Here is a 72,089-nt window from a genome sequence, read left to right on the forward strand (position 1 = left end):
GTGTATTTAGACTGTGTGCTATGTATTTCTAGTGTATTTGTACTGTGTGCTGTGTATTTCTACTGTGCATTTAGACTGTGTGCTATGTATTTCTAGTGTATTTGTACTGTGTGCTGTGTATTTCTACTGTGTATTTCTATTGTGATGTGTATTTCTACTGTGATTTGTATTTCTCTGTGTATTTCTATTGTCTCCTCTTTATTTCTACTGTGTATTTCGACTGTGTGCTATGTATTTCTCGTGTATTTGCACTGTACAGTAGAAATACACATCACAGTAGAAATACACATCACAATAGAAATACACAGTAGAAATACACAGCACACAGTACAAATACACTAGAAATACATAGCACACAGTCTGTGCTGTGTATTTCTACTGTGATGTGTATTTCCATTGTGATGTGTATTTCTAATGTTTATTTTGACTGTGTGCTATGTATTTCTAGTGTATTTGTACTGTATGCTGTGTATTTCTACCGTGCATTTCTATTGTGATGTGTATTTCTACTGAGATGTGTATTTCTACTGTGTATTTCTATTGTCTGCTCTGTATTTCTAAAATGTATTTCGACTCTGTGCTGTGTATTTCTACTGTGTATTTCTATTGTGATGTGTATTTCCATTGTTGGCTCTGTATTTCTACTGTCTATTTTGACTGTGTGCTATGTATTTCTATAGTATTTGTACTGTGTATTTCCATTGTTGGCTCTGTATTTCTACTGTGTATTTTGACTGTGTGCTATGTATTTCTATAGTATTTGTACTGTGTGCTGTGTATTTCTTCTGTGATGTGTATTTCTACTGTGATCTATATTTCTACTGTGTATTTCTACTGTGATGTGTATTTCTACTGTGTATTTCTACAGTGTATTTGGACTTCATGATGTGTATTTCTACAATGCATTTCGACTGTCTGCTATGTATTTCTAGTGTATTTCTACTGTGTGCTGTGTATTTCTACTGTGTATTTCTACTGTGTGCTGTGTATTTCTACTGTGTATTTCTCTTGTCTTCTCTGTATTTCTACTGTGTATTTCGACTGTGATGTGTATTTCCATTGTGATGTGTATTTCTACTGTGTATTTTGACTGTGTGCTATGTATATCTAGTGTATTTGTACTGTGTGCTGTATATTTCTACCGTGCATTTCTATTGTGATGTGTATTTCTACTGTGATGTGTATTTCTACTGTGTATTTCTATTGTCTGCTCTGTATTTCTAAAGTGTATTTCGACTCTGTGCTGTGTATTTCTACTGTGTATTTCTATTGTGATGTGTATTTCCATTGTTGGCTCTGTATTTCTACTGTGTATTTCTCTTGTCGGCTCTGTATTTCTACTGTATATTTAGACTGTGTGCTGTGTATTTCTAGTGTATTTGTACTGTGTGCTGTGTATTTCTACTGTGTATTTCTACTGTGATGTGTATTTCTACTGTGTATTTCGACTGTGTGCTATGTATTTCTAGTGTAATTGTAGTGTGCTGTGTATTTCTACTGTGTATTTCTATTGTGATGTGTATTTCTACTGTGTATTTCTATTGTGATGTGTATTTCTACTGTGTATTTCTACTGTGATTTGTATTTCTCTGTGTATTTCTATTGTCTCTTCTTTGTTTCTACTGTGTATTTTGACGATGTGCTATGTATTTCTTTTGCATTTGCACTGTGTGCTGTGTATTTCAACTGTGTATTTCTATTGTGATTTGCATTTCTAATGTGATGTGTATTTCTACTGTGTATTTCTATTGTCTGCTCTGTATTTCTAAAGTGTATTTCAACTATGTGCTGTGTGTTTCTACTGTTTATTTCTATTGTGATATGTATTTCTACTGTTTATTTCTATTGTTGGCTCTGTATTTCTACTGTGTATTTCTCTTGTCTGCTCTGTATTTCTACTGTGTATTTTGACTGTGTGCTATGTATTTCTATAGTATTTGTACTGTGTGCTGTGTATTTCTACTGTGATGTGTATTTCTACTGTGTATTTCTACTGTGATGTGTATTTCTACTGTTTATTTCTACAGTGTATTTGGACTTTATGATGTGTATTTCTACAATGTATTTCTACTGTCTGCTATGTATTTCTAGTGTATTTCTACGGTGTGCTGTGTATTTCTACTGTGTATTTCTCTTGTCTGCTCTGTATTTCTAATGTGTATTTCGACTGTGTGCTATGCATTTCTAGTGTATTTGCACTGTGTGCTGTGTATTTCTACTGTGTATTTCGACTGTGATGTGTATTTCCATTGTGATGTGTATTTCTACTGTGTATTTTGACTGTGTGCTATGTATTTCTAGTGTATTTGTACTGTGTGCTGTATATTTCTACCGTGTATTTCTATTGTGACGTGTATTTCTACTGTGATGTGTATTTCTACTGTGTATTTCTATTGTCTGCTCTGTATTTCTAAAGTGTATTTCGACTCTGTGCTGTGTATTTCTACTGTGTATTTCTATTGTGATGTGTATTTCCATTGTTGGCTCTGTATTTCTACTGTGTATTTCTCTTGTCGGCTCTGTATTTCTACTGTATATTTAGACTGTGTGCTGTGTATTTCTAGTGTATTTGTACTGTGTGCTGTGTATTTCTACTGTGTATTTCCATTGTGATGTGTATTTCTACTGTGATGTGTATTTCTACTGTGTATTTCTATTGTGATGTGTATTTCTACTGTGTATTTCTACTGTGATTTGTATTTCTCTGTGTATTTCTATTGTCTCTTCTTTGTTTCTACTGTGTATTTTGACGGTGTGCTATGTATTTCTTTTGCATTTGCACTGTGTGCTGTGTATTTCTACTGTGTATTTCTATTGTGATTTGCATTTCTAATGTGATGTGTATTTCTACTGTGTATTTCTATTGTCTGCTCTGTATTTCTAAAGTGTATTTCAACTATATGCTGTGTGTTTCTACTGTGTATTTCTATTGTGATGTGTATTTCTACTGTTTATTTCTATTGTTGGCTCTGTATTTCTACTGTGTATTTCTCTTGTCTGCTCTGTATTTCTACTGTGTATTTCTATTGTGATTTGCATTTCTAATGTGATGTGTATTTCTACTGTGTATTTCTATTGTCTGCTCTGTATTTCTAAAGTGTATTTCAACTATATGCTGTGTGTTTCTACTGTGTATTTCTATTGTGATATGTATTTCTACTGTTTATTTCTATTGTTGGCTCTGTATTTCTACTGTGTATTTCTCTTGTCTGCTCTGTATTTCTACTGTGTATTTTGACTGTGTGCTATGTATTTCTATAGTATTTGTACTGTGTGCTGTGTATTTCTACTGTGATGTGTATTTCTACTGTGATGTGTATTTCTACTGTGATGTGTATTTCTACTGTTTATTTCTACAGTGTATTTGGACTTTATGATGTGTATTTCTACAATGTATTTCTACTGTCTGCTATGTATTTCTAGTGTATTTCTACTGTGTGCTGTGTATTTCTACTGTGTATTTCTCTTGTCTGCTCTGTATTTCTAATGTGTATTTCGACTGTGTGCTATGTATTTCTAGTGTATTTGCACTGTGTGCTGTGTATTTCTACTGTGTATTTCTACTGTGATGTGTATTTCTATTGTGATGTGTATTTCTACTGTGTATTTTGACTGTGTGCTGTGTATTTCTACTGTGTATTTCTACTGTGATGTGTATTTCCATTGTGATGTGTATTTCTACTGTGTATTTTGACTGTGTGCTATGTATTTCTAGTGTATTTGTATTGTGTGCTGTGTATTTCTACTGTGTATTTCTACTGTGATGTGTATTTCTACTGTGTATTTCTACTGTGTTTTTCTATTGTGATGTGTGTTTCCACTGTGTATTTCTATTTTGATGTGTATTTCTACTGTGATTTGTATTTCTCTGTGTATTTCTATTGTCTCCTCTTTATTTCTACTGTGTATTTCGACTGTGTGCTATGTATTTCTCGTGTATTTGCACTGTGTGCTGTGTATTTCTACTGTGTATTTCTACTGTGATGTGTATTTCTACTGTGTATTTCTATTGTCTGATCTGTATTTGTACTGTGTGCTGTGTATTTCTACTGTGTATTTCTATTGTGATGTGTATTTCTACTGTGTGCTGTGAATTTCTACTCTGTTTTTCTATTGTGATGTATATTTATACTGTGATGTGTATTTCTACTGTGTATTTCTATTGTCTGCTCTATATTTCTAAAGTGTATTTCGACTGTGTGCTGTGTATTTCTACTGTGTATTTCTATTGTCTGCTCTGTATTTCTAAAGTGTATGTTGACTCTGCGCTGTGTATTTCTACTGTGTATTTGCACTGTGTGCTGTGTACTTCTACTGTGTAATTCTATTGTGATGTGTATTTCTACAGCGATGTATATTTCTACTGTGAATTTCTACTGTGATGTGTATTTCTACTGTGTATTTCTATTGGCTGCCCTGTATTTCTACTGTGATGTGTATTTCTACTGTGTATTTCTATTGTCTGCTCTGTATTTCTAAAGTGTATTTCAACTCTGTGCTGTGTATTTCTACTGTGTATTTATATTGTTGGCTCTGTATTTCTACTGTGTATTTCTCTTGTCTGCTCTGTATTTCTACTGTGTATTTAGACTGTGTGCTATGTATTTCTAGTGTATTTGTACTGTGTGCTGTGTATTTCTACTGTGCATTTAGACTGTGTGCTATGTATTTCTAGTGTATTTGTACTGTGTGCTGTGTATTTCTACTGTGTATTTCTATTGTGATGTGTGTTTCCACTGTGTATTTCTATTGTGATGTGTATTTCTACTGTGATTTGTATTTCTCTGTGTATTTCTATTGTCTCCTCTTTATTTCTACTGTGTATTTCGACTGTGTGCTATGTATTTCTCGTGTATTTGCACTGTACAGTAGAAATACACATCACAGTAGAAATACACATCACAATAGAAATACACAGTAGAAATACACAGCACACAGTACAAATACACTAGAAATACATAGCACACAGTCTGTGCTGTGTATTTCTACTGTGATGTGTATTTCCATTGTGATGTGTATTTCTAATGTTTATTTTGACTGTGTGCTATGTATTTCTAGTGTATTTGTACTGTATGCTGTGTATTTCTACCGTGCATTTCTATTGTGATGTGTATTTCTACTGAGATGTGTATTTCTACTGTGTATTTCTATTGTCTGCTCTGTATTTCTAAAATGTATTTCGACTCTGTGCTGTGTATTTCTACTGTGTATTTCTATTGTGATGTGTATTTCCATTGTTGGCTCTGTATTTCTACTGTCTATTTTGACTGTGTGCTATGTATTTCTATAGTATTTGTACTGTGTATTTCCATTGTTGGCTCTGTATTTCTACTGTGTATTTTGACTGTGTGCTATGTATTTCTATAGTATTTGTACTGTGTGCTGTGTATTTCTTCTGTGATGTGTATTTTTACTGTGATCTATATTTCTACTGTGTATTTCTACTGTGATGTGTATTTCTACTGTGTATTTCTACAGTGTATTTGGACTTCATGATGTGTATTTCTACAATGCATTTCGACTGTCTGCTATGTATTTCTAGTGTATTTCTACTGTGTGCTGTGTATTTCTACTGTGTATTTCTACTGTGTGCTGTGTATTTCTACTGTGTATTTCTCTTGTCTTCTCTGTATTTCTACTGTGTATTTCGACTGTGATGTGTATTTCCATTGTGATGTGTATTTCTACTGTGTATTTTGACTGTGTGCTATGTATTTCTAGTGTATTTGTACTGTGTGCTGTATATTTCTACCGTGCATTTCTATTGTGATGTGTATTTCTACTGTGATGTGTATTTCTACTGTGTATTTCTATTGTCTGCTCTGTATTTCTAAAGTGTATTTCGACTCTGTGCTGTGTATTTCTACTGTGTATTTCTATTGTGATGTGTATTTCCATTGTTGGCTCTGTATTTCTACTGTGTATTTCTCTTGTCGGCTCTGTATTTCTACTGTATATTTAGACTGTGTGCTGTGTATTTCTAGTGTATTTGTACTGTGTGCTGTGTATTTCTACTGTGTATTTCTACTGTGATGTGTATTTCTACTGTGTATTTCGACTGTGTGCTATGTATTTCTAGTGTAATTGTAGTGTGCTGTGTATTTCTACTGTGTATTTCTATTGTGATGTGTATTTCTACTGTGTATTTCTATTGTGATGTGTATTTCTACTGTGTATTTCTACTGTGATTTGTATTTCTCTGTGTATTTCTATTGTCTCTTCTTTGTTTCTACTGTGTATTTTGACGATGTGCTATGTATTTCTTTTGCATTTGCACTGTGTGCTGTGTATTTCAACTGTGTATTTCTATTGTGATTTGCATTTCTAATGTGGTGTGTATTTCTACTGTGTATTTCTATTGTCTGCTCTGTATTTCTAAAGTGTATTTCAACTATGTGCTGTGTGTTTCTACTGTTTATTTCTATTGTGATATGTATTTCTACTGTTTATTTCTATTGTTGGCTCTGTATTTCTACTGTGTATTTCTCTTGTCTGCTCTGTATTTCTACTGTGTATTTTGACTGTGTGCTATGTATTTCTATAGTATTTGTACTGTGTGCTGTGTATTTCTACTGTGATGTGTATTTCTACTGTGTATTTCTACTGTGATGTGTATTTCTACTGTTTATTTCTACAGTGTATTTGGACTTTATGATGTGTATTTCTACAATGTATTTCTACTGTCTGCTATGTATTTCTAGTGTATTTCTACGGTGTGCTGTGTATTTCTACTGTGTATTTCTCTTGTCTGCTCTGTATTTCTAATGTGTATTTCGACTGTGTGCTATGCATTTCTAGTGTATTTGCACTGTGTGCTGTGTATTTCTACTGTGTATTTCGACTGTGATGTGTATTTCCATTGTGATGTGTATTTCTACTGTGTATTTTGACTGTGTGCTATGTATTTCTAGTGTATTTGTACTGTGTGCTGTATATTTCTACCGTGTATTTCTATTGTGACGTGTATTTCTACTGTGATGTGTATTTCTACTGTGTATTTCTATTGTCTGCTCTGTATTTCTAAAGTGTATTTCGACTCTGTGCTGTGTATTTCTACTGTGTATTTCTATTGTGATGTGTATTTCCATTGTTGGCTCTGTATTTCTACTGTGTATTTCTCTTGTCGGCTCTGTATTTCTACTGTATATTTAGACTGTGTGCTGTGTATTTCTAGTGTATTTGTACTGTGTGCTGTGTATTTCTACTGTGTATTTCCATTGTGATGTGTATTTCTACTGTGATGTGTATTTCTACTGTGTATTTCTATTGTGATGTGTATTTCTACTGTGTATTTCTACTGTGTATTTCTACTGTGATTTGTATTTCTCTGTGTATTTCTATTGTCTCTTCTTTGTTTCTACTGTGTATTTTGACGGTGTGCTATGTATTTCTTTTGCATTTGCACTGTGTGCTGTGTATTTCTACTGTGTATTTCTATTGTGATTTGCATTTCTAATGTGATGTGTATTTCTACTGTGTATTTCTATTGTCTGCTCTGTATTTCTAAAGTGTATTTCAACTATATGCTGTGTGTTTCTACTGTGTATTTCTATTGTGATGTGTATTTCTACTGTTTATTTCTATTGTTGGCTCTGTATTTCTACTGTGTATTTCTCTTGTCTGCTCTGTATTTCTACTGTGTATTTCTATTGTGATTTGCATTTCTAATGTGATGTGTATTTCTACTGTGTATTTCTATTGTCTGCTCTGTATTTCTAAAGTGTATTTCAACTATATGCTGTGTGTTTCTACTGTGTATTTCTATTGTGATATGTATTTCTACTGTTTATTTCTATTGTTGGCTCTGTATTTCTACTGTGTATTTCTCTTGTCTGCTCTGTATTTCTACTGTGTATTTTGACTGTGTGCTATGTATTTCTATAGTATTTGTACTGTGTGCTGTGTATTTCTACTGTGATGTGTATTTCTACTGTGATGTGTATTTCTACTGTTTATTTCTACAGTGTATTTGGACTTTATGATGTGTATTTCTACAATGTATTTCTACTGTCTGCTATGTATTTCTAGTGTATTTCTACTGTGTGCTGTGTATTTCTACTGTGTATTTCTCTTGTCTGCTCTGTATTTCTAATGTGTATTTCGACTGTGTGCTATGTATTTCTAGTGTATTTGCACTGTGTGCTGTGTATTTCTACTGTGTATTTCTACTGTGATGTGTATTTCTATTGTGATGTGTGTTTCTACTGTGTATTTTGACTGTGTGCTGTGTATTTCTACTGTGTATTTCTACTGTGATGTGTATTTCCATTGTGATGTGTATTTCTACTGTGTATTTTGACTGTGTGCTATGTATTTCTAGTGTATTTGTATTGTGTGCTGTGTATTTCTACTGTGTATTTCTACTGTGATGTGTATTTCTACTGTGTATTTCTACTGTGTTTTTCTATTGTGATGTGTGTTTCCACTGTGTATTTCTACTGTGTATTTCTACTGTGATGTGTATTTCCATTGTGATGTGCATTTCTACTGTGTATTTTGACTGTGTGCTATGTATTTCTAGTGTATTTGTATTGTGTGCTGTGTATTTCTACTGTGTATTTCTACTGTGATGTGTATTTCTACTGTGTATTTCTACTGTGTTTTTCTATTGTGATGTGTGTTTCCACTGTGTATTTCTATTGTGATGTGTATTTCTACTGTGATTTGTATTTCTCTGTGTATTTCTATTGTCTCCTCTTTATTTCTACTGTGTATTTCGACTGTGTGCTATGTATTTCTCGTGTATTTGCACTGTGTGCTGTGTATTTCTACTGTGTATTTCTACTGTGATGTGTATTTCTACTGTGTATTTCTATTGTCTGATCTGTATTTGTACTGTGTGCTGTGTATTTCTACTGTGTATTTCTATTGTGATGTGTATTTCTACTGTGTGCTGTGAATTTCTACTCTGTTTTTCTATTGTGATGTATATTTATACTGTGATGTGTATTTCTACTGTGTATTTTGACTGTGTGGTATTTCTAGTGTATTTGCACTGTGTGCTGTGTATTTCCACTGTGTATTTCTACTGTGATGTGTATTTCTACTGTGTATTTCTAGTGTCTGCTCTGTATTTCCACTGTGTTTTTATATTGTGATGTGTATTTCTACTGTGATGTTTATGTCTGCTGTGTATTTCTATTGTCTGCTCTGTATTTCTAAAGTGTATTTCGACTGTGTGCTGTGTACTTCCACTGTGTGATGTGTATTTCTACTGTGCATTTCTACTGTGTGCTCTGTATTTCTAGTGTATTTCTACTGTGATTAGTATTTCTACGGTGCATTTCTATTGTCTGCTCTGTATTTCGACTGAGTATTTCTATTGTGATGTGTTATTCTACTGTGATGTGTAATTCTACTGTATATTTCTACTGTGTGCTGTGTATTTCCACTGTGTATTTCTACTGTTTTCTGTATATTTCTACCTTGTTATGTGTATTCGTACTGTGTGCTCTGTATTACTACTGTGTATTTCTTCAGTGTATTTGTACTGTGTGCTCTGTATTTCACTGAAAAAAGGTCTTTCACTGAAGATTTCTAGCCTGAACTGGTTGAATTTGGATCTTCTTCGTGGCAAACACGGGTTTACCTGGAATTTAATTCATTAAGGGTGAAAACTGCCTCATGTCAAAAACGAGCGTTTCAGAGCGAGAGAAGCTTCTTTTTGCACTGTACAGTAGCATAAGCTGCATTTGACTGAAAAAAGGTCTTTCACTGAAGTTTTCTCGCCTGAACTGGTTGAATTTGGATCTTCTTCATGGCAAACAAGGGTTTACCTGGAATTTAATTCATTAAGGGTGAAAACTGGCTCATGTCAAAAATGAGCGTTTCAGAGTGAGAGAAGCCTCTTTTTGCACTGTACAGTAGCATAAGCTGTATTTGACTGTAAAAGGGTTTTTCAAGCAAGTTTCCTAGCCTGAACTGGGTGAATTTGGATCTATTTCATGGCAAACAAGGTTTTACCTGTCCTTTTCATTCTTTAAGGGTGAAAACTGGCTCATGTCAATTTTGAGCGTTTCAGAGCGAGAGAAGCCTTTTTTTGCACTGTACAGTAGCATAAGCTGTATTTGACTGCAAAAAGGTTTTTCAAGCAAGTTTCCTAGCCTGGACTGGCTACTATTGTTCTGAAATGCTAAAAATTGACATAAGCCAGTTGTCACCCTCAAAGAATTAAAGATCAGGTAAAACCTTGCTTGTCATGAAATAGATCCAAATTCAACCAGTTCAGGCTAGGAAACTTCAGTGAAAGACCTTTTTTCAGTCAAATACAGCTTATGCTACACTGTAAACCCGAACGTTCAAATTAATTAAATAGATTAAGTACTGTATACTCAAAGTTTTAAAAAAGTTCTACTAACTTAATTATGTCAAGTTTGTGTAACATGTTCTTTCTTTTTGAGTAATTTAAACTAATAATGTTTGATTAAATTGAAATATTTCTTTATTAAGTAAGCATAACTTAAAAACACAACTTAAGTACAAGTTAATAGAATTAAGGCCTACATATAAGAATGGTAAAGTCTTCTTATTTCTATTATTTCAAATAGGTGGAATTTAATAATAGGCCTTGCACATGCTAAAATACAATAAAAGGGGGGGAGCACCGAAGAGAGGCAGCACGGAGGACTGCAGAAAGGTGGAGCTACGTGGCAACAGTCAGCCTCACTGGACTTACTGTAAGTTTTGAATGTTCATATATTGTTAATATACTAACATTTAGTTGTATTTTGGGTGCGTGTCGAAAAAAATAGCAGAAATGGCGGGTCCGTATTTTTTATGTGCTTTGCCACTCTTCCAGAAGGAAACATTGTGCTAGCAAGCCTAGCAGGTGTTCAGTTGTGTGTTACCTGTTTTAATGAGGCAGTTTAAAATGTTGGATACTTGTCCTAGAGGAGGTGGCAGGGCCGGCTCTTGGCATAGGGGGTATAGGCAGTCGACTAGAGCATAAAACAAAGTGTCTTAATCTTTATAAAATGTAATTGAATCCCCCCCTCTCATGTCTCATGGTGCAACCAACCCCGCTGTGCCCGCAGTCATACACACAGCAGAGGTGTGTGCAGTGAGATTGTTTTCAAGCCGTTTTCTTGTTAGAAATGCCAGCCCCACATAGCAAGCGGGTCCGGGCCAGATCCGGCATCAAGCCGGCACCTCTGGCCTACATCTGGCATGGCAAATAGTACGTTAGCCAGATGTGGGCCAGGTCTGGCAGTGATGGCACCGTTTATGAAATGGCATGCCAAATGTGGGCCAATTGTGGTTAGGTGTATGTGGCCCAGGTCTGCACAGTAGCAGACAGGTCTGGGCCAGATCCGGCATCAAGCCGGCACCTCTGGCCTACATCTGGCATGGCAAATAGTATGTTAGCCAGATGTGGGCCAGGTCTGGCAGTGATGGCACCGTTTATGGAATGGCATGCCAAATGTGGGCCAATTGTGGTTAGGTGTATGTGGCCCAGGTCTGTAGCAGACAGGTCTGGGCCAGATTTGGCATCAAGCCGGCACTTCTGGCCTATTTCTGACCTGGTAAATAGTATGTTAGCCAGATGTGGGCCAGGTCTGGCAATGATAGCACCGTTTATGTAATGGCATGCCAAATGTGGGACAATCGTGGTTACAGTAGGTACTACTTCGTTGTGGCCGAGTTCACGCGTGTTTCTCGCGTGAATCACGCGAGAATCACGCACCTTTTTAGTGGCGGATCAATTGTGTTTTCATGAGAAGCGGCAATGTGCCCAAACAACCACCAGGTGGCATCTGTGAGCAGGAGGACGACAACATGCAGCAGCAGGGAGCAGTCACCATGAACGGGAATGGACAGAGTTGCCTGATTTATGTTTCTGTTCGTTGTTGCTTAAATACAAGAATGTAGCTAATAATGCCTCACCCACTCCACACCTCATTCCAACTCCTTCCTTCAGCCTGTCGCTACAGGGTCCCTCTAGCAAGGACAAACTTAGTGAGTTGTTGATGATGTTGATGGCGGATGAGATGAATGATGTTTTTCACTATGAAGCCTTTTAAATTACGCACAGCCTACAGAAGTTTCAACGTCCATACAAGCATTTAAGAAATGATTCTTATCAGTTCCATAATTCAGCGAGGATTTTTACTCAACGAAAAAATGTATAAAGATCAGTTTTTAGGTTGAAGACACGACAGCAGCACTTATGTCCAGACGCTGATGTGTCAGCTGGGGCAGCGGGTCGGTGATAAATGAGACACATGAAAACATTGTGACTGACGTATAGCTCCCCTGGTAGAGCAGCTCCCTCAGTAAGCAGCATCACCCGCTGATACGAGTTTGTATCTCAGTATAGGCTGTAACTTAAGTTAGTTTTTTTTTTTTTTTTCTCATCATCATCATTATGATCACATATGGCTCCAAGTTTGAGCAAATAAATGAGCAAATGAGCATTAATTCTCCGCCGGGCCGCGGCACCAGCTTTCCTGCTTGTGTACATAAAATACATTAAATTCTGACTGTAGCGTACCGAATATCAATAGATGATAACCAGAAAAAAAACCTTCTATTGATCTGATTCACCGGCTTCATGGATGTCGGAACTATTTTCTGAGAGGGGGGCGGGGGAAGCACGCACTTTTATCAATGATTAAGGATTTGATTTGAAGTTATTTTATAATGGCGTGCAGTTATAACAGAACTAGAATGGATGAACACGGCATCTTTATTGTTAAGAAAATGAAACTTTGACCACTAAATCAGGCCATTTAAGGAACATAACGGCATTATTTGTACCCTTGAATGAAAAAAAGAAAAGTCTGCGCTCCTGACTCAGGGCTTTCATGCATATCCAAAAGTGGACCTTCTCTCAGTTGACCCACTGATGAAGATTTTAAGCAGGGTGGAGACATCGCTTTCATCCATAAGGTCACTGTGAACGTTCATAACGGTCAAATGTGTTAGTCTCTCCTGCGTCATGGTGCGCAGCAGGTTTTCAGAATGCGCAAGGCTGAGAAAGAGCGCTCGGATGCCGCGACAGATATTGGCAGGGCCAGGCACAGCTTAATGAGCTTCTCCACCTCTCTCGTGGAAAGGGGGTCAGTTCCGAGGAACCCACATCCACTCGTTTCCCCTGAGCCGCCTCAAGAACTGCCTGCTCTCGCCCTGCAGCTATGCGGAGTCCTTCCTGATCAAAACGCCGCTCCGCCTCGGAGCGCACCAGGTCCATATGCACATCCTGGATGGTGCTTACTTCTCGAATCTTCCCGTGGGTAGGGAGGCTGATGGGGTGCGTGAGTTCCGACGTCTATGACCGGCTTTCTTTCTTTCAGTTGTGGTGTCAGAATTTAACACAAATATTTGTGCTTTCTATTCCTTATATTTTCTACAACAGGCTTATAGAAAGAAGAACGACGCCACGTCATGTCAGACAGTTTCTCTAGCTTTATTAAAATACATAATCAGCAGCTTCACAGTAGTCGGATATACAGAAGGTTATTTAAAGCGGACTGAGTCCCTGAAGCAGTCTCCCTGCAGGAGGAGATCCCTTGACCAAGTGATCAATGTATTTGTTGCAGACCTCTTTGCTGTCCTCAGCGCGCCGGGGTGGGGGTGGGGGCGCTGGCGTAGCAAGCTTTTCAAAAGTGTGGGGGATGGATGTGGTCTTTCCAGTTAAGCGAACTTGTTCCAGATGCCTTAGCATTTGCATTCCCCCATACTGAGGAATGTGCGTAGGGGACGAGAAGTAAGCACCATCCAGGATGTGTCCATCCTGCATTCGGAGGTGGAGAAGCTCATTAAGCTGTGTCTGGCCCTGCCAATGGCCGCGTTTCCCAGATTCGTTAAGAAGCTCTTAAGTGCTAAGATCTTCTTAGGAGCGCTCTTAAGAACGCTGTGAAAGAAGGATGTGTTTCCCAGAGTCGCTCTTAGCTTAAGAAGATCTTTCACTAAGAAGGAAATGTAAGATCGAGCTGACCCACTCTTAACAGCCTTCTTAGCGACCAAATGCTCAGTGATCAAGCCGCGTCAGGGAAATTTACATCCTCCACTTTTCGAAATAATAAAACAATGCTCAATGTTGAAATGCGCTCATAGCTGCGGACCACTGGCGCAAGAAGCATAGGTTAATAGAAGAAGAAGAAAAAACCTTGTTATTGAATTACACGTTTAAGTTTTCCACACACATCTGCATATGAGTTTATAGTAGGCTACTACACATAAAAATACAACAACCCTGTGGCATTTCACAGATATCAAGGAAGCAGATGTAATTAAACTCAACTGAACCTTATCCAGAGAGGCTTCACCTGCTACTCTATATAAATGCGTTGCCAAAGTCCGCGCGTGTGAGAAACCATGGCTACAATACAGCACATTCTCGCTGCGAACCAAAGGCGTCGCCGTGCGCGAAGCCAGACGGTTTACATAAATGCATACGTGCGTCAGCACTTCTCCCCACTGGACGTGCTGTCAGACCGGGCTGTCCAGGCAAAGTACCGGCTGCCCCGTGCGGAGATCTAACGGTTGATCACTCTGTCTCCACACATCCAGAGAGCAACCCGCTGCAATTTTGCCCTCAGCCCGGAGGTGCAGCTCCTGGCTGCGCTGCGTTTTTACGCAGTGGGGAGCTTCCTGGAGTTTCATTTTCTTAACAATAAAGATGCCGTGTTCATCCATCTAGTTCTCTTATAACTGCACGCCATTATAAAATAACTTTAAATCAAACTTTTAATCATTGATAAAAGTGCGTGCTTCCCCCGCCCCCCCTCTCAGAAAATAGTTCCGACGTCCATGAAGCCGGTGAATCAGATCAATAGAACGTTTTTCTGGTTATCATCTATTGATATTCGGTACGCTACAGTTGTGGTGTCAGAATTTAATGTATTTTATGTACACAAGCAGGAAAGCTGGTGCCGCGGCCCGGCGGAGAATTAATGCTCATTTGCTCATTTATTTGCTCAAACTTGGAGCCATATGTGATCATAATGATGATAATGAGAAAAGAAAACACATTAACTAAAGTTACAGCCTAAACTGAGAGTCGAACTCACACTAGCGGCAGATTCTGCTTTCTGAGGGAGCTGCTCTACCAGGGGAGCTATACGTCAGTCATAACACACACCAGCGTCTGGACATACGTGTTGCTGTCGTGTCTTCAACCTAAAAGCTGATCTTTATACATTTTTTCGTTGAGTAAAAATCCTCTCTGAATTATGGAACTGATAAGAATCATTTCTTAAATGCTTGTATGGACGTAGAAACTTCTGTAGGCTGTGCGTAATTGTTTCTGCCTCCGCTTATTAGCCGTGGCTGCAGCGAGCGAGCAAGCGAAATCACAACCTCAGATGTCTTTAGGGTATCAGATATTTTTATTGGCTATTCTTATATTTAAGCAACATCCAGTCAGGCCGTGATATAGGCTCACGGGGGCGGACTGGGACAATAATTCAGGTCGGCAATTTTACCAGTAAACAAATGTTCCTTAAAAAACGACTAATGTAGTTTAGCTCTACTGTAAAACAAAGAAAGCACAAGTGATTATCCAAGGTCACCCAGATAATTGAGGTGTCCCACCGCTGTGAAACAATCAGTCTGAATCAATCTGATACGGTTTAGCAGTCCCCCTCTCCATTCACTCTACCTGTAGCCTAAAACAGCGCCACTCTCCATTGCAGCTACATTGTGGTCAAATGTGGAATTGTCCCAAAATCGTTTCCGCTGCAATTCAGTACTATGCTTCCACCTAGTGGCTACAGTTGTCACTGACATTTCACGCGTTGCGTGAATCTCGCTCCCCGCGAGTGAAATGGCCACTTTGAAGTAGTACCTACTATAGGTGTATGTGGCCCAGATCTGTAACAGACAGGTCTGGGCCATATCTGGCATCAAGCCGGCACTTTTGGCCTATTTCTGACCTGGTAAATAGTATGTTAGCCAGATGTGGGCCAGGTCTGGCAATGATGGCACCGTTTATGTAATGGCATGCCAAATGTGGGCCAATTGTGGTTAGGTGTATGTGGCCCAGGTCTGTAGCAGACAGGTCTGGGCCAGATCTGGCATCAAGCCGGCACTTTTGGCCTATTTCTGACCTGGTAAATAGTATGTTAGCCATATGTGGGCCAGGTCTGGCAATGATGGCACCGTTTATGTAATGGCATGCCAAATGTGGGCCATTCGTGGATAGTTGTATGTGGCCCAGATCAAGGCAGACAGGTCTGGGCCAGATCTGGCATCAAGCCGGCACTTCTGGTCTATTTCTGACAAGGCAAATAGTATGTTAACCAGATGTGGGCCAAGTCTGGCAATGATGATACCGTTTATGTGATGGTACGCGATACATGGGCCAATTGTGTTTGAGTTTATTAGACCCTAGAGTGACTTTGACTAGGGTCAAAGGGGACTATTTAAGGTAAAAAAAAAAAAAAAAAAGAGACAGGTTTTACACATTTGAATTTTTTTTTTTAAGTATATTTTTGGGGCTTTTATGCCTTTAATTGATAGGACAGTTCAGAGAGTGACAGGAAATGGGAGGCAGAGAGGGGGAATGACAGGCAGGATAGGGCCGCTGAATGCGGGATTCGAACCAGGGCCGCCTGCTCTACACATGGGGCGGGTGCTCTACCAACTGAACTAAACACCGCCCCAACACATTTGAATTTTAAAAAGGCAGGACAATCCCTTTTCTTTGATAAATGATCAAAGCTTTGTCCGAGAAGGCTGAAATCCTGACATGGCCTCTGCAGTTTGTAAAGTCCCCAGCCATACAACCTTCAGAAACTTGAAAGGTCATCCTGGTGCATGTGAGGTCTTCAAATAAACCCCTTTATTTTTGGAATAAAGAGACATTTAAAATTTTAAATGCCCCCCCCCCTTAAACCAATGCTTAGAAATATAATGTAGGAACAAGTTTTTCTTAAAATTATATTTATAAATATAAATTTATAAACAAGACTTCCGTTTTTGGGAGAAAATTTTACTTCCGCATCGAAAAACCCTTAACGGAAGTGACGTAGGCAGAGGGAGAGCGGTCGATTTGAAAAATAGGAAAACAATGGATTGTGGTGCTGGTTCTGACCCCGAGGAAACTTTACATGTGTATAATTACAAATACGACAGACCACAACCGTATAACTATGAGTCCATTATGCACATTAGAGAGCAGAGAGACACCAGGGGGAGAATTAATGGCCAGAGGAGAGAGAAATTGAGCTGTGGTGTCAGGACAGTCGGTGCAGAGTTGGTCAGAGACTGGTGGCTTAGCTTACCGTATACGCATTAGCTACGGATATGCTCACATCACAACATCGTACAGATTACTACCATGTATCATGCAATAAAAAAACTAGTATTGATTATCTAATACATGTCGGAGTACTGATACTTACCAATGACAGAATATATAGAATATTTAGATTGACTACAGTAACATTATGACAAGTTTGGTGAGAGAACATACATTTTATTAAAAACTGACTCGTAAAGTCATGACGTCAATTCTTCCCCTCAACAGTCAGCAGATGTCACTATTTTGACTGTATCGAATGCTTCGAAGCAGTGCATCACTTTCCGGGCAACTGTGTCAAAGTGGTTCAGTGCTTCAGAAAGCTTCGGTTTCACCACCACTAGGCAAAAGTTGCAATGATGGCTAAGATGACCCATTCAATGGGTAAAATAATAATAAATAAAAGTCAGATAGCCAGCTTTACAGTGTCACATTTCATTGATTAATTTGGTTTTCCTCTTCAACCACTAGATGGCAACACCAGACATAAAATGTTCATACTATTCAGCATTTTTTGTATAGCTAGGCTATTTAAATGTCTCAAATACAATACATTTGGTTCCACAATAAAACACACATTAACAGATACATTGTCATCTAATAGTTTGCCCATGAAATCACATTTAGCACAGTCTACAATTTATAGCCATCATGGATGCCATAGCGATAATCAAATCAAATTACACTATCATCAAAACTGTAATTAATCAAAATTTTCCAGAACATATTCAGTTTATATTTGGCTGGCAATATGCAATCAATACAACTATTTACAATTCAACATTTGGAGAGTACAACATAACACAACTCACCATTTAAGAACACACTCACTCATCACTTGTATTGGAATTTAGCTCGCCTCTCTTTCAAGCAAGCAAAGCAATCAATCACCCTCTCATTGAAATCAGGCATGTTCCTGACAAGTTCCCTCTCCATGGAAAGCAGGCCCAATGCATTCAGACGTCCCTGTCCCATTGTATTTCTCAGGAATGTCTTGATCCTCTTTAAGGTGGAGAAACACCTCTCAGCTTCAGCTGTTGTCATTGGAGTGGTTATGAGGATGTTCAACAGCGCCACAGTCTCAGAGAAGGTTTCCTGGATGTTGTAGCTCTGTAGAACCTGGTACAGAGCCAGTGCACTGCAGCAGCCCCTGAAGTCTGGACTTTCCTAGATGAGAGAAAGCTCAGTCCTGAGCCTCTCCTTGTGTAGCATGGGGTATGCCCTCACGGTGGTATTCAGAGCCTCTTCAGGGAATGTTTTCAGATGCCGGTCAAACAGCTCTGCCTCTAGCAGCACGGCACTCACAAGGTAGCTGTCTTTGGCATGGCCCAGGATTGTTTCACAGATCTGTTAAAATGATAAAAATGTATAGTCAGTAACACACAATTGTAAAAAAAAAAAATTCTACTGGTGTTGGCATTAATGTGGCCATGATCTACTGTATCTACTGTCTCACAGTTCCAAAGTATGCATTTTATTATTCATGCAGACTTATTACTGTATCCTTGTGTGAGTATAATGGACAAGTAATGGGTGAGTAAAAAAAATGACTACCATCCATTACTGAATCTAACTCTGTAAAAACAGAGATTGTGACTTTAACACTTGGTTCCAACACTTGAGTATGCCTACATCATTGGTCATTAATGAATGCAGATACCTCTTTTGACAGCCTCTGCTACTCTTGTTCCTAAGGCTCTCCTTGATCTTGTGGTACCTGGTGCTTCTTGCTGCTGCTGTTGAGAGGAGCTTTGGTCCCTGAAGGGAGACAGATCAAAAGTGTGAGAATATGATTACAGTATGTCAATGCCATTATCAATAATTACTGTCTTTAAAAAAAAACAGTAATACTAGTAAGTAATAAAAAATTGCCTGTGTTGCACAACTTTCTGGAAATGGCTGAAAAAATATCACTATTTCTGGATGTGCTAAACTTACTTATGCACACAAATGCAGATGACTAAAGTGGCTCATTACTTTTGAGTTCCTATACATTATAACCATCACAGCATGCTGACATTTAGTAATGAACATGTGCATGACTATTATTATAATTACTCTATATTATCTTACCTGATGGCCTGAACACTGCTGGTGAAGTTCTGCAGGGCACGTTTGATGAACACCATGTCAATGTCCCTCTTCTGGAGCTGTTGGTACATCATGTCAACATGAGGCATGATTTGATGAAACAGCTGCAGGAAAAAAACAAAATCTTCATCCTGCAGCATCCTCAGGAAGCCAGATGCCTCCCTCACCATGGTGCTGTCAAAGGTGTGTCTGACCTGATGGTCTTAAAACACTCTATGAGGTTGCCCAGGTTCTCATAGACAGTGCTCACGATAACACAACAAATTTTTGCAACAGCATAAATATCTTAAAAATACCATTAAGTGCAAGAGAGAAAGAAAATAAAGAAATACCACTACACTGCATACAGCAGGAAGATTGTCCACTGGGCCTAGCCTATATAGGTTTTTCTTTCTTTAACCAGGCATGCAAACAGGTCAGGGCTGAAAAAGGTGAGAAGGATATTGGGGGGGGGACGACGACAGTGTGCAGTCCACCTCCCCGTACTGCACATCCTCCCTTTTGAAGAACTACACAGCTGTCTTCTCCCTGGACTGGAGGGTGTACTTGACCGTTTGAATGGCATTGAATGTTGAAATGTTCATGTTTCTACTTCTATGGTCAATGACCTTATTCATCAAGCTAAAAGAAGACTCGACTCTGGGTCCATGAAAGATGCTGTATACATACTGTATCCAACGTCACCATTTTAGTCGACGAAAAGTCTTGGCATTTTAGTCTAGTTTTAGTCAAAGAAAATCCAAAGTATTTTAGTATAGTTTTAGTCAATAGTCTTTTTTCAGTCTTTGAAAGCAGATTGACAGTAATGTTAATCACAATTAATCTAGTCAAACCAATAGATTCATTTTAGTCTTTTTCTCACTCATCTCAGTTTTATCAGGCAGGAATACATTTATTGAAACACGGGTTAAAACGTGAAATTACTCTGTAGCTCGTTTCACCAGAGAAGCTCTGTTTGTACTCGCCGCACTTAGCACAGAGCACCGGTGTGTGTGTGCTCCTCACTCAGGCACACTGGCAGCAGCGCAGGATGAGAAAAAAACTGACGCGCATCCAGTGAAGGCACTTGGATTGTAATTTAAAAGTCTGTGACGAAAAAAGAGACACATTGTATTAAGTTTTTATTTGATTAAGTAGATTTCGTCTCGTCTTCTTTCGTCAACAAAAAATGCGTGTTAATTTCGTCACAGTCAGTGTTTAAGGGCATTGATTTCGTCTCGTCTTCGTCTCGTTTTCGTCATGAAAAAAACCATCGTTGACGAATATTTTTCGTCTCGTCTGACGTTAATCGATAAGACTGAAAGAGATTCACCACGCGAAAAGCTCCTTCTACTTCTTCTTCTTCTTCTTCCTCGTGTTTAACGGCGGTTGTCGTCCAGCCAAAGATACTACTGATTACTACTATCCAGCCGTTTTGCCACACACACGCCTCTAGCGTTATGGCGGTGAATTGCAAGTCCTCTGCTCCACGCTCCCAGGTATAGAAATCCATATCCGCTCCCGCTCCGCAACACCCCCCCCCCCCCCTCCCCTCCCCTCCCCTCCCAAAAAACATTTTCTCATCGGTTCTACACGATTCACGTGGATGACCTATTTTGGATTCAAAACGGCGAATTTCGCCGAAAGGTGAGAGATTTGCATGCCTGTTTAACAGAAGGGTACAGTCAGATCTGCATTTGATGGTTAAACCTGCATGCAGCAGCAGCTTAAGACTGCTAACAAACATGTCCTTCATAAATTATGTTCATGAATTAAAGTTAACACAATTAAGCACATCCTGTACAACACATGTAAACTAAGTGTTAACTTAACGAACATTGCAACTATTATACAGATGTGCCAAATGTTATTAAAGGATAATTACCATTTTTTACAATCTGGACCTTATTTCTAGCATAAAATATGATCATTTACTCACCCAGATAACTTTCATTACAAGTCGTTCCGACGAAATTAGCTCCAGCTGAGAGCCGCGTATATCCGTATAATGAGTATACGGGGCAGCACAATGCAGCCTCTAAATAACATTATCTGCCGCGAAACTCGTTCATTCACCAATATTTTGTTATGATACGCTAGTGCTATTCCCCTCTGAGTCCTGGGTTAGCCGTTATCAACACCCGGGGTCTGTAGGTTGACTTACTGACCTCTGACCTGGACGACATCATCTCCGACCGCTGCCCGGCTCATTCTGATAATAATCATTCCGCTTCGGCATTCGGGTCCATTTTTAGTGCAACTAGCCAGAGCTTTAGTAAGTCTAGGTCGGGGAGAGGAAGCTGAACTTCGTCCAGCTGCTCATTTTGTTCAGACAAGTCAGAAACACGCAGAAACGAACCGTAGCATTAGCGATAGCAACAAGCCGTGCCGCGGTCGGAGATGACATCATCCAGATCAGAGGTTAGTAGGTCAACCTACAGACCAACAGCTAACCCCGGACTCAGAGGGGAATAGCAGTAGCGTATCATAACAAAATATTGATGAAATTAACAAATTTTGCAGCAGATAATGTGTTATTTAGAGGTTACATTGCACTGCCCTGTGTACTCGCATTATACAGATATACGCGGCTCTCAGCTGGATCTAATTTCGTCGGAACGACTTGTAATGACACCAAAGTTATCTGGGTGAGTAACTGATCGTATTTTATGCTAGAAATAAGGTCCAGATTGTAAAAAACGGTTATTATCCATTAATAATCAAAAGAAATATACCATCTGACCCATTTAAAAAAAAAAAAACAGTGTTATGAGTATGAAAAGCCTCAGAGTTATCAATGTCCTGTATTAAATCATGAATGCTGTGCAGTGAATATGCCAACAGCTTCCTCCTTGTTGCTCTTCTGAAGGGATCTGGAAAGGGGAGCCGCAGCAGACGAGGACAGGACAGTGCTGCACTCTCGCACTCTCAGAGAATCCATGAGGAGCCAAAAATGCTGACAGACATGAAAGACATATGTGAAAGGCAGAAGATTACAGTACATAAATAACACAAGATATACAAACTGAAATACAAGTTATGATACTTTTTCATCAGAAATCACAAGAAGACCCTTACCTGCTTTATTTTTGCACAAGTTCCCTCCTGCGTCTCAATGTTTCCTTCCGTTGGAGTTACTGACTTCAGTTTCTCCACAACAGGCTAAGCAGTTAGTAAATAGAGACATCAGCTGGCTTTGGCACACAATGAACTTGTCAGTAGCCCTGAAAAAAGAAAATGACCTTTTAATTTGCACCATGACACATCTTGGGCTGTGCCTGGAAAGCTAGGATAATAAGAGGTCAATCTTTATACAATTATGTAACTTAATACATTCAATGGTTGGTTTACTACATATACCCTTGTCCAACCTGCAATCCCATACAACAGCTCTGTCACAGAATGTGTTCAAGTGTGTTAAAAATGGAGGTCAGATAGTGTTGGAGTTGTACCGCCTGTGTGCATATAGATAGCATATATAACTAGAAAAATTGTATTTCCTGCGAAAATACAGTGTGAATGCTGACGGCTGAAGTGATTTCGGAAATCTGCTGAATGTGCTGGAAAACACTTGCCTAATGCATAAAAAATGCATAAAACTATGAGAATGAATGGTCAAGAATTTGCAGAAAAAGCTGACTTTTTTCAAAAGCTGAAAAGTCAAAGGCTGAAAAGTAATAGGTTCAAAGAGCTTAAAAAGCTGAACATTTTGATAGTTGGATGGTTTCTATAGCTGAACATAAAGCTGAATATTTGAAAAGGCTGAAAAGGCAGAAAAGCTGAAAAGTAATGAACTGGAAGAGCTTAAAAAGCTGAACATTTTGATAGCTGAACAGTTTCTCTAGCTAAACATCAAGTTGAATATTTGAAAAAGCTGAAAAGTAATGAACTGAAAGGGCTTAAAAGCTGAACATTTTGATAGCTGAACAGTTTCTCTAGCTGAACACAAAGCTGAACATTTTGATAGTTGAACAGTTTCTCTAGCTCAGTGGTTCTCAACCGGGGGGGCGCGCCCGGACACTCTCCCGGGGGGGGGGCGCAAGTACGCTACAGGATGGGAGAAAAAAAAAATAAATTAAATTTTTTTTAAAAATCTGGAAAAAAAAATTCACGAAAATCACCCTCCATGTCGAAATGTTTTGTCAAACGCCACAAGCAATAAATCTAGCGACTTTAACTGGTGTTCTTGGAGACTTTTGTGGTGTTTGGAGACACTGACTTTAAAGCAGGTATTGCTCTGCAGTCACTGGCCCTGATTAGGAATGAGCGGGCCTTGATAAATGCGGAGGCTGGAACACTAGATTAACTTTTCCGAGATGGAGATCGGCATCCTGACATCCGAGGTGGAGCAAAACAAAGATGTGCTTTTTGGCAGTCTGAAAAATGGAATTAAAGGAGCTCATATAAACGCTGTGTGGAAGATAATAACGGAGGCAGTTAACAGCGGAACGGACTCCGGCTGAGGTGACACAGACGCACTGGCATCAGAGCCACAGCACAATGGTAACTAATAACCACCCTTTTGCTTGCATTGTAAAATCTATCAAACTCTGACTGTACACATTTCTCACAAATAATTAGGCTTACACATGTTCCATGGGTAAACATTTTTATTGTATTTCTAAATGTTTCAGAGCCAGGCATCATGTCGGCCAGGTCTCCTCCCCAGAGCGCGTGCCCTCTGCCCCCGGTGCTGCGCCCAGACCAGACATCATCACGGCAGAGGTCCTGGACAGACACATAGAAATATGCAGTTTATTGGCCTCAGTTGTCGGCGCATTTGAGACAATAAATAACACATTAAAATCAATGAAACTCTAAATAAGCCTTAGGCTAATAAAATGTTAAAATGACTAAATGTTGTCCATTGTCTGTGTTTAGTATGCCTTTAGCCAATTCCACCTACAATACTTCATGTTACTGATTAAATAGCATTTGCAAGAGTTTAAAGTATACTTTACGTGTTTAAAGCGATGAATGAGGTCCTGTCTCCTCCGTATAGCCCCCTGTGGAGGCTGTGCTGCCCGCGGCTCCATGGGCATTGGCTCATCTGGCTGCTCTGGCACATCAAAAGCACTCCATTCACTAATGCGACGTTGTACAAAACTTAACAGGTCAAAATAATATCGCACACTTTCTCTGTGCTTTACAGCAGCGTTCCCCCTGCAGGTCCGAGACAGAGCCACCTGCCCTTCAGCGACCCGAAGAAGCTCCACTGTGATCCGTGTGTGTGCGCGCACTATTGAATCTGCGTTCCTGCTCTGTAGCGGAGTTATTAGGTGTTTCGTTAATTAGTTGTCATGTTAGGCTTAGCCTATCATATTGTTTTATTTATTTATTTTAAAAAAGTGGTCTTTACATTTTTTTAAAATTGTATTCGTTTTAAGAATCCGTTCTGTTCTGAATATGTGGCTGCTTGTGCTTAATGACAGCTGAGGTTAGTTAATTATTTTCAGACTCCGCCAGATTTTGCTGTGCTGCACCGCAAATCCACAGACTCAGATTTGCGTACACGAGCTCAGACCTGACGTGAGATCTGTTCGTAGTTTCCGCGGAAATGGTCGTATGCACGGTTTTCTGCTGTACGTTCGTTTGATAAATGAGGGCCACTGTGCTCAACGAGCAGCGGGTGCTGCCATGAGTCCCTCCCCCGTTCAAAAGCACTCACAGGCGGTCAATCTCTCAGTAACCTCGCGCAGCAGTCCCAGCCTGCAGTCAGAGCAGAGAGGAGACCACTCCGCGTCCAGGCTGCAAATGAATCGAGCCGGGGGGCGCAAGTAGGATGAGAGGGGGAAAAAAAATCACAAAATCACACATAACACATATGTCACACATTGAGCCAAGAATTGAGGATCTTTGCAAGGCAAAGCAGGCTGAGGTCTCACATTAACACCGCCTACCTGCAACCTTCTGTAAAAAAAACTGCCCCCCCCTGTTCATTGCACTTGCGGGGGGGGGGGGGCACAACTGCAATGAACCAGCTTTGGGGGGGCCCAGCTTGCAAAAGGTTGAGAACCCCTGCTCTAGCTGAACATGAAGCTGAATATTTGAAAAGGATGAAAAGGTTGAAAAGCTGAAAAGTAATAGGCTGAAAGAGCTTGAAAAGCTGAACAGTTTGACAGCCAAACAGTTTCTGTAGCTGCACATATGCTGGAGCAGTAGCAGAACCAAAGTTGAAAATGTCCCCATAAGAATGAATGGGAAAACACCTCCCAAACTCCTGCAGGTTTAGAAAAAAGTGTAATGGTTATGGCCAAAATATGTATACAGTGAGTAACAGGAGACATTGCTGAACCATGTGATGTCTTTTTTATTTCTGTAAAGTGAAAAATGAGGGAGCCAGAGCGAGAGACAAAACCGGTACCGTCTGCTCCACTCCAGAAATTTAGGCTCAAAGTTAACACTGCAGCTAATGGGGGAGTTGCTGGAGTGATTGTCGCTCGAGGGCTTCTACAGCCAAAAGTTTAAGTCCTACATCTGAAATAAGATAATCATCTGAAAGCCAACAAGATTTCCTACATGTCTATGTATATATTGTCTATGTGAAGTAAAAGCTGTGGGACCCATATCAAGCAGAAGAGAGTTTTTTCTCAAGTTTTTGCAGCTGCTCTCCACTCTAGCTCACGCAATACACACCCATTATAAACCCAGAAGACGAGCTAAAAATCCTTAAAACTAAAGCTGTGATAATTTCAAAACCGTAAAAGATTTTAAAAAGCTGAATACATGCCAAATAGTTCAAGGTCCTGTGACTATTTTAAAGTTGGAATGGTGTCTCTAGCTCAAAGTATGAGGGAGCAGAAGAGCTTGAAAGTGGATGAGTTTTTAAGAGGATCTGAAGATTTTCCCATTTGCTTCCATATTAATTTTTTTTCTGAAAAAGCTGAATATTTGAAAAAGCTGAAAAGCTAAAAAGCTGAAAAGTACAAGGCTGAAAAAGCTTAAAAAGCTGAACATGTTGATAGTTGAACGGTTTCTATAGCTGAACGTATGCTGAAGTAGTAGCAGAATGAAATTTGAAAAAATCCCCATAAGGATGAATGGGGAAAATTTTGCAGAAAAAGCTCAATATTTCCAAAAGTATAAAAGATTGAAATGCCAAGCAGTAATGTCCTTAACGAGCTGAAGATGTTGATAGTTGAATGGTTTCTGTAGCTCAAAATTTGCAGGAGGAGAAACGAGCCGAAAAACGTACGGAATACGGAATAATAAATTCCAGAAGAACAATAGTGTGAATGCTGTGTCAGCATTCACACTAATTAATTCTCTATATGAGTTAAGTTACACTACCCGTTTCACGATGAGAAGGTCTGAGGTTGCACTGTGAGCCGCAGTGGGGCACTGAGGAGCCAGGGAAAGCCTGTTGCTGCAGCACTCCATATTAGCGTTAGCTAGCATTGCTCACTTATTAGCAAGCTAGCTGCGCTGCTCTACAACAACATGTCACGTTGCTTCTTATGTACGTCCAGTAAATGGGTACTTAGCAAATGTTATAAAACAAGACTTACAAGTGGCTGTTCACGTTCAGCTGAGTCTTTGTCTGATCCGTGACTGTCGCCTGCCGGGGCGGCAGCACCAGCAGCTGCTGACAGACAGCGGTCCGGATGAGGCTGTCGGCACCGAAGGCACCGCACCGCACCGGGGGTTGGGAGGGGAGAGGGGGGCGGGGGGTCGCACAGTTCTTGCTTCGGAATCCTAGTTGAACTCCATTAGATCGCTGGAGTGATAATCCTCTAGTTTAAAGTGAGCGACACACAACCGAGTTTTTCGTAGCTGACGCAGAGGTGAAGCCCCGTCTCTTCAGCTGCACAACACGCACCCAGGCACGAAAGATAGCACCGTTTTTTTTCTGTTAGGAAACCGGTGGACTCGGTGTCGTGACAGGCTGGAGTTTGTGAAACCACCACACACTCAATAATTTACCATGTCCATGATAACGCAATCCAAACCTGCTGTAAACACACTGACTCACGATAAGATGGCCGCTCTGACAGATAGCCATCTGCCCCATAGATATATATATAAAGGCTAGATGTCTTACGGCGGAGTCTAGAACGTCCTCACAGGTCGGCCATCTTGGTACAGGTTAGCTCTCTGGCTGTATCTGTGGAACCTGAGGTAAAGTCAGTGATCTGCACAAACACTAACACTCTTATCTCGCTGAAACCTTGACGGATTTACAAACAGTTTGGTTTCTTACAAACGTCATTAACGTGGTTATAATTCTGGATGCTTGAACATGTTGAAATCGCATCTTTTCTCTTCGAAGAAATCATCACAGTTTTAGTTTAAAGGATTTTTAACTCGTCTTCTGGGTTTATAATGGGTGTGTATTGCGTGAGCTAGAGTGGGTGACATCATTGCTAGAGTGGAGAGCAGCTGCAAAAACTTTAGAAAAAAACTCTCTTCAGCTTGATTTGGATCCCACATCTTTTACTTCACATAGACAATATATACATAGAAATGTAGGAAATCTTGTTGGCTTTCAGATGGTGGTCTTATTTCAGATGTAGGACTTAAACTTTTGGCTGTAGAAGCCCTCGAGCGACAAGCGCTCCAGCAACTCCCCCATAAGCCGCAGTGTTAACTTTGAGCCTAAATTTCTGGAGTGGAGCAGACGGTACCGGTTTTGTCTCTCGCTCTTGTGCCCTCATTTTTCACTCTACAGAAATAAAAAACACATCACACGTTCAGCAATGTCTCCTGTTACTCACTGTATACATATTTTAACCATAACCATTAGACTTTTGGCTAGACCTGCAGGTGTTTGGGAGGTGTTTTCTCATTCATCCTTATGGGGAATTTTTCAAATTTCATTTTACTACTGCTTCAGCATACGTTCAGCTATCCACCTTATTCCTGGGGTCGTTGCTGTAGAAATTATAATGGGTGTAACTTCCGGTTCTCACCGGAAGTCGCGCCCATAAATTACGCAATGCATCATGGGGGCTAGGAATAAGGTGGATAGAAACTGTTCAACTCAGGGGCGTCACTAGGTTTTAAGGACAGGGGGGGCTTAGCCCCCAGGAGATGCACAGAATGTCAGCGAACGTTTAATTTCACAAACAGCTAGCAAAAACTGAGAAATTGCACGTTTTGGACAGATTTAACAGAGATACTTTACTGTGTAAATGTTTTAGGCCACCATTACATTTTTAACACAGTACAACAACAAACACAGGAAGTACTGTCTGTTTACAGCATTAACAACAACAAAAAAAGAAAAAAATCCACATAGTTACAGTGCCATATTTAACAAATGCTTCTTATTCATTAAGAGCCTACATGTATTAGCCAAAACTGTATGCAAAAAAAAGAGCACTGTGTTCTAGACTCACCTTTCCAGTAGAGGTTTCTCCCCTCTCACTCTCTCTGCTCCTCTGCCCTGACTCCTACAGGTCAATAGGGGTGGTGGAGTGATTATTATTAGTGTATTATTATTATTATTATTATTATTATTATTATTATTATTACCGTATTATCATTCATCATCATTATTATTGTCATTATTATTATTATTATTATTATTATCCACATAATCATACGTGAATGAGCTGTTTCACGGTGTGCATCTGATGCTGGAGCTAATGCTCCAGAAGGAAGTCACCCCAAAGATAATATGAAGAGTGCACACCTAACTCTATAAACAACCAGGACCTTCACATTGCATTTCGGACTAACTAGCTAGCTACTGTAGCAGAGTTCTTTTTGAGCTGAAATGTAACTTTTGTCCGCAAAACAACAAAGGTAAGACGTGCACAGAGATATACAGCACGCGTCTCACGCTGCCTCCTGTACAGGGGGCTCTCAGCTACAGAGTGTGCAAGCCAGGTTTTTATTTGTCAAACAGGGAGCATTTGGCAATTACGTGGGACTTTCTGCTGTTAGCTGGGGGGCTGCAGCTAACTTATTGTTACTATCAGCAGTGATGAATACTTACTCTCTTGAAAAAATTTCGTGTATCCATTCTTGTTCACGTTCTTCTCCTAATGCTGCTCTAGTCGGTTCTGTGTGCTCCGCTCCCGGTACACACACTGCAGGTACCCAGGTACCGAGTGCAACCTAGGTTGCAGGGAAAACGTGGACTGGATTTCAGTGATGTGGGCGTGCTCTATATGAACAAGTGGAATGGACTGGATAACGACGCACTGACTCTGACTCTCTACCACTTCCACTATGAAGTGAAGGGAAACTAAGATTTATGATCACATTTAAGTTAATAATAACTGGTTTATTTATTTAAACTCATAGTCTGGCCACATTATATTGAATTTGTCTGCACTTTTTTGTAAAAAAAATAAATAAAAAAAATAAAAAAATTTAATAAATGAACATAAAATTATTTAGGGGGGCTTAAGAATATTTTAGGGGGGCTGAAGCCCCCCTAAAATAGGCCTAATGACGCCACTGGTTCAACTATCAAAATGTTCAGCTTTTTAAGCTCTTTCAGCCTTGAACTGTTCAGCTTTTTAGCTTTTCAACTTTTTCAAATATTAAGCTTTTTCAAAAATAATAGTAATATGGAGGCAAATGTGAAAGTCATCAAATCCTCTTCAAAACTCATCCACTTTCAACCTCTTCTTGTGTTAAAATATTTTCATTCAAAATTGGAAATATGGACTTGTATGGTTTTTCGTCTCAAGGCCTCAATTATTCATAAGTATGCAGTGTCATAAACACATCTCTGTACAGGGTGGGGATTTCAACATGCAGCATTTCTTGATGTATAGCCTATTGTAGTCTACCTATTTTAGAACATTATTCAAATTTTTAGAACATAACATAATTATTCATAAGTATGCAGTGTCATAACTACATCTTTGACGTTTATAACAAACCAAACCGTTTGAAAATCGGTTGAAAATTGAGCAAGTTATGGTTATTTAAAAAGTACGTTTCATTACCAACACAATGTTATGGGTGAGCGAGCTACCTGTACCAAGATGGCCGACCTGTGCGGACGTTCAACTCCGTTGGCCAGCAACGCGGACGAGACATCTAGCCTTTATATATATATCTATGATCTGCCCCCACACTAAGCTATGGCAGTTGCTAGCATACAACTCCCTCTCGTGACGTAATATGACGCGATGTTGGGGAAAAAAAATAGAGTTTTTAGGCGCTGTGCTCACTTTTTCGGTTAAATTTGTGCTCTTGTGTCTTGAAAAAACATTTCAAATCCTCACTCAACTTTTCAAATGGTATTTTTCACACAACATTACATATTTATTTTGTAAACCAGTATAACCTGCAATATGAAAAATCCTTAGGCACACTTGTATTGGGAGGTCAACCACCGTGCAAAATTTAGGGTCTCTAGGGCCAAAGGGGGAAAACTTTATCCTAAATGAATACGATTTGAGTATGTTGCTCAGCTAAAATTGTAATACAAGAACATTTTAGTCCCATAATTGGAGCTTTCTTCGCTTTCCTAGTGGCCAGCAGTGGTGAGCTTTTGGAATAGATAACAAGTTTCAAGTCATTCAGTTTGTTGTAATGGTGAGCCTCATTTGGTTTGAAAATGTGAAAGTTTGAAGGCCCGCCTACCAAAAAGTAGATGTCTAATCAAAGCCAAACCAATGCTTATCTACTCATCTGGGGCTACAGAACAACCTATCAAAAGCTCAGACTTCCACGACCTCTATAAAAAAAATGCTATAAATTTGTCAGTATGTCAGAGGGTGTAACACCCTTTTGAATTGGGTTTTTTTGAAAAGGACCTTTTTTCTAAATGACTTATATTTTGCTTTCGTATTCTTGTGTAGGGGCCCCAAGACAACCTTCATGCAAATTTTGGGGTCTCTAGGGTGAAAGGGGGCCGCATGGCAGCCAAAGAGACAGGGGGTATTAAAGGTGAAAAAACAGGATTGAAGGGATTTAGCCAGATTGAAGAGGATACAAGGATACAGGAAGTGTCATACAAAAATATTTTTGTCCCATAATGATTAGAGCTTTCTAAAGCTACTTAGCTTTCCTATTCAAAACACTCTGTATACATTCAGGATGACAAACTCTCTGTTATTCCTCTCAATCTGCACACCAATGCACCAGTCTGCTTCGAGTTGGATTATGCTGACCACTGGGGCATTCCTTTTATGCAAGAGTGTTACTGTTCTGTGCATGTTTAAAATACTTTTATTAAAACATGTTACTGTATATCCTACTGTATAGCCTCCCTTTTCACCCCCTCCATGCCCCCGGCTTTACTGTGGAGCCCCCGCTGCACCATCCACCTGGCCGCCGGTAATGCTCCACTGTCACACCAACTGGGGTAAAAGTCCTCGCAGACATCTCATGGGACACATAAATAATCAAAGTGCAGCTAGTGGAAACGAGCCAGGAAAGAGCATGCATGACAGCGTGACGTGAGCATTTCCTCAGAATGATTGACATGTTGGAGGACAAATAAGATGATCCACCCGGGGTGCTGCATTTGCAATGTTATAAAAGGTTGGCCACCAGAAAAATATCTATGACCCAGTAGGATTACAACCTATATGGACAACCCAGTTAATTTTTTGCTGGAAATCCAATATGGCCACCACAATATTAGCCCCTGTATAATTGAGGTGAATAGGGCAAAAATTTAAACTAAGAGATATCTCCATGAAACTTCACAGGTTGATCACTGACATGAATAAGAACATCCTTTGTATTGGAGGTTTCCATGAATGTATATTTAAATATGCAAATAGGGCATTATTTGATTACATTACCCTTAACCTAACCCCAACACTGTAAAGTAACTTGGATTAATGGGTAGTGGGACTTTTGGGTGGTCGGACTGACGTATGCTCCCCCAATTCTGTATGGAGGCAATTTCCCGAGCAGCATCAGAAATCTCTCTAGTGAGAGGGAGAAGACAGACTTCAAAGCTAAGGCTGTTAAGAGAGGACTCAGGGTGGGGGAGGGGATGCCACCATAGGATGCCACTCAACAGGCTTAGAAACTGACCTTCAGTGTCACTACAATCAAATCAAATCAAATCAAATCAAATTTTATTTGTATAGCCCAAATTCACAAATCACAGTTTGCCTCAGAGGGCTTTACAATCTGTACAGAGACGACACCCTCTGTCCTTCGACCCTCGATTCGAGTGAGGAAAAACTTGCCCCCCAAAAAAAAGCCCTTTTAACAGGGAAAAAAAAAAATGCGGAAGAAACCTCAGGAAGAGCCACAGAGGAGGGATCCCTCTCCCAGGACAGACAGACGTGCAATAGATGTCGCATGTACAGAGCAGATCAACGAGATCACAATGTATACAATTATAATGGATGGTTGACAGGAATGAAAGTACATAAAGAGGTATTACAGCAATAATAATGAAATGCACATAATGGAAATGTGATTACTAGTAATAACAGTAGTTGTGGTTAACGGTAAGGATTGTATGTAGTAATGCATTACAATAATAGTAGTGGAACGTATGTAACAGAGATATGACTAATATTAGCAACAGTAGTGGTGGGTGTCAGGCAGGGCCATGGCAGTAGGTGCATCCACGATCAGGCAGGGCCATGGCAGTAGGCGCATCCACGATCCACGACCCGGGCGCGACCAGGATCCATGGGAGCCTGTAGGACTAGAAAGCACAAGGACTCCGGGGAAGAAGTGAAGTCAGTGACATGCAGAGATGGGGCATGTATACAGGCATAATGTATACAGATGGAGAGGAGAGGAGGAGAGAGAAGCTCGGTGTATCATTTGTCCCCCGGACTGGGCCTATATCAGCATAACTAAGAGCTGGTCCAAGACAGGCCTGGGCCAGCCCTAACTATAAGCTATATCGAAAAGGAAGGTCTTAAGTCTACTCTTAAAGGTAGAGAGGGTGTCCGCCTCCCGGACCAAAACAGGAAGATGGTTCCACAGAAGAAGAGCTTGATAACTGAAGGCTCTGGCTCCCATTCTGCTTTTGGAGACTTTAGGAACTACAAGTAATCCTGCGTTCTGGGAGCGTAATGCTCTAGTTGGGTAATAGGGTAGTATGAGCTCCTGGAGATATGATGGTGCCTGACCATTAACAGCTTTGTAAGTGAGGAGAAGGATTTTAAACCCTATTCTTGATTTTACAGGGAGCCAGTGCAGAGAGGCCAATACAGGAGTAATATGATCTCTTTTCTTAGTTCCTGTCAGTACACGTGCTGCAGCATTCTGGACCAGCTGGAGACTCTTTAGAGACTTGTTAGGGCAGCCTGATAATAGAGAATTACAATAGTCCAGCCTGGAAGTAACAAATGCATGGACTAGCTTTTCTGCGTCTTTTTGAGACAAGATGGGCCTGATTTTTGCAATGTTACGTAGATGAAAAAATGCAGACCTTGAAATTTAACTCCCAGATTCCTGATGGTGGTGCTGGAGGCCAAGTTAATGCCATCCAAATTAGCTTTATCATTAGCTAATGCATCTCTAAGGTGTTTAGGACCAAGTACTATAACTTCGGTTTTTCTGAATTTAACAGCAGAAAATTGCAGGTCATCCAGGTCTTAATGTCCTTGAGACATGCATGGAGTTTAGTTAGCTGATTAGTTTCATCTGGCTTTATTGATAGGTATAACTGGGTATCATCTGCGTAACAATGAAAGTTTATGGAGTGTTTCCAAATTACATTTCCTAGAGGGAGCATATATAAGGTGAATAGTATGGGTCCAAGCACGGAGCCTTGAGGAACACCATGACTAACCTTGGTATACGGGGATGACTCATCATTAACATGTACAAACTGAAATCGATCCGATAAATAGGACTTAAACCAGTGTAATGCGGGTCCTTTAATGCCAATTAAGTGTTCCAGTCTCTGTAGTAGAATGTGATGATCAATGGTATCAAATGCAGCACTAAGATCTAGCAAGACCAGGACAGAGACAAGTCCTTTGTCAGAATGAGCTGCCAGAGCTAAAATATCAGTCTTTCCTGAATATTGTCTCAATATTCAGCCTTCCACGATAAGTCATTTTTTACAAGTAACACAATTTAATCGAAAAGAAAAATTCTAATTGTATTTTTTATTTTATTTTCAATAGTAATTTAAATATACATATCTGGTATAAAATATGTGAAAATCCCTATTAAAGATAAACAGCATTTAAAAAGTTCAGACTTGTGCTGCTCTGTATCTCAGATTGAATAAGTGCCATATTACATGCTCCTCTGAAAGTTCACAGTCAGGTCAGGTGCAAGTCAGGGTGGGGGAGGGGATCTTTCAATGCACCTGCACCTCCAAACTCCCTCCAAAAACACTGCTGCGTTTCCCTGTTTCCCACTGCCTAGAGCAGTGAAGTTTCCCACTGCCTGTGAATGCATCAGAGAAGCCAATGGCGACGGCTAACAAGTCCTTCATCTCTGCTAAGTTAATCGAGCGGATCGTGCGGGAAGTCGACTGAGGACTGGGGGTATGTTTGCGGTACTATTTTTTTTTAATAAATTTTTGCACGTTGTCTTGTCGACATTCAAATTACCCCATTTACTTAATTACTATCGTCTATCGTATCCTCATAGCATGAAGTCCGCGAATAAAGCCAAGCCAAGCCGTATTAGGTCGATTGTAACGTTACAAAATACATAAATTACGAGATTGAAACAAACAGTGAAAGTGATTCAGATTTTAATGATTAACATCTGTGATAGACTGCCATGAGCTGTTTTCATGGCACAATCCTTTGTGCATATGGTGGCATGCAAGGTTAGCCACAACCACTAGCCACAGCTGTAGTCACCAAGGATTTTATTTCAATCAGTATGTAACAAATTACGTTTCTATGCTCGACGCTTTTTTTTTTAATGTCGACTTACTCGATTGTGATTTTATATAGAGGACGTGTTGAAAATATCAAGATTAAACTCTGCAGGGGACATCAGCACCGTTTTGGGAGGAACGCGCATAGTCAAAAATTACATCCTAGTGTTTACGAAACCACACCTTGACCTTGTTGGAAAGCATCATGAGGGTTAAAGAAAGATGTGAAGGAGAATTCAAAAGGACTGAACTGTCTGCGGTGCTCAGAGAATCTGACTACACTATGTCTTCGGGTGTTATTGACATGGTCTGAGAAGGAACAGAAGCACATGGCTAATTCATATGCAAAAATAATGTCATCAGACTGTTTGGACCTTCTCTTGAATTATAAACTGTAATTATAACCTTGAGAGGCAGAAGAAACTTTCCTGGAGAAATATACTTAACCAAGGGCGAAAAACTTTAGTTTCAGAAGAGGAACGGCAAATTTGTGTGCGCATAGTGCGCTTGATTTCTGCCTGCATAGATCTTAAATTAGGGGTGTGCAGAGCAGCCGATATTTGTATCTGTATTTGTATTTGTTGAGGGGGGAAAAGTATTTGTATTTGTATTTGTATTCGAGTAAAATTCAAAATAGGCGTAAAAATATTTTTTTTTTTGAGTTACACTTCTAATTTTCGTTATAGTGTAAGTATTCTTTAATTATCCATTATAATAATTATGGATATGCAATATTGGTTGATGTTTTTCCATAAATCCAGCAATGAACATGTAACAAGGAATGTCATTGAAAAGAAAATAACATAACAGCCATTACCTCATCCATGGTTAAACCAACAACTAATAAAATATCATTGTGAACATTATGAACCCCACCACCACCCGTCCTTGTTGGAGGACGTTGAACAGACAGAATAAAAACAAATAATACTTAAAAGAACTGCTCTTTCTAATGCACAGAATTCCAAGAACTAAACTTGATCTGTAAATAATATGACATAGTAGCCTATAGCTAACGGTCATTATGCTTCTGGCCTCTACCTGGTCTTTTTACTAAACTTAACCAACTCCTTTCTTCATTGCCTAAAACCCAACCAAAGAATTTTTTTTTCTCCCCCGGCTGCAGCAGCCTCGCGCCCGTGAAGTGGGCTCAAGCCGCGTTCAGCCACGCTCGAGCGGAGCGGGGGAGAGAAACAATATGTATTTCTTTTACTCTGTGGAAGATCTCCCAACGGAGTGAGGGACAAACCAAGTGGGACAGATCTGCCCAGTCCCTGAGCAGCGCGCGTTTCACAGACAAGCCACAACGCAGAGTGTAAACTACGTCACCTGGTTCAGCAGCACCATGGACAGCTGCGGGGGCGGGGGGGTCGGAACAGCTGTGTTTTGACCCCCCCACCTCCGACTCCTGAACGTCACTCACTCACTCATCCGGGCATGTACTGCGGTCTCATGAGGAAACGTAGCTTTTTGATATGATGTTTTTCTTGTTCCCGAATACAAATATTTGTAATATGTAAGTAAGTATTTGTTCGAAATAAGTATTTGTAAAAAACACGTTATTTGTGCCTTTCCGAATACCGTATTCGGGTTCGGCTCCACCCCTAGCTTAAATCATGCCATTTCTATTTAACACTAGCCTACTATTTTGTCATTTGCCATACTGCCAGTGGCGGAGCGTGGGTCACAGAGAGGGAGGAGCATTCTCGATGGGCCCTTGTGATAGTTATTTAAACATTGCATTTATTCCATTATTTAAACATGCTAGTCACACTAAATATTTCTGTGTTGCTGCAGTGAGGAGAAGTTCTTTGGGCCTGCTTGCAAATGAAGCTTGCAGCTCTCCACAGCTGTTAGGCCCAGAAGAGATCTTGAGGGCAGGCAGCCCCGTGGGGGGGGGAGATGGAGAGGAGCCCTTGAGGATAAGAAGTTGGAGGAGAAGAGAGGCGCGAGGAGAAGAGAGCTTGTGGAGAAGAGGCTTGAGGAGAAGAGAAGCTACAAAGGAATGCGCTGGAGTTTTGACTCTCTGATCAGAGGGGGGTCTGTCACCCTGACCAATAGTAGCTCAAAGCTGAATTTTGCACCTAGGTGTGAAGAATGGGGAATTCTGGGACACTGAGTTCAGTTCAGAGTCCATTTTGAAATCCACAATGAATGACTTCATCTGTGGGTCCCAACAAAACAGGTAAAGGTGTTGTTGTCTCTTTTCACCTCCTCTCTTCCTTGTGTGATCAGTGCGCTGCATACACGTTTTAAACAGAGATGGTTAAGCGCCTGGTTTAACATATTAGTTAGCTAGAATAGCGTATAGAGTGAAGTTAGAAATACCAGTAATGACTAATCAACCCACATTTTCTTTCTTTCTTTTTAGTCCCGTTCCAAATAAGGACTTTAAGTTGAGCTGTCGGCTCCTTTTCATCTTTTTGCTGCTGTGCCGCGTCCTGTCTGTGTCTTTGATTGAGCAAGTAGTGAGAGGGGAGGGGGAGGGGGGCTTCCGCGCGGTCAGTATACGCAGGGTTTCTTGTTGTTTTGCAATTACAGCCTGTGCCTACTGTTAGTTTTCAAACTGTAAAAAGTGGGGGGGACAAAAACATGATTTTGAAAAGTGGGGGGGACATGTCCCCCCTGTCCCCAGTGGAAATTACACCCTTGTACTTAACCCTTGTGTGGTGTTCATATTTTTGTACTCAACCTGTGGGTCTGGTGGACCCGCTGCTTTTTGGGGTATTTAATTCACCACAATCAAAGAATTTCATGTTAAAGTAACAGATGTTTACTTTATCCCAAATATTAATATTTATATTCATATTCATATTTAAAAACAGAATGCGTACGACTATGGCGTGTGCCAGTAATCCAGGGCAGTCCCCACGAAGGAAGAAGGTCAGACAACAACGTACACGGACGTCTGTGTGCTTGTACTTCACTTGTAGGGACAGTGCTGGCATTTACAGTTAAAAAAAAAAAGGGCCGTTGCACTGCCTGGCTCACCTGCAGCTGAGCTGTCAGAGCAGCTCTGCTGTCCCTCTCTCTTCAGCCTTGTGTTTAGCTGCACTTGTACGAAAATCACAAGCACTTTCAAAATGTGAAAGCGTGTGTTTTATTGTTATTTCTGTATGCAACACACAGGAGCACAGAAAAGAGAAACAAACTATGCATGATATTTACCTTAAGTTTCATTTTAACCGTCCTTAAACAGCTTCGGACTAATTGTGATGTTAGATAAATGACTTGTAGCTTGTAACTTACAGAGAGAGTGGAAGCTCCTTCCACACTGCTGCTGAAAACAAAACCTGCATGACCAGAGCGGCGGACCCGCGTGTCACAGCTCTCGTCTCTGTTGCACAGAGTCCGCGACACAAGTGCGCCCAGTCGTATTTAATGAATTATTTCACTCACCGTGTAATAATAATATTTAATAATAATATAGTAATATTTATTTATAATTGGTTGTTATGAAAAAATAAAAGTGGGGTTTATTTCCCCATAACAACCCCTGCCCTCTACATGATCCCTTATAATAAATCGATAAAAATGTAATGTGATCGATAAAATTCTTAACGATCAATAATCGATCATCGATTTATCATGCGTGCAGAGGGCAGAGGTTGTCATGGAGAAATAAACCCCGGTTTTATTTTTTCATAACAACCAATAAACTCCATATTATTATTATTATTATTATTATGTAGGCCTATTATTATTAGGCTATTAAACGGTTTAAGAGTGAAATAATTCATTAAATACGACTGGGCGCGCTTGTGTCGCGGACTCTGCAACAGAGACGTGAGCTGTGACACGGCGGGTCCGCCCGCTCTGATCATGCAGGTTTGGTTTTCAGCAGCAGTGTGAAAGGAGCTTCAAGTCCCTACAAGTGAAGCACAAGCACACAGACAACCGTGTACGTTGTTGCCTGACCTTCTTCCTTCACGGGGACTGCCCTGGATCACGAGAAGGTAATGGCTGCAGCCTGCGGGAAGGCCCTGAAGGTCCAGGCCCCCCGAGCACGGAGCATTAGCCCCAGTTAGAACAACAATAGAAGCTGGCTTTTCTCGCTTGTTGTGTCCTTCTGAGCTGGGTCTGCTCCCCGAGCTCTGTACCACCATACCGCTGTACACGCATACAGAGACCACTGCGGTCAAGCCAGCCGTCACTCCGATCTCCGTGGTCAAATCAGCCGCACTTAAATTTCGAGTGCACAAATATTCTCAGCATTATGGTAAATGCGGAGAAACAGCGTATCCACTTCCGGTTGTCAAAATAAAGGTATTAAGAACAGTAAGCTATATATCGAACCTACATTTAAATAAAATATGTTACATTAAAGTGTTTCATGCGCCCATGATGAATAAAAAACACTCATAGGCTACGTGCACGTAACTAAGGAGTTCTACTTCCGCCGCCTTGAGTGTGCGCTCGACCATTTCCGGGTCACTCACTGCATTGATTTTGATCGCGCAAGATGGCATATTTCACCCGTTGTTTACAAGGCCTCCCGAAGATTGACGTGAACGATGTCCACAGGATTGTCGACCACTGTTCACCTGCACCTGGTTGTAAGCGCGAAAAAGGGTTTAAACTGTACATATCAAGTTACATCCACAACTTTGAAGGTGAGTAGCGCTACCTCAGCTGTTAGCTGCTAGCTTAGCTGTTAACGTTAGACAATGACTAGCTAGCAGCTAAGTACTTCTAATCCACATCAAATCGTGTCAATATACGACATACTTTATTAGTGTTATTAAATACGTTGTTATGCTGATATGATTAGCAACTGGTTGTGTGTATTTTAATTTGGGTTTTGTATTTCCCCTCAGTGTCCAAGAAAGATCCAGTGACAGGTGTAGTGTGTGTGAGGGCGTTATGTCATCCGTCAATGGACAGATCAAAACCACCTCACAGTTTAAGTGTAGGATGAGTGTAGCGTTAAGATAGCGTTAAGATAGCGTTAAGATAGCGTTAAGATGGTTACCCATGTTCCTGGGTTAATCGTGTTCTTTTGGTTCTTTGCTCTAGGTTAACCATGTTCATTTGGTTGGCCATGTTCCCCATTCATGTTAAAAACGACCAGTGTACGCTTAGTGCTACGTTACTACTATGTTTTCACTTACAGCAACCAGTGGTGTAGTATAGTTTGCTTTTCCAGGTATGCTGAACATCCCAGCTAGGTGAAACACATAAGATAGGTATAAAAGTTTATGTAAACCTGCTGAGTCTAGGTAGGTATACTGCAATCTTGGTACTTTTTAAGTGGGGATACGGAGTGTACCTGCAAACAAATGGACTGCACCACTGACAACATCAAAAGAAAAAGATTATTAATCCCTTTACTAACAGTGTTTACAAGAAAACAGTTAAGTTTTTACTAACTATTTTAACTAACAGTGTACAAAAATAAATAGTAGCCTACTTGAGTAATTAGTCTATATAAATATATGAAAAATCAGTTGTGCTACTCTTTTTTAATATTGTTTTGACATTTTTAACATCTTGTTACAGGTGGGGCTGAAGGATTCAATCCCTGTAGAGCTGGCCCATCACAGCTGTACATGTGTAGCTGGATCAGTGCTGTGTAACCATTGTGTGGCTCTACTTTTCCAGTCTGCACATTATTCTCAGCTTGACATTCCAGTTGTTCCACCAGTGCTGAGCTGTACGGAGAGTGAACAACAGTGGCACAAGCCAAGAACCCTGGCAAGTCTTGGAATAATGTAACTATAATTTAAATACTACATCTACACACACACATCACATACGCTCATCACTGCTATTATGGCCTATATTCACAGGGTGTTAAACCAGGTCCTGTCGAGAAGATGGCTGTGATGTCTGCCAAACCAAAGCAGAGGACCATGGCCGAGGGAGTAAGGTGAGAATTCAGCTAGTAGTTAGTAGCCTATTAATTCATTTGTTAGGCCTACTTTTCTCAATCAAATCAAGAAAACTAGTTTTGTTACTTGTAGTTATGAAGTGATGTATCTTACTGATGTTTCTCAATTTGTTTCAAATAGGTCCACACTGTACAAAGCCATCAGTGGAGAGTTGCTGGACCTGTCCGTTCTCAGAGTGTCAGAGATCTACAAAGAGTTCACCCCTGTTTCTGCACCAACCATTTGTACAATGGGTATCACCTGTGAGGTGCCACTGGTGGACTCTGCACTCGGTTTGGTACAAGCAGGCAGTCCCCTGTCATACCAACAACCCAAGGCAAGAAGTTGCCCTGTTGCTCACCATGACGCTCCACCACGTCCAGATTTGCCATTGGCTGGCTGCAGACTGGAGACATCATGCTGTATGTTTGTTTTCACTGAGCATCAACAGCTGCACTTCAAGTCACTTGAGGTTACCTGGGAGATGGTTAAGAAAATAGAGGATGCAACTAGGGGCCAAAGTTCATCAACAGACTGGCATAGACTGAGAAAACCCAGACTCACCTCCTCACATTTTGGGGAAATATGCCATGCTAAACCATGCACCTTAGAAAAGATGGCAGACCGGTTGCTCAAAGGGGTCCGTCAGACAGCAGCAATGAAGAGGGGTCTCGAAATGGAAGCTGATGCCATCGAAGAGTACTGCAAGCTCAAGAGGGTGAACCACTACCCTTGTGGCTTCATTATACACCCTGACACTCCATGGCTAGGTACATCCCCAGATGGGGTTGTTTTTGACCCAACAGAAAGTACTGAATTCGGCCTTGTGGAAATAAAATGTCCAAACATTAAAAGCTATGTGGATTATCCACATCTGAAAATGAAAGACGGCAACCTGGAATTGAAGCAGGGTCATGGCTACTACTGGCAGGTGCAGGGTCAGCTGCTCCTAACAGGGATGGAGTGGTGCGATTTTGTGGTGTTTGCAGAGGAAGACACCCTGATTCAAAGAATATACCGGGACAGTGGTGTGATGCAAAAAATAAGAGAGAGAGCAGACTTCTTTTTTTTCTACACATACCTGCATAAATATCTGCTGTAATAAAATGAATTATCAGTAAACAATGACTTCTGAGAACTGTCTTGTTCTTGTTGATTTCTCATTATAATGTGAGGCCTTCAAGTGGGTTGTTTTAAGTTCATTTAAATTTATCAAGTAAGTTATTCAGTAAAAACATCATGTAGCTTCACTGGAGAGCAGGAATGAGCTTGGACAGGATGTGTGATTCTGATTTTAAATGAAAATATAACCATTTTAAAGCAATTTGAGAGGAAATGAAACAGGAAAACTGGATTTGTAGGTTAAAAGTAATATATTTTAATTTAAACTAAAGGGAACTTTAAAAAATCTATGATCTTCAGCGATCTCTACTGACAAACTGCAGAACTGCACCAAAACATTTATCATAATCATTTATTTTCAGTTTATGCATGTTAAATACTTAATGTCACCTTTAAAAGAAAAGTACATAACAACTACTCGACTCAGACAGCGAGCAATCATACAATCACACCAAACTCAGACGTCAGAAGACAAAATAACAACAGAAACAACAATGAAACTCATCTTTAAACCCCTGTTGTATCCACCCTGGGGTTCCTTCCCTCTGCAGGTGACTTTGTTATCCTGCTGAACGCCGGTGTGAGCATACCTCAAGCAGTTTTCTTCAATCAGAAAATATGAACTAAACAGAGTTGTAACATTTTTAGGATTGACCACTTGACTCAAAGTGTACACAGCAAAGGTGAACCCACACCTATGTATTGCTAGATTTTAAACTAATATTCAATGAGTCACGCCCACTTGAGGGAAATTAAACAACATGAAGGGAGACCAAGTTGATATAGATTTCAAATAAATCATTTAATAATTAAAATACAAGTCAGCAGATGTAAGGCAAAACTAACTAACTAACTAGTAGTGTGAATCAGTATATTGTTTGTAAAAAAAAAAAAAAGGTAAAGGAGGAAGAGGAGCAGCCAGCCATGAAGCAAACAGTCAGATTTCTACCTGGCTCTTATGTTTTCTCCAGTCTTTGACCAGCGGTCCATTTTGGTAATTGCACAAGATGCAAGCTACGGTGAAAAGTTGGCTAATGCTCCCAGAAATAGACAAAGGGATTACAGTGTCAAAAAGTTTGTTCTCCTTAACCCGCCTTATTAGCCTTTCAACGTGAACTCGCAGCCGCGCGATCGACTGGGTCTCCAGGACGTCATGTGCTGCCATTTGCTCCTTGTTGGAGCGGAAGGCAGGCCTGTGAAGTTTTCCTGGCACAAGGTTGTCCACCCTAAAGCCCTTGTCCACCATCACAGCGGTGTCAGGGGACAGGAGAGGTATGATGCCCGACAGTCTGAAGAGCTCACGGTCACTGATAGAGCCCCCATAGAGCGCAGAAACAAATGTCAGAGGACCATGTGGTGCCATGCCAATCATGGCCTTGAAGGTACAGTGTGATTTGTAGTGTGAGTACACCTCACTCTGTAGCACAAGTGAGGATGGAGTTTGGCACTGCAGCTCTGTGCAGTCAACAATGACCTGAGTGTCTGCATATTCCTTGAACTCAGGAGGTAGGTTGGCTGTGATTTCTTCAGGTGTCATCCAGATACACACAGCTCCCAGGAGGCAGTAAAGAAAGTTTGCCCAGGTTGTGATGATTCTGCTGGCTGTTGTCCGATGGATGTTGAATTGGTGGCCAAGCTCTCTCTGTGTGCATCCAGTTGATAGATAATTAAGAAAAAGAAATAACTCATCTATGGGCAGCAACTTAGTTGATTTGTTCGATGTTCTCTTCTCAGCCACAGAGACCGATGCTTCTCTGGCACTTGTCACACGGATCATCCTTGATGTTGCTGGCTCGATGAGCCTCCAGAATGCCATCAGGTGGTCATAAGAATGGAATCTTTCAAACAAAATACACAAAAATAACATTGTTAGTCATGGTAGACTAATTTAGTTACACAAGGTCAATTATCTTACCTTTTACTCTACTACATTTGTTTTACATGAAGAAAATACTTAATGAATGGTTGTGTCTAAATTTCTGACTGAGTGCTGTAGGTAGCACATGTTTGGGCCTAATCATATTACTATGTTAGTCATAAATTACAGTACTTTTACTTTTGATATTTGATGTACACTTGAAGGAAAATACTCTTGTAAGGTGGACTTTTAGTGGAGCAACATTTTACCATGTGTAGCCCATCTTTACTTTCACTCAAGTACAGGACTTGTGTGATTTTTCGTCCATCACTGTTAATATGGTACAATACATTAGCTTTCTGTGCAATTCAAAACACCTTAATTATGACTTACCTGGTATAAAATCGGATGTCCTCATCCGATCCTGCAAAGCGCTTCAGTCCAAAACAACTCTGCAGCTGGAGAGCCTGAATTTGTAGTTCGAGCTCCTTTACTTTCTGGCGAAGTGTATCATTTTCCTCAGCCAACTGATCTGCGATCATTGTTGTTGTAGGAGTAAGACAGTAATCATGGTCTGGTGCCAGGGTAGCCACCTCCATCTCTTCCTCTGAGTCGATGTCATGGACAGGAGGAGGGCTCTCCGCTCTGGGTCTCCGCTCCCACACGCTCGCCCTCGGTGCCGGTAGTTGAAAATTATTCCAAGAAAAAAGAGCAGGAACGGTCCCTTTCTTCAACCTTCTCAATTTCCCCGGCTTGTTAACAAAATCTTCCTTTTTGAAATGCCTGCTGCAAACACGACTTGTCTTGCTTGGTGTGAAGTCGTCCCGCCGTACTCTCACCATCCATTCGGCTCTCACAGACACATCCACTGGAAAGCTATGAAAGCTTATAGTACTATTGTACCTCGACGAATTGGTACAAAGGGGTACACAACAATGGAGTGCGGTCTTTTTCACGCGTTGATACGCCAACCGCCTCTCTTTTACACGAAATCTGTTCATATTAACGTTGTCAATCTAGCGTCTCCGGAAACTAGCGTCTCCGGAAAATCTCCCCAGCAACATGACCTACCGGAAGTACTCGAGCGTACACTCAACACACGGAAGTTAACCGGAAGTTCTATTGTGCTCGTAGCCTATTACCATTTTTATCTTTTTTTTCTGCACCAATGTGGAGAAATGCCAAAATAAAAGTCCCATAGTTCTACCTGCAGATTGCTGTGTTTTCTTATATTTCATGTGCTGTAAAAACACTTTGCTCAATAATCACTGGCTATAGGTGGTATATCTGACTTCTACACATAGAAGACTACAAGTATGTTTATTATAAAGCATTTCTACTGCACCAATGTGGAGAAATGCCAAAATAAAAGTCCCATAGTTATACCTGGAGATTGCATATTTGACCGTATTTGAGCTACTGTAAAAACACTTTGCCCAATAATTACTGGCTATGGATGCTATATTTGACTTCTACACATCTAAAACTACAAGAATGTTTATTATTAAGCACTGGACAATAAAGGAGAGTGCTTGGAGAAAAGTCAGAGAGGAAGTTGGACTACTGTACCTGCTAAGTTATGAAAATATGTGTCTGTTACTTGATTACAGCGGTCTGTTGTACTTTACTAATAGGTATTCCTCATGGTTTGCCCTCTCAAGGGCTGAGTGGGAGTTCTCTGTGTACATGTATGCAGTACTACTAGTAAACAATACCTGTTACTGGACCTGTGTGTGCTTTTATTACCTCCATGACGTCCACTTGAAGATGAAAAGGAGTCATTGTAGGAATAGTGATATAGAGAGCAAGTAGAGAGGCAAATAATGATGTAGGCCTATGTATATTACAAAATATAAATGCATTTGTCTTTTTTTGGCTGATCTAATTATAGATTTTCCATTTAGTTTTATAGATGACCAGGGGCGGTCCTAGACCATTTGGTGCCCTCGGTGAGCTTTACTGATAGCACCCCCATCCCCAGGAGAAAAGACCTCATGTCCATAGAATTGCACATTTATTTAAACAATGATAATCCAAACAATATAACAATATGTGCAAATGAATAAACCTGTTCAATAATAAATACACAAAAAATAAACATATTTTTAACAGTAGTTCAACATCTGAGAACAAAAAGTGCACACTAAAGAATCAAAACAAAAAATAGTGTATGCTGGAAGTGTAAAGAAAAGGCATTTATCAAGACTTTATTCAAACAAGTTAGAGATAATGCAAAACAAGGAGTAAATACAGAACAGCAAATAAATAGGTGTCAGGCAGAGTTCAGCACTTGATGTGATTGCTCCAAACATAGTCCTTGATTTCTGGCCTGTAAAGCAACAGATGAGCAACATGATTAGATATTTTTATGGAACAGAGCTCGACTGTCCTCAGCATACTGTGAACATATACACTTTCAATGGTCAATACTTTAGACATTCCTGGACAAACTTTACAGATGTCCCAGTTTTTATAACATTAAGTACCAGCCCTTTATCTTTCTTTACATGTTTCTACTTAGTGTGTTTATTGTTATGCACCAAAACACAAATTCAAATGCTGAAAAGCTACTTGGCAAAAAATGTGATTCTGATTATTGTGTGTCCAAGTTACATGCCTGGTCAATATACTGTACAAACACAAATAGTTGTAGGTGGTGTTTATCAGGAAAAAATTATGATGTAGCAGGCCCACCACTAAGCTTGATGTTTTGGCTTTGCCACATCTAATGTTACCATAGCCAGCTGCTGCTAGCTAACCAGCACTGAGTTACAACATCAAAACACACTTTCAAAACAATGTCTGAATGCTAACAAAGCTAGCTTGACAGCAATTAGTGATAGCAATGGCTATGTTGGTTGTTTCCGTTTAATATGATAATATTAGGTGTTTACTTACAGGTGAATGAGACATGACCCAGCAAACATTTTGACGTCTATTTGACGTCTAATCAACGTCGGTCAGGCAGGTCGATTCGACGTCTACCAGAGGTGCTGAAATGAAAGTTTTTCAGACGTCGGTCTTATGACCGACCACATTTCGACGGCTCTTAGACCGCATTAATTCACGTCGTTTCGGCTCACAGAGCAGGCTACTTCAATCTATGTCATTATTACGTCGTATAGACAACTTTTCAACGTCTCTACGTGACGTCTATCTGACGTCTAATCAACGTCGGTCAGGCAGGTCGATTCGACGTCTAGCAGAGGTGCTGAAATGAAAGTTTTTCTGACGTCGGTCATTTTGACGGCATAAATTCACGTCGTTTCGACGACATAAATACGGCTCACAGAGCAGGCTACTTCAATTATTACGTCGTATAGACAACTTTTCAACGTCTCTACGTGGCGTCTATTTGACGTCTAATCAACGTCGGTCAGGCAGGTCGATTCGACGTCTACCAGAGGTGCTGAAGTGAAAGTTTTTCTGAAGTCGTTTTCATGACCGACGTCATTTCGACGGCTCTTAGACGGCATCAATTCACGTCGTTTCAACGTCGTTTCGACGGCATATCAACCTTTGTCAAAATACACATGTAATGTATTGCATTTAAAAATGTTTACCTAAATCGAGTTTCAACTAGTGCCTACATAACTGGCATTACCACATCCATACATTCTATTACAAGCACAGCTCTTGTGCTGTTGCCTATAGTCTACATGTGCAATTCTCAATGCTCTAATCTGCAAATTAACTTATCAATTTCAGCAAAAAAATCCTTAAAATGCAAAGAGGTCAAAAAGTCCAATAGACAACACCAGCAAATTTCACATTTGCCAACTTAAAATATCACAGGAATGGTGAACCTGGTTAAAACTTTCATAGTAAATAAACTCAGCTGTGATAAAGTTAAAAATACTCGAATAATGTTCACCCATACTGTAAAATACAAGTAGTACATGGACAAATCTCAGGTAAAAAAAAAAAAAAAGACAGCATTCAGGACCAGATATATGTAACGAGTTATCTATATATTGAATAATTGAATAAAAAACGAACATGTTTATTGGAACAAATGTTTTATTGACTTTCTTTTTATTGCAGTCCTGTGGGGGTCTGCCCCTTGCCCCCGCTCCTTGGTGGGGCATGTTTAAGTTGGTTCTGAATCACACTATTTCTGCATCTGTGGCCTTTGGACTCCATCTCTTCACAGCAGCTGGAGAGAGGGCATAAGAAAAAAATAAACATTTTTACAGAGCGCCTATTCAGAAGTTAAATGCACTTTATAGATGGCAAGAACAAATTGTTTTGGGAGTTGAAAGAGTAATGAAAGAACGACTTCTTAGAGCCACTCAGTAGCCTGAATCTGATGGTTCCTAATAAAGCCAGTAGGCATTAACAGTCTGTGCTATGGTAGCCCAGCTTAGCCCAGGATAGCCACATGCACATGAAGCCCATTCAGTAATTTCAATTATATCAATCTTAGTTTCTTACACTTGATGACATGGAACATCTTTGTGGCTTTAAAAGGCACAACACAGAGAGGCAACACTAAGCATAATTTCTCTTTCATGCAGGTGCCTGGCTGTACACACAGGGAGCACAATAGCACATTAGAGGTTTTCTTTTAAAGGACAATTCCATTTCATTTCAAACGTGCTACAGTTTCGGAATACATTTACTCTAAAAGAATGAATTTGAAGATATTCCTCACTGTTGCTGCTGTTATGCATTAGCACCTCTGTCCAAGCATCATCACAACAGCGTAAAACAGTGGCGGACGGCTCTGAGGCTGTATCCAAATATTCATATTCATTCAAGCCCCCCCATTCAAGTGTGTGTGCGTGTATCTCACCTGGTGTGCGTCTCACAATAAACCTGTGAAGTGAGGTAAATTGGACAAATAGTTATCAAAACAGGCCTATGCGAGGAACAGAGACACACAAATAGATTACTTTTATATGTAGAGAGATAGTGACAATGATTAACCTCTGAAGTCAATAAAAATGTAAAAATTTTAGTACGCCTAAAATAAAAAACTGTAAGGATGAAACTGCTTGTGGCTTCATCTGAGCATGTCAATGGCATTATGGGGCTGTAGCCACACTATCAGTGAACACTTGTTTCAAATTTGAAGAAGATGGCACAAAGTATGACCATTCTACACCTACGCTGTGATTAACAGATAACCAGCCACACTGTCAGTCACGTCTCTACAATAAGATGGCGCCCTCTGCTGTTGCGGTCGTGTAGCGACACCAGACAACTATCAGCATGTGTCAACGACCCCGGTTATAAGACGATTTCTGGCCACATATCAATGTCCGTGGACCAGATAGTTTTCGGGAGCTGGTATGGACCGTATGGTCCGTCCCGTTTTTGGTGTATGTCTAGCGACACCTATAGGCCTGGCATATGAACTACAGCGTTTTCGGTTGATCCGTCTAGATGCAAATATTCTTGAAACAATGCCGAGGAAGACGGAGAAAAAATAACGTTTTCGCCCGTCTGGACGGCCCCTTAAAGTGTTTTGGTTCTGTAACGATGCTAAACCGATAGTTGCACAGATGTTCGGCTCGGTTTAGCATCGAGCACCTCACGTAGCCTGTGAGCTAACTCAGGGCTAGTTTCACACGGCAGCTAACTCGGCTGCTAGCCGCCGCTCGGTTACGAATAAAAGCAAAAAAAACAGCTATCTGTAACAATACACGATGCAGCAACAAAATCAAAACTCTAACATGCAACTGATAAACGTATAATGTCTTACCAAACACGGTTTCATTTTAAATTACAGTACTTTTAGTAACTCACCTTTCACAGGTGTCTGTGTCTCCTCCTCGTCAACTGACACTGCAAAGTTCTTCTTGCGCATGCGTAGGAAACCACTAGGTGCGCTAACTACGCGAGGAAAAATAGTTCCTAGATGAATGCTAGAATCACAAACATTTCAGCCCACATTGCCAATATGATACTACATTATTTTCTTAAATTCACGAACATATTTCCATTATTTCGAATAGTTTTTAACATTCGTGCGTTGATAGGTCGTTGAAACAACGTCTAAATGACGTTGGTCATTTCAGCCCCTCAGATAGACGTCAAATCAACCTGCCTGCCCGACGTTAATCAGACGTCCCGACATGATTGGATATCTGCATCTCGACACAGCAGTAGATAGAGGAAATCATTCTTGACAGTGTTTTTTCAGTTAAATATGTTTTCTTTGAGATCGTATGTTATCATGTCGAAAAAAAGTCGAATTAAAGTCACGTCGTGACGCGACGTCGATTGGACGTCTTCTTCTAGACGCAGGTCGAGAAAGCGTTTTCTGGCAGTGTTTATTCAGTTAAACCGCTCTAAAATGCATATTTAATAAGGTTATATTTGCCATGATATTATTTTAATGATGTTGAAAAACAGTCGAATTAAAGTCACGACGTGACGCGACGTTGACTGGACGTCTTCATCTAGACGCAGGTCGAGAAAATGTTTGCTGGGGAGGTAGCTACTTGTCCTTAGATGTTGTGATGAAAACGATGCACTGGTACTCTCCTCCTCACCGCTTGTGAGGACTCGGACTCCGTCGGTGGTATTCGGCAGTTGTCGGACGTGCGCGTTCATGGTTTGCAGGGAGCGGCTTTGGAGAGAGGCCTGAGTGCAGGGAGCTGAGTTTACTGGCTGAATACTTTCAAATCTGGCCTGGGCTTGACGTTTTTTCCAACCTACAGACCCCAGCTTTAAGTTTAATTTATTTTTTATGTCAAAGTATTGTTGTAGATAGAGGGATGGCAAAAACTGTTGAAAAATAAATAGACATTACAATTTATTTTTTCTAAACTTACGAAGTCCTACAGTTCGCAGGTGTCGTAAATGCAGCAAGTTTCATAGAAGTCCGAAATCCCCACTGTCCTGAACGAAGCACGATTAAGATACTGGATGTGGGCAGGGCTGGACCCGATGTGGGCGGGGCTGGACCGTCCAACCCGTGTCGCAGCTGTTAGTACTTGGAGGATTACTGGCACACGCCATAGCCGCATGTATTCTGTTTTAAATATGAATATGAATATGAATATGAATATGAATATTAACGATTAATCAATAATTGATCGTTCATTTTCCCGATGATCGATCAAAAAGACTTCTTCAAATGCCCAGTAAGCAGAATCAATACCTGTCACAAAATCTGTTTTGTTATTGCTCTATTTTTTTACAATTTGTCTTGTATTTTCCTTCTTTGCAGGGCTTACTTTGGGCCAAAACTCCAGGTACATTAAAAAGTGTAAGCAATATGGAGGGGACTTGGGACTACAATGGACGGAGCAATATGAGAAGAAGAGCATTAAGAAAAGTTGACAAACTAATACAAACATTAGAAAATTAAACCCATGATGAAAATGTGGAGGGCTTAAATATTGAAGAATCGGGTGGGTTTGAAGAGATAAACGCTGTAGATGACAATGTGGGGGGCTTAAATAATGAAGCATCGGGTGGGTTTGAAGACATTCACACTGATAGTGGCAGAGAGAGGGAACTTGTCTGAATATGGAGGAAGAACAGAGGTTTGATAATTCTGATGAGATGGACTTGGATCATAGGGATGCATGCAGTGAGAGCGTTCATGATTTAGGGTCTTCTCTGGCAGACTGGGCCATTGAATTTGGCATTTCCCTGATGGCTTTATCAGCCCTGCTCTCCATCCTGAAACCTCACCACCCGTCTCTGCCCAAAGATGGAAGAACATTACTCAAAGCAAAAACTAAATACAACATTGAGACTCTAGCTGGCGGAATTTTTCACTACTATATTGAATGCATTTCATAAGACTCTGGATAAATTGTGGTCTGTCCTCCCAGATAGACACACCTTTAGACTACAGCTGAACTTTGATGGCCTGCCACTTTTTAAGAGCAAAGGTATTCAGTTTTGGCCAATACTTGGCATGTTGCAGGGGTACAGTAAAGTGATTATTGGCCTTTTTTGTGGGGAAACTAAAGTCTTTGTCAGAATATTTGCAACATCTGATGAATGAATTGAAAACACTGAGCGGTGGGTTTGTTTTTAAGGGAAAGACATTCATTATGAATGTCAGCTCTGTAATGTGCGACGCTCTAGCCCACGCCTTCATCAGGGGTGTGAAATCGCATACTGCCTACCATGGATGCGACAAGTGCCATCAAACTGGTGTTCGTATAGGTAGCCGGATGACGTTTCCTGAAGTCTGTGCAAGACATAGAACTGACAAATGTTTTAGACAAGCCATTGATGAGGAACACCACCGCGAACGCTCTCCTTTTTCTGACCTTGATATTGACATGGTTACCACATTCCCTCATGATTACATGCACTTGGTGTGCTTAGGAGTAACACAGCGTCTAATTCATTTGTGTTGTCGTATGTCATCTAGCCTGGCATCTTTGATTTCTGAGAGACTACTTGCTTCAAAGGAGTACATTCCATCAGAGTTTGCCAGAAGACCACGTCCACTGGCTGCTATCAACAGATGGAAGGCAACTGAACTACGCCAATTCTTGTTGTATACTGGCCCTATTGTTCTGAAGGATATTTTGAAGTCTCAAATCTATGACCATTTTATGCTTTTGTCTGTTGGTGTTTACATTTTAATGAGCTCAGAATATTGTTTTCAGATGAATGACCTTGTAAACTCTTTACTAGTTTCATTTGTTGAACACTGTGGCCGTCTTTATGGGCCAGAATTTTTAGTTTACAACATACATGGTCTTGTCCATCTCAGTCAGGATGTCAAACTGCATGGCAATTTGGATCGCATCTCATGTTTTCCATTTGAGAATTTCTTAGGACAGCTCAAAAAAATGGTTAGGGGACCACGTAACGCTCTTACTCAAGTGATCTGCAGGTTGTCTGAAATGGATCATGTGAACTCTAGACCTGAACTTTGTTCACAAACAGCTAAAGCATATAGGTTTGAACATAAAGATGGGCCGGTGCCACAGTCAACCAGTGGAGAAGTACACCAATTTAAAGTATTGTCAATGGATGGGATCATTGTCAAGCCTTCAAAGAGATTCCTGCATCAGAATTGGGAATTCGGTGGTTTTGGTTGAAAACTTTCTTATTGATGGAGAAACAGAATACATTGCAGGCAAAGAATACAGATGCAAGGAGCCATTCTTTATGTATCCATTTGACTCCAGAGAGTTATGAATATACAAAGTTTCCAGCCTGTCCAAGAAAGTGAAGTACTTTCAGATAAAGGAAAGTGTACAAAAGTACATCAGATTGCCATATCATGATGGCTTTGTTGTTGTGCCCCTCGTACATTCAAATGAATCACTGTAAAGGGGTCACTACATTAAAGGTTGAATATGTAGAATTTTCTTAAAAATATTGAATGTATTATTTAAAAATATATATATAATAATATATAATACATCCACAGTGCTTCTAGAGGGGTGCAGAATAAAAATATACCATGAAGGGACGTGAGGAGAAGATCTACACTCGCCACACTGTACTCACCCCCTTTATACATCCATAGAACCGAGGCATAAAACTCGCGGAAAATGTCATCAAGCATGACTGCCGAGTAGTAGGTTTTCAAATCAGTGTTTATTTGTTTCTGGCAGAGAAAGTCCTTCTTCTTTCCTTCTCGTCTCGTTGGGTAGTTCTCCACCCCACGTTGTGCATTAAAACCATTTGAAGCACATCTAGTCGTGGATTAATCCTTATTTTTCGGCTGGTAGGATGTAAACATGAAGTTATTATCAAACCCGTCAAAACTTGTTAAATTGTTTAATTCAGACTAAATATAATTTTTCGGGGAAATGCCATACTTTTATTCTGCACCCCTCTAGAAGCACTGTGGAGATATATATATATATATATATGTATATATGTATGTACAGAAACATAAAATGAATTTTCATTACTAGGCATTGGCGATGTATCACATTGCCATTTTTGAGAAAACAAATGAAGTGGAAGTAGTACCATCAAATTGGGTCAATGGAGGAGAGTGCATGTGGCCACCAAGCAAAGTGGATGTTACCAAGGCCACAAAAATTCAAGAACAACCTGGAGCTGACTGGACACCATATGGGGTCCGAGTTATATATACATCAAGTAAGTAATTGAATGGTTATGTTGACACTTAATATCTTAAGTTAATGTGTATAATCATCACATACAAATGTAACTTTGATATTAACCAGTTGTGTTTAGGCTGTTATGTGAATTTAAAAAATGAACCAAGTAATGACTTCATTGTCCCACCTTATTGTGAGGGACAGTCAATGGTATGTTCTTTTTCCTTTTTCTTTTTTGTAGATGATTACAATGAGGCAAGGCTAAAGCTGCCAGAAGCTGTTAATAACACTGATCTTGGGACCGATTGGGAGGATTCTCCAATTAAACCCAAAAGGCGAAGAATGCAAGTCACTATGATTTATTTCTACATGTCTACTCTTGTATGTATTTTATTTTAAATAACATCCAGTTCTTTTTTTATCAGACAAAAGAACATCCTCTTTCCTGGTGAAGATGAAGATGATGATGAGGCTCAACATAAGTTGCCAAAAGATAAGCCAAAGAAGAGGTAAGAAGTTACGATTGCAGCTCATTTGACTTCGATCATCTATTCTCAGTAGGGATGTCCCGATTACATTTTTTTGGGTTGCGATTCTGGTATTTCGTTTTCAACATCGGCTGATCGCCGATATTTCCCGATCCGATATCATTTTTTTGTGACATCAGACACAGATAAAACAAGTAGTCGTCCGTGAACGCAACTCATTTGTCCGAGGTGGTGCTGTGACACTTTAACGCACCTTCGCTTTTATGTCTTCCTGTGTAATCGGCTGATCTGATCCACCTTAAAAATGCTGGCTCGGTATCGGGACATCCCTAATTCTCAGTATGTAAAATTTTGTTTTGTTTTGCTATGACACCACAGAGCAGCTGAATTACCCAGTCCACCAAAGATTCTTCATCCATTTCCACCAGGAAAATCACGGTATGGTCCATCTACTGTTAATTTGAATTGGTATTGTTATTTCCTTACATACTAGATGGACTGTCTAATGCACCAGCCTCTTTAACTTTGTTTATTCCCCTACTCAAGAACATTACCATTCAGAAAACTCAACCAAGGAGGGGCATCTTGGCAACACAAAACCAAAAAAATCTAATGCTTATTATGCTAATTGCAGAGTCCATACTCACCATACTCCTGAGTTGGATCAGAGAAGCCATCTGTCCCCTAGCCCTGACCAGAGAAGTCATCTGTCCCCTAGCCCTGACCGAAGAAGCCATGCATCTCCTAGTCCTGACCATATAAGCTGTGCATCCGCAAAGCTGCACCACAGAAGCCATGCATCCCCTAGTCCTGACCAAATAAGCCGTGCGTCCTCAAAGCTGCACCACAGAGGCCATGCATCTCCTAGTCCTGACCAAATAAGCCTTACGTACTCAAAGCTGCACCACAGAAGCCATGCATCCCATAGTCCTGACCAATTAAGCCGTGCGTCCTCAAAGCTGCACCACATAGGCCATGCATCTCCTAGTCCTGACCAAATAAGCCGTGCGTCCTCAAAGCTGCACCACATAAGCAATGCATCCTCTAGCCCTGACCAAAGAAGCCATGCATCCTCAAAGCTGCACCACAGAAGTATTTCGTCACCCGATCTCACCCAGAGAGGGACCGAGCCACAGCCATTAATAAGGAGACCACAAACAGGTCTTGACACATGTGAGCATTTTATTTATTCATAACGGTAATCTGCTGTCTACTGCACAATCTCTATATGTTCTCTATCTCTACTTATCCACAAAATCTTTTTTTCCTTCCTAGCTCTCCTGCGAAATCTTCTTGCTAATCAACAGATAATGATGGACCAAATGAAAATAATTTTCACAACTGTGCAAGGATTGAAGTCCGTCACTGAGGAGGAGATAGGAATCAAACAAAATCTGCTGACGTTGACAGATCGCTAGTCTCTTGAGAAACTTGAGGAGCGGCTCACAACAACCCCTGACCTCAAAATCCAATTGGTAATGTTGTGCTCACATCACACGAGGCACCATAATGTAGTGCTTCATGCAACAGTAATAGGGAGTTTTGAGTTAAATTTGGCTATCAATAATAATTAATGATTATCAGGGACAATTATTAATTATGATTACCAATAAGATCCAATTTACATTAGATCACCTCGGGGCACCACCCTTGAAGAAGGGAAAATATAGCCAATTCACCAAATCAGTCTCAGAAAAGGTACTAAACTGTTTGTAACTCTGATTAATAATTAACTTAATAACTGCAACCAATATTACCATAACAGCTAGTAATGGTTGACAGAGTAGAGGTTGGCAACATTCACTCTTGTACAATATTAAATAGACAACATGTGGGTTAAAAAGTCTTTTATTCAACACAAAGATGAAAACACACTAACTAACACGTACTATATACAGGTGTGTGTGTATGTGTATGTGTATGTGTGTGTGTGAGTGTGTGTCTGGCAGAACAAAGAAACAATGGTGGTCACTGATATCACATGTGGGTGTGATATGCTCCAGGCTCAAGGAATGTGTGTGTGTGTGTGTGTGTGTGTGTGTGTGTGTGTGTGTGTGTGACGTGATGCCAGGTTATAGACGATGGTTAGTTGCATGCAAAGACCCTGAGTCTGTGTGAAGGATAATTCGAATAACGTCGAATTAGCCATCTAGGAAAGCAAACTACCAATAACCTGACCTGAGATCACAATAACACTCAAACAGTGGACACACATAAATTGGACACATATTTTATTGCATTACATCAACCAGAGTTTAAAGTCCTGTGCTTAGCCGTGCTATGCTATGCTATCTAAGCCCAATTCAACGTTACCAGTCTTTGAAGAAAAGGTGCTGGTGGTTGCAGGAGAACGTTGGTATTCCAATGTTGAATGCTGTTCTTGCTGTGCAAGGACTGATGAAAGTCGGCAGAGGAGGAAACGGTTCGCTCCTTTCCTTTGCAGGGATAGCAGCTCAGTGCTAACTTGCTTGGTGTTCCTCAGACTGTGAAGTTAGCTGGCAAGCTTTGCGTCGCAGCTGCTGGTGCTAACTGATCAGGAATACTGGCAGGACCTCGTGTCGCTGCAGTGAGGAGAAGTTCTTTGGGCCTGCTGCAAATGAAGCTTGCAGCTCTCCGCAGCTGTTAGGCCCAGAAGAAGAGATCTTGAGGGCAGGCAGCCCCGTGGGGGGGAGATGGAGAGGAGCCCTTGAGGATAAGAAGTTGGAGGAGAAGAGAGACTTGAGGAGAAGAGAGGCTTGAGGAGAAGAGAGAGAACAAAGGAAGGCGCTGGAGTTTTGACTCTCTGATCAGCGGGGGGTCTGTCACCCTGACCAATAGTAGCTCAAAGCTGAATTTTGCACCTAGGTGTGAAGAATGGGGAATTCTGGGACACCGAGTTCAGTTCAGAGTCCATTTTGAAATCCACAATGAATGACTTCATCTGTGGGTCCCAACAGTAAGAATATCTGGTCGGGACCAGGTTATGAGCTAAGCATAAGTTACCATGGTGATCCTGCCGGGTTAAAAGAGAGCCACCTTTGTAGTACAGGAGAGCCTGGCTTTAGACTCAACATACCTCGCTAACCCAATAAACTTACTTTGCAGTACACCCCTCTGTATAAGGAATGTTCAGCTTAAATTTTCCCCTTAAATTTAGGTTCTCAGGAAAATCGCAGCTTATCAGGTTAATCTTGTCAATCGTTATTATGAGTGTTACCGGTGGCGGTATTTAATCGGAGATTTCATCCAGAGTTTCAGTGATGGTGAGCGGACGCTGCTTCATCGCCGCGTCGCCGCCGCTGTTCAGAGTCGGGACAGACGCACAGTAAGGTTAGACATACGGTAACAGTCATCTGTTACCAGCGTTACCATAGCGAGGAGCTAACGTGTCCTTTTTTTTAATTTCCTCTCCTTCAGCCTCACGTTCTCACTGCTGCAGATGGTGCTGCAACCCAACTACACAGCTGTTAGCTGGTTGGCTGTTTGCCTGTCACTCATAGCATCCAGGGATGTTTCAATGTTCCATATTCTTTGACTTTTGAATATAAAATATCAAATTATTATCTAAAACTACTTGGTATGAGTGCATGCTGAGAATGGTGTTTTTCATGATAGAATAGAATAGATTTTCTATTCTATTCTATTCTATTCAATTGTCTACACTTTATTTAGATTAGATTCTGCAGGTGAAATTGCAATAATAAGGTGACTTGACTTGAACTTGACTTGATAACCTGTGACTTGACTTGACTTGACTTGACTTGCCCAAAGATAATAGCCTACCTATTAGCTTCCAATGTAGACGCGCAACATGCACACTCACAACCCTAAGCGGCGTGTAGCCGCGTGCATTCTGTTTCGACGGCACCGCCGATTTTTCCCCCCGTGCATGTCCGTGGAGCTGTGCGCTGCAGACGTGCACGGTTCCCTACGTTGCCGTGTCAGGCAGGTGTTTCCCACGGAGCTCTGCCCCGTTTCAAAGGTGAAGGAAGCCCTAAGTGGAAAGACGTTGCCTCCGCGATGTAGAATGTGTTTTATAGAAGAGAAACACACATTTCAGGACCGCTGACTTGTATCATCAAAACAAACAAATGTAAACACAGAAAGCTGAAAATCACTGGACATGTCTGTTGGGATTATACAAATCAACAGTGTAAAGTAGAGCTGTCAAGATGTATGCAGTAGTTAATTATTGCATATCCTACTGTACCTATCACTCCTATTGTTTCTGATGTACAGGTGCATTAGAATATCATGGGAGAGTTTATTAAGGCCTATGTCACTAATTCAATTCAAAAAGTGAAACTAATACATTATATATATCTGTCCATTACACACCCAATGAAACATCCCATGTCTTTATTTATTCAGTTTATTTTAATAGTAATAATTATGGCTAACATTCAATGAAGACCTAAAATTCAGTATCCCCAAAAAGTTAAAGTCCGTGTAAAGCAAATTCAGCCATTTTCTTCTAAACACATTAAATAGGTTATAAATGTATTTCCTTAAAACATGTAAAAAGCCATTCAGCCATTTATAATTTAGTTATGGAGCTAGGCTGCCAAACTGTATTTCAAAATTTCTGTGTTCAGGATTTAATGGGCGGGTCAGAAATCATAGCCGCGGATTAGCATAAACCCCGCCCTGCTGCGGAAGCAGTATAAGTACGTTCAGTGCATTAGCTTCGGTGGTTTTCCGCTAGCTCTCGAGTCTCGGATAGCATCGCTTATGATAGTCTGCAGCTAGCTAACCAGTCATGTCTCCTCCACGTAGCTCATGCATCTTTCCTGGATGCCACAGTGTGCAGGCCAGGGTAATGGCTCAGTTAGCCTATTTAAGTCTCCTACCGAGACAACGTAAGGAAATGGTGGATCGATGTTGTCAAGAGGAGCTACTGTGGAGAGTTCAAAATCACCACCAACACCAGTCTCTGCAGTGTCCACTTTACCCCCGATAGTTACAGCACGGCCACCGGCATTACGTGCCCGCCACCGAGCCTCTCCGTCCGCCGACAGCGGCTGGCGGCTGCTACCATCACGGCCACCGGAGAGAGAGCACCTGCTGTCGGTGGCGGGCACGTAATGCCGGTGGCCGTGATGGTAGCAGCCGCTGTCGGCGGACGGAGAGGATGTGCCCGCCACCGATCCTCTCTGTCCCGCTGACAGCAGGTGCTCTCATCTCCGCCACCGGCATTTCGTGCCCGCCACGATCTTCTCCGTCCCCGGCTTGCATCCTCCCGTCCTGCCGACAGCGGCTGCTACCATCACGGCCACCGGCACTACGTGCCCGCCACGATCTTCTCCGTCCCCGGCTTGCATCCTCCCGTCCTGCCGACAGCGGCTGCTACCATCACGGCCACCGGCACTACATGCCCGCCACCGACGGCAGGTGCTCTCATCTCCGGTGGCGGGCACATAATGCCGCTGTCGGCGGGACGGGAGGATGCAAGCCGGGGACGGAGAAGATCGGTGGCGGGCACATAAGGGTGCCCGCCACCGATCCTCTCTGTCCCGCCGACAGTAGGTGCTCTCATCTCCGCCACCGGCATTACGTGCCCGCCAGTGTAAGTGTGTGCTTATGTTATAAATATTGTATTCGTTTAATTAAATGCATTTTGCTGAAGGTGCAAATCCTGGAAGTGATTTTACATCGTGCCCATGTAATGTTAGCAAATGTTATTGCATTTAATCATGACATGATTTGGCCTGATTCCCTGAGCGAGTCCATCTGACAGCACAATGATAATCCACAGGTAATATTTTATGTGCACCAATATAGCTATGACAAGGAATTATATGTAGACTGGGGTTTAAATTACCTTCAATTACCTTTCCTTCAGACGATGCTGCTAGCACTAGCTTCCATTGTTGCTAGGCTACGTCCTTGTGTAGTACACAGAGTGCTCCCCTCCCGCGCATGGGCGTGGTTCCAGCGCCTCTAACTGACACGCCCCCAGCGTTTCACAGCAGAGAGAAGTGCTTGTTTTTCCATGATTTTGAGACCTAATTTTATATACTTAGCAATTTTTTTAATCTTTCAAATTTGGCTCAGTGGTCAATGATACATGCTACTGTGGTGTGACAAACTCATAACACAATTTTTTTGCTGCTTTACACGCACTTTAAATATTACAAAGGAACTTTTTTTTTTTTTTTTTAAGCATTGTTAATATAGAAATGTTGGCCTTCTGAAACTATGTCCATCTATATGCACTCAATACTTGGTTGGGGTTGAACTACTGGAAATGGACTTTTCTGTGATACTATAATGTAATTATTTGTTAATGGTGAGCACCCCCCACCAGACAATTACTCTCTTTTTTTGTCCTGACCCGTTTGCATCCCTGTATTATATTCCTATTTCTGGCCGTGCTTGGACAGTAAAGTTGTGAGGTTTCAACTACTTCCGGTGGCAGAGTTGCAATGACATGCGCACTGTTTTGATTCTAGTCAGTTTCCACCGCCTGCCGATGCCCTGTGTCACGGCTCCAGCAGTCCGAAACCCACCACAACACATACGCAGAGCTTATGTTTTTGCCAGACGCCGGAGCACGGCATATCAATTCAGCACAGAGCAGCTCGTGCGGGACAGGAAGTCGTGCACAGACACAAAATAAAACATCCGTTTTTTTTCAAAATAAAATACTCCATGTTCAAGGCAGATCTTATTTCCCGCACTACACCTTGAAAACAGTATTTTGTTACACGTGAAAGAAACACTGATTTGCAACAGTATTTGTTCGGAGAGGGACAAATTGCACTGTCGCACCTGGGTCTCTGCTCCGTCTCCGGTCCCGAATGGGCTCCGGACACGGAGCAGAGAATGTGAGTGAAGCGCTACAGCGAAACTGTGACAGAGACCCAGGTCCGACAGCGCAGCGAGGAGAACAGTACGTTAGGAAGATGAAGATGAACTAATGAACGATGAGCTTGGTCGCTAATGTGTAAAAATAACCTGAGGGATTTAGAAATAAAGGCTGTCGGCCGTAGCCTACGTCATACTGAGCTGTCAGATGCAGCCTGACTCCATACGCCAGATGCCAGGCTGCTGTATGGAGCCAGGCAGGCTGCATATCACATCAAAAGCATAGATCTATGCATTATATGAGATAAGTGTTAGTCAGACAAATTGAGTTTAAATTCAGTCTTTTTTTTTTTTTTTTTTTTTTTAAAGCGTAATGCTGGGATAGGGAGGCTGATGGAGTGCAGGAGGGGGGGCGGATGGGAGGGGGTGCGGCCGCACAGGCAACCCTATGTTTTCCCTGTGTGATGTTCAGGGACAGGTCAGGACAGTGTGAAGACAGAGAGCTCTGAGGTTGAAGTCCTATAATAATGAAATGCACCGTGAGACAGTGACAGGTCTGTAGCTACGTCTTGACCACATGTCAGCTTATCAGCTGCAGCAGAGGAAGCTCCGCTGTTCTCAGCTCCACCGAAACGAGCGCTTCTTTTAATTTTTTTTTATTAAGATTTACTGTACAAAATTTGATGAATAAAACCAATGATCGTAGACTAGACTAGTCTGAAAATGACATAGGCCTCTGTGCTGTAAGAAAAAGAAAAACAAATCGAGAATCAAATCGAATCGTGACCCTAAAATCAAAAATCAAATCGAATCGAGGATTTGGAGAATCGTGACACCCCTAGTGAAAACAGCGGAGACCTATTCAAGATTTGCGTTTGGGCAACACTGACATATAACAGGCGATCGGAACATCGGAATTAATTTATTCATGGTCACATTAAGTGACATTATTAACTTTACTGATTATCCATCTGATTATCTGTCCTGCTGCGAGCGGACAATTTCTTTCAGCGGTGACTGTATATAAAAGTGAAACATATAGGCTATAGTCTAATATATAATGAGCTCCAGATGCTCGGCTCAACGGGTGAGCAGCGTATTCCCTCAGCTGAACATCTGTAGGCGGAGACGCTCAGAGAGAAAGTAAACAGCAGCGGATCAGCGCGATCTCCCTCCGTACAAATGCTCCGTTCTGATCCAGCTCCACTGGACTTTCAAAGTAAAGGTGACACCAGTTGAAAATGAGTTAAATAGTGAAACAGCGGCGCTTTTATAACCGATTTTATGATTAAACTCTGAACATAACCTGGTTGGGACCAGGTTATGAGCTAAGCATAAGTTACCATGGTGATCTAGCTGGGTTAAAAGAGAACCACCTTTGTAGTACAGGAGAGCCTGGCTTTAGACTCAACATACCTCGCTAACCCACTAAACTCGCTTCGCAGTAGTGTGAGAAATTAAATAGTTTTCCATTCAGTAATCAATGTACTGTAAAGACCATATCAGGATGTGAGAGGAGGAGGGGATAATCCTCCTTAGGTGTAAGGGTCATAAAGTCACGTGAAGGGCAATTCTCTCTGTCTGAGGTGTTTACAGGAAGGATGATAAGATGACATTTACATTTCAATAAAACAGCAAATGGTCACTGCCCTGGGAAAGACATGATCAAAACAAACACCAGGGGGTCATTGTTTTTGGGAAAAAGTAATTCATGACTGTCGTAAAGTATGCAACCACTGTATTTAAGGCAGAAACATTTGGAAGACTGGAGAGAACACTTTGGGTCTTCTCTCCATGCAGCATGTATTAAAGAGAGATTCATGATACTGATTCTTCAGAGAATTAGCAACTCTCTACTTCAACAAGGAGAATTTCCCTTACAGTAGCCTACACCCCTCGCATCTTCTTCTCTCTCTCTCTCTCTTCAAGCTCTGCGCCGGTGGGGTGTGTTCACGCTCAGCACAACGTTTGAACGGAGCGGAGCCCCTATGAGCCCCGCAGGCACACAAGCAGCGCATCAGCGTCATTTTGCGGCCCGGAGCTGAAATCAAACGCACCCCTTCTGCTGCGGTCGAGTTGAACTGAGTTGAAAACAGTGCCACTGAGCTTCCATAGTACTACATTGATTTTCAATTTCAGCGAGGCGGCTGCCTCAAAATTTATAATGCAGAAAAAACCCTGTATATACATTAAATTTTTCCAGTTGTTTGTGGCAGTGTAGTATGTATTGTGCCTGTTAAATAAATGTTTGTGCTTCATTTATAACACAAGACAAAATGGCATGCGGCACTATAATATTTTTTTCATTTAGATTATCAAGTTTTCAAGATTGTGGGCAGTCAATATCGTAAGCAATGATTTTTGGTGTGCTGTATGAACAGTAGTGCAATGATACAACTATCAACTAACAAAGAAATATCAATTTACAGAGAAATGCGCTGGCTCTTAAAGGGGGAGGAGATATAAAAGAGTGTGTGAAGAGGATCATGGGTGCGACTCTATCACACTCTCTGGCCAAGAGTATAAACATGCGAGGCATAAATGGGGAGATTGGCTTCCAGAACCTCCAGATAAAAGACACTGTGCTTGTTTGTTGCTTTGTGTTCACTATAACTATGTAGTATATGTATGAAGAATTAAGAATGTATAGTTTTGTCCATTTATTGTGAATAGCAGTTCATTGTTTACAGTTTAGATGAAGCTTCATACTTTTGCTGCCAGGCAGAAACCTTATCTCTATATGTTTTCTTGTATTTAAGGAGAAGTGCCGTTTTTTTTTAAGTATAACTTTTGGCTTTTTGCCTTTTATTTGATAGTAGACAGTAGAGGTTGACAGGAAAGGGGGAGGCAGAGAGAGGGGGAACAACATGCAGGAAGGGGCTGCCCGATGCGGGATTTGAACTGGGGCCACCTGCGGTGAGGACTGTAGCCTCTACATGGGGCGGCCGCTTTACCCACTGCGCCACGCACCGCCCGTTTCTCTAATACAATACAATACCAGTGTTTCCCCTACAATTGTACAGGCCTGGCGGGCTGCCAGGCCAACAAGAGCCCCCGCCAGGCCAAAAAAAAAATAAAAAATGAATATGGCAAAAATAAGCGACATATCGGGCTCTGTGCAGCGCTGTTCTGCAACGCAAGTTAACCTGCTTCGCTGCCTAGTAATAATGTGAGTGTGCGAGCATATTATGGGATGTTGAGGTTTGTAGCAAGTAAACTACAGTGCTGTCGAAAAAAGAAAAAATATTGCGGGCAACAGATGCGCGTCATGCGTGCTCACAACCATCATTCTCACTGTAGGCTGAAAATCGCAAGACATTTCTGTGTATACAAAAGAGTAGTGTAAAGCTCAAGCATGTGTAGGGTTCGACATTAACGGTTGCCCGATTGCCCGGGGCAAGTAAAAACAACAGGCGGGCTAGTAGAACCTGTGCAGGTGGCAGAGAAGCTGCTACATGCTGCCAGGCGTATGACGTTGCATGCAAGACAGAATGTGATGTACGTAACTAGGTGAGCTTGTTTTATCTCTCTGTGCAGAGAGACGAGAAAGAGTGAGAAAACCCTGCCCGCGACTAAAACCAACTGACAGTTGTTTAATCAACATCCTCTCTCCGGTACCCAAACCACCGCCAGGTGATGGATCCTGTATTATTTTTCTTCTGAATTAATTCTTCCTCCTTCATTTTTCATAACACCTGCTGCTGCCGCTACCTCAGATCTCTGCCAGAGAAGCTGCTATGCTGCCAGGTGTATGACGTTGCATGCAAGACAGAATGTGATGTACATAACTACCATAGGCTAGTTTCTTCCCCGCCCCAGTGTCCCAGCTCTCGTCTCTGCACACCGCACACAGACGCGCTACGTAACCCGTAATCTTTTGTTTATGATGGTTAAGACTAGACAAACACACACGCTGTAACATTGTGTATGTCATGTAACGTTATCCGGTCGTTCGCTGCCTGCCAGCTCCAGCGGCCGGCGGCCAAAGGGGCGGGACTTTCAAGCAGCACGGAAGATGTGTCCATTCAGGCACTCTCAATTTCTCTCGCTGTGAGACTCCTGGTTTGCAACTGGCTGCCGCCGCGGCAGCAACACTCCTCATTTGCATAAGGTTGAACTTCTGGAGTTTTGTTCGTTGCAGTTTGTAAACAAAACATTCCAACTGGGCCCCTCCTCTCGGGCTCAACTGTGTAGCCTCCTGCCCCTGACAGCAGCAGTTGTCAAGACCGCAAAGGAAAGGAAATACAGTCCGAGAAAAACGCTGGAGTCGTGGGCCGATAGCTGACTGTCACCAACAATGGGGGCCTCTGTGTTGTTATGCCGTTGTGGTGAGCTTGTAAGCGGGTGTTAGCGGCGGATGCTAACCGCTAGTCACTCAGACTGTATTTCTTTTTCTTTGCGGTCCTGACTGCTGCTGCTGAGAGAGAGAGACGTGCTAGCATTCAGCAGCATCAGAGACAGCTAGTGCGGCTAGCAGCTCTGAGCCCTCCTACTCTGCTGCACGTAGCTTCACCTGAGCTCCATCATTGGCTGGAGAGAAAACACTCTCTCGCTCTCGACCCAGAAACATCCCCGTGCATAACAAAACAAAGCAAAAGACCAAAACACAGGCAGGGGGAGAAGCCCATAGGTGATGATTAAGACGGATTTCATTTGTATAAGTCTCATGTTTATTTTTGGGCACAAAACTCCAGACCCAACCTTTAAGGCAGTGGTAACCAACCGTTTTAAGCCCAAGATCCCTACCTCCACCTCGGCGAAGGCAAGATCTACCTATTGAAGCGTTGAAAGAAAAAGACAGCCCAGGTTGTCCCACTTTGGACCTTAGGGGATGGATGCCATCCCTCTTGTTAACCTGCCATCCCCCCTCAAATAGCCAACTGGTAGTAATGTAACATGACATCACAGAAATATTGATGATCGCATTTGAAAAATATGAACTTACCTAAACTTACCTAAACCTTCAATTAAAAGCTGATTCAGTCTTTGCCAGAAGCCAGAATGACCTATTATGCTGCTGAAAACCTTTAGCTCTCTGTCATATTCATGTTTCAGCACCATGAGTATTTCCATTTTAAGCTATTTTATAATTCCACTCTACTACATTTCGGAGAGAAACATTGTACTTTCTACTCCACTACATTTAAACGTACAGTATGTAGTTTTCCGCCGCTAGGGGTCTCAACCAAAACAATAACAACTGCTGCCGTGCCACCATGACAGTCAGCTTCTTGCTTCTCTGGTGAAGATTACTTCACTCTTCATCATTCAGGATGTTCTTACTGGGAGTCAGATTATCAGCAGAGGCCTCCTGCTCTCCAAAACAAACGGACCAGATGATTCAGTGTTTCTCAGATGCTGTTCTGCAGACAAAGAACGTAATGAAGAGACTTCCAACTGATCTGCTGCTAACGTTAGCTCAGCTTGTTATATGTGACGTATTGAAGGAAACGACCGATGGTTTTACAATTGCAGTTCATCTGCCTCTGGTGTGTCTCTTCGGTAATAGGCTGCGATGCGACGGCTGCACCACGGTGACGCAAAGACACACAGATGCAGTCACAACACACATGTATTCAAACACTCAAATTATTTTTGGGATCGACAGGGAAAGTCTCAAAAGATCGACCAGTCGATCGCGATCTACAGGTTGGTTTAGGGGTGGGCGATATGGTAAAAATATCACAATTTTTTTTAAAGTAAAATCACGATCTCGATTTTATCACCATTCTGTTTTTCATTGATTTTTACGTTTCTGAACAGTCTAACCAAGTTGTTTACCATTGTAAAGACAAAACCCTAAAAGAAAAGAAAAATAACAGACCATTTAAACCAAAGAACATTTCTGAACAGATTTTAATCCGTTTTTTTGCAACATTTCCAACATGTATGTCAATGTAAACAGACTTAAAACTTATCTTTTGTAATAAAAAAGTAACTGCTTCAGTTACCTCTTTCCACCGCTTGCTAGTCTTGTCATATGGAGTTCCCTTGTCAAATGCCTGAGTTAACATTGTTTGTTTTGGTTTGACGCTAGCTGTCTCTGGCTGCGGTGTGTTTCTGTCCGACGTGCGAACCTCTTTTGTGCAAACTTTGCAAATCACCGTTGTTTGCGCCTTGTCTGATGGGGAAAAGCCAAACCAACTCCATATTACTGAGGTGGATTTTTTTTGGGGACCAGCTCCGTTTCATTTGCACCTTCAGCCATGGCTACGTGGAGGCTAAGCGGCTAGTGATGAATTCACCGGTACTGCTCATAGTTCGTTGTGATTGGTTGGCCAGTTTTGGGGGCAGCATGTAGACAGGCAGCATAGAACTACAATGAACACAATGTGCCCTACAGGCGATCTTTCTGCTTTGGCAGATCGTCAACACGTTCTAATCCTCCACGATCTAGTATCGTCATATCGCCCACCCCTAGGTTGGTTACCACTGGATAAAGGTATATTTGAGGCTGGCTACAATGATTTATTTCAACATAAAGCTCAGATCAAAAAGCAGATCAAAGAACATCCTCTTCTCTGATGAAAATGAAGATGAGGCTGAACATGTGTTGCCAAAGGCTAAGCCAAGGACGAAGTAAGAAATTACAATTGCAGTTCAGTGATCATCTATTCTTAGTATGTAAAATTTTGGTGAAACTGAATTTGTTTTTCTATGTCACCAGAGCAGCAGAATTGCAGTCCAAAGATTCTTTATCAATTTCCTCCATATTCTCAAGGGAATGATCTTGGATAGGAAGCTGTCTTAACAAAATGAAATTTGCGGTAAGGTCCAGCTACTGTTAATTAGGGCCCAAGCACAAATCTCGTGTGAGGACCTATTGTATCTGCTCGGATTCTTCTTACTAGGGCCCAAGCACGAATCTCGTGCGAGGACCTATTGTATGTGCTCGGATTATTAGGGCCCAAGCACGAATCTCGTGCGAGGACCTATTGTATCTGTAAGGATTATTAGGGCCCGAGCACGAATCTCGTGCGAGGACCTATTGTATCTGTAAGGATTATTATTCTTTTTAGGGCCCGAGCACAAATCTCGTGCGAGGACCTATTGTATCTGCTAGGATTATTTATTAGGCCTACCGTTTTTTTTCGCTAGCTCGCGAAATGTCGCAAACCTACTTTTTCGAACTCCTCCCAGGCAATTTCACCGATTTGCACCAAACTTTGCACACAGCATCTGTGGACCCTCCTGACAAAAAGTTATTAAAAGAATTTTGATATTCCAAAGAATACTCAACTTATTAAATAACAACTTCCTGCACATTTCCTTCAAAACAGGAAGTGTTGCATATCTCCACATTGGTTCGTCCGAATGACATGAAACTCAGGATACTACTTCCCCATGAGCCCCTGAGGCTCTGTGCCAAATCTTGCCCGATGACCACTAGGTGGCGCTCTTTTAACTGAACTATTTTATATCTCCACATTGGTTGGTCGGATTAACACAAAACTTGGTACACTCATTGCCAATGCCCTCCTCACGACATCTATCGAAGCTTTTACCGATCCGCCACTAGGTGGCGCTCTGGTGGCAGTTTCATTAGGGCCCCAGCAGATAACCTGCGATGTCCCTATTGTTCAAAAACCATATATCCACGCGTTCCCTGAATTCTGTTGAATCTCCTGATATAGTCCACGCAAATTTGCGGCCTAGGTTTTTTTTCGCAAATTCGCAAAATTTCGCAAACCTACTTTTTCCAACTCCTCCCAGCCTATTTCACTGATTTGCACCAAACTTTGCAGACAGCATCTGTGGACCCTCCTGACAAAAACTTATTAAAACAATTTTCATATTCCAAAGAATACTCAAGTTATTAAATAACAACTTCCTGCAGATTTCGTTCAAAACAGGAAGTGTTGCATATCTCCACATTGGTTTGTCGACATGAAACTCAGGATACTACTTCCCCATGAGCCCCTAAGGCCCTGTGCAAAATCTGTGTGGATGACCACTAGGTGCCGCTCTTTAAATTGCAGTATTTTATATCTCCACATCAATTGCTCAGATTAACACGAAACTTGGTACACTCATTGCCAATGCTGACTGGCCCCTGTAACTCACACACAAATAATGACCAGGAGGTGGCGCTATTATCAACACAAAACCGTCTTTGCCTAATAACTCCCACATAATATGGCGCACATTGTTAAACCTTATATCTACATGTTCCCTGTATACTGCTGCATTGTATGATGTAGGCAACGCCCACTTTCGCCCTAAATTTCTATTTGCTAATTCGTAACATGTCACCAACCTACTTTTTCGAACTCCTCCCAGGCAATTTCTCCGATTTGCACCAAACTTTGCACACAGCATCTGTGGACACGCCTGACAAATAGTTATTAAAAGAATTGTGATAGTCCAAAGAAAGCCCAAAATATAAAACAACAATTTCCTACACATTGTGGTCAAACCGACAGTCTTCCATATCTTCATGAAATACATTACCATTAACACTAAAGTTTTTTTCATTGTGTTCCATGGCCCGATGACTGTTTGTGAAAAATTCCATGCAAATCGGCCAATAGCGGTCGCTTTTAGTGCTAAATGACGAAAACACAGCTTGATTGCCTTCACTTTTGATTCCTCAATGGAAGTTGTTGCATGAACAAGCCCCAACAGCAGCATGCCCCGACGCGTGTGGACTGCGAGGGCCTGTTCATCGCTGCTTGCAGCTTTAATTATTATTGTTGTTGCTTTTTTTTTTATTTATCACATGCGCCTTGTAAAATTGCTTTATTTTGTGTATTTTTGTTGTATATTTTTCTTTTTACATTGTTGGCATTCTGTGGACTGCAAAGGAAGAATTTCATTGTACAGAGAAACATGTTTCCTTACTGTGTATATGACAATAAACACTTTAAATCTTGAATTGAATCTTGAATCTTAACTGCCATGTCTAATTAGAGATTGGATTGGAGTGAGTGCTACTGGTAGGTAGTTCCTGCCAAGAATTGTGTGTTAGGCCAGAAGTGCATAGCTTGAACGCTGGCAAGATGGATTTGCTTGTGATCTTCAAACCCAGCTGCCTTGAAAGGTAAGTAACATGAAGGCTAACCCTATAGTTTAAGTGTTTCCTTTTGTAAGGTCTTGGTGTGATTTGCTGTTTTAAGAAATCAAAATGTTAATGTTGATGTTAATGTAACCCCAAATAATTCTGATTTATTCTCTCGGGACCATGAATATCTGCAAAAAAATTCATGGCATGCTATCAAGTAGTCTGATTGTAAGGATTTTATACTGTTGACCAGTGTCTCTGACTGAGATAAGAAAATGTAGACAAACCAGAAAATGTCACCTCAAGGTCACACCACGCAGATAACTTTCATTACTGCTCAGTGACCATCTACATAATCAGGAAGGCCTGAATTGATCACATTCTGCACTGAGAGGTTCAAGAAAGAGTTCCCTTTTTTGATGAGTCCAGGCGGCGTCAGAAGGGGAAGGCTGAGCTCAGACTGAAACCACACAGAGAGACACACACACCAAAAAATGAGAAGCTACTAATTTTGACAATAATTTGATACTTTTATAACATTTAAAGTAGGGCCGGGACTTTAACGCGTTAGTTAAGATTAATTAATTACACAAAAATTAACGCGTTAAAAAAATTAACGCATTTTAATCGCACTTATTTTTGCACCACGGAACGTTTCTCACTGGATGAGTTTCAGGCGTACCGATTATACTGGAGCACAATTATTTAACGAGTTAAAAAGCCGCCGACACTGGCGCCCTGGCAATAGCAACATAAGCAAGACAGCACCGCTGTCCAGCTCCTCTTTCAGGCCGGCCTTGAAAGTCGTCAGATCATGTCTGTGACTGGACACATGAGAGCAGCTAGGGACGGCGCTCTGATCCGCCCTGGCAACATATAGCAACATAAGCAAGACAGCTGGACTTTCAGCGCGTTACACCAGCCACAGCACGCTGTCCAGCTCCTCTCTCAGGCCGGCCTTGAAAGTGAAAGTGAAAGTTAAAACTTTACCGAGCAATCCTTGTCGCTGCTGAATCATTGTGGGTGATTATTTATTATTTATTTCACTCGTAAGGCCGTGTAATAAGCGGGATAATGTATAGTTACATTACATTATCCCTAACTTACATCAGGCTGAGTTCAACAAATCAATTTATGCTACTGCGATTTATGTAGTTAAATACAGTAATCATCATAGTGTAGTGGCAGGAAAGACCATTTACCAAATAACGTGTTACTTAAACATTTTTCATTGTGCTGTGCTCTAAAAATAAACTAACAAACTAGTGTAGAGTCCTGTATAAGGAATGTTCAGCTTAAATTTTCCCCTTAAATTTAGGTTCTCGGGAAAATTGCTTAACAGGTAATCGTTAATCGATCGATAAGGTCCATCAATTAACGATTAATGAATTAATCGATAATTTGCATCCCTAGTCTGTTGGTCTTGGTTAAGTACCACCTTGAAAAAAAAACAAACAATGTTTTGTTGCTTAAGCTTATGTATTCAGTCATTATTCAATGGTATACTAAAACCAATATGAAAAAAATTGCTTCTCACTGTTCTCAGGTCAAATATTTATATGCGATTAAAAATGCGATTAATTTCGATTAATTAATTACAAAGCCTCTAATTAATTAGATACCTTTTTTTAATCGAGTCCCGGCCCTAATTTAAAGTAATGTTATATCTCCATAAAAACTTAGCTTTTGAACATGTCTTAATAGTGGAACAAGTCTGTTGGGGTTCTTTCTCAAATTGATTTCTAACCTTGATAAACCTTAAAGAAAAGTTTTGACAATATATCATATATCCAGCTTCTCATTTTTTGGTGTGTGTGTCTCTCTGTGGTTTCAGTCTGAGCTCAGCCTTCCCCTTCTGACGCCGCCTGGACTCATCAAAAAAGGGAACTCTTTCTTGAACCTCTCAGTGCAGAGT

The 72,089-nt window shown here is 41.1% G+C and overlaps 2 protein-coding genes and 1 long non-coding RNA gene across 3 annotated transcripts; 1 reads left to right on the forward strand and 2 right to left on the reverse strand.

The window, feature by feature from the left end:
* Positions 1–22,012: 22,012 nt before the first annotated feature.
* LOC311274428 lies at positions 22,013–27,733 on the reverse strand. The gene is made up of 3 exons (XR_014624761.1): positions 26,821–27,733; positions 22,391–22,536; positions 22,013–22,268 (listed from the first exon to the last, which is right to left on the reverse strand). It is a non-coding gene; the product is annotated as an uncharacterized lncRNA (long non-coding RNA).
* Positions 27,734–39,461: 11,728 nt separating this feature from the next.
* Positions 39,462–42,659, forward strand: LOC311273546 (uncharacterized protein; the record flags this gene model as incomplete). Its single annotated transcript, XM_084380650.1, has 6 exons — positions 39,462–39,658; positions 39,863–39,954; positions 40,545–40,739; positions 40,835–40,914; positions 41,057–41,943; positions 42,589–42,659. Exons 1-6 carry the CDS (start codon positions 39,508–39,510, stop codon positions 42,657–42,659), a joined length of 1,476 nt encoding a protein of 491 aa, XP_084236776.1. The 5' UTR covers positions 39,462–39,507.
* Positions 42,660–42,814: 155 nt separating this feature from the next.
* LOC311273754 (uncharacterized protein) lies at positions 42,815–44,931 on the reverse strand. Its single transcript, XM_084380968.1, has 2 exons — positions 44,289–44,931; positions 42,815–43,875 (listed from the first exon to the last, which is right to left on the reverse strand). The coding sequence occupies exons 1-2, from the start codon at positions 44,894–44,896 to the stop codon at positions 42,975–42,977; spliced, it is 1,509 nt and encodes a 502-aa protein (XP_084237094.1). The 5' UTR covers positions 44,897–44,931; the 3' UTR covers positions 42,815–42,974.
* Between the last annotated feature and the right edge of the window lie 27,158 nt (positions 44,932–72,089).

The sequence above is a fragment of the Pagrus pagrus genome, assembly GCF_965226575.1.
Source record: "Pagrus pagrus genome assembly, chromosome: 18".
NCBI classification, from domain to species: domain Eukaryota; kingdom Metazoa; phylum Chordata; class Actinopteri; order Spariformes; family Sparidae; genus Pagrus; species Pagrus pagrus.

Bases quoted from the DNA above. Each gene is read 5' to 3' on its own strand.
- LOC311273754 (XM_084380968.1), bottom strand. From the start codon at position 44,896: ATGAACAGATTTCGTGTAAAAGAGAGGCGGTTGGCGTATCAACGCGTG. The intron at 43,876-44,288 runs GTAAGTCATAAT...TTTGTTTGAAAG, and splicing joins GACATCCGATTTTATACCAG to ATTCCATTCTTATGACCACC.